Consider the following 72089-nt stretch of genomic DNA (forward strand, 5'->3'; position numbering starts at 1 on the left):
CCCATACAAAGTGGGGCCCTGAAGTAAGAAATGTGATCAGCGCCATATTTATGACATACCATGCGCCATGCAATATGGTGCAGGTACACACCTGAATGAATTGAGTAAAAATACATTTACCTGTCATTCAGTTTTAACACGATACCCTACTTACATGATTAACCCTAAGAATGGAAATTATTTTAATCATATGGACCTACAGAATAAAGATAAGGTGTGATAAAAAAAAAATGTACTGTGTAGAAACGGAAGCCCCCAAATTTACAAAATGGCGTGGTTTTTTCAATTTTGTCTCACGATTTTTTTTCCATTTCGCTGTAGATTTTTGGGTAAAATGACTGAAGTAATTACAAAGTAGAATTGGTGGTGCAAAAAATAATCCAAATGGATTTTTAGGTGCAAAATTGAAAGAGTTATGATTTTTTAAAGGGAAGGAGGAAAACTGAAAATCCCTGGGTCCTTAACCCCTTCCCGCTATATTACGTATGCATATGTCATGAGCGGGCTCCTGCAATAGAACATGGGGTCACAAGCTGACCCCCGCATCATATCGCGTCGGTCCTGGTGGCCATCAATGGCCGGGGGCTGTCTGAGAGTTCCAGAGAGTAATAACAGGTTATGGATACTAGATTTATAGGGATAGAATGTTAATCAAGAGATTTGTTCTGATGCCATATTAGACGAAAAATTCCTCCCCAACCCAATCATGGGACAATTGGCATCAGCCTCATTGGGGGTGGAGGTGTCTTCCACTGGATCAATACAGTAAGGTCTTAGGTTGAACTGTTTTTTTTTTTTCAACCTCACAAGCTGTTATGTAAGTAGACATCATGCAGGGAGGAGGCCATCAAGAAGCCGTAAGCAGGGGTGTCTCACTAAACGACAGTCTGTTTTGCATTAACGATGCGAAACAGACTGTCGTTCAGTGAGACGTCCCTGCTCTGGATGAATAATCTCTAGGTATAAACACAAGACTGGTGGGTGCAGGAAGTCTTCTTTTCTACTGGATTCACTTTAAAGGTTAGTTCTAGACGTGTATATTTACCTTGCACTCCAGTGGAGGACATAGACACCTGGTTCCCGTGATTTAGCTGGTGGCTCTGTACTATGCAGTGCATTGCCCATTCATTTTGGCTCATAGTGGTTGAATAGGAACAGTGGTTGGGAGAAGGGCTGCATTGTTCCCTTCATGTCTAGGAAGTTTCACCTAAGGTGTTTGTCCCTAGACATTTCCCGGAGAATCTTCCTGAGAGTCTAGGGACTAACTTTATCACCTCTACCATGTAGAATATTATAAGCAGAGAAACATCTTGTGAATTTACAAAGTTTATTCTATGGAGCGGTTTCTGACATTCAGGTTCTATACAGTAACAACACTCCTGTAGTGGCGCCTCTCAGGATAGTAAATACTTTTGTGGATAGTCCTTTCTAGTTAGCCACACAACCATTTGGCATGATATAATATTTAGATGCTCGTTGTTTATGATGATTTCTTTTAAGTGTGTCTGTAATGTCCATTGTCCAAAATAGAAAAGTCCAGATTACGTTACATTGGTCCATCCTGGGAGATTATTAAATTAACTATCCAGCAAAAATGTTTAACCAATGCACCTAGGATGTAGAATATCAGAGGCTACAAAAGGTAAGTAGAGGTTGGTTTTTGTTATACAGTCTCCACACGTTCCTGCCATCTGCAGCTCTGTAAAGGGAACATCTCTGCTCAGCCAATCAGTGGCTGAGGTGGGACATTGCTGGGTCCAGTGATTGGCTAAGCGGCGCCGATACATGTAGTCTGTTGCTTGGTGTAGGGAAGTTTAGTGGCACAATACTGGAGGCCACAAGGGAGGTAAGTAGAGGCTGTTTCTGTTTTATCATCTAGCCTGGGCACATGGGTTATCCAGTGAAAATTTTCATTTTAACCACTAATTTATTTTAGGAATAATCAATCCATTTAGGCATGTAATCCCTCAGGGTTTTGAGTAAATGAGCTCCAGAATGTAGGGCTATAGAATTATTTACTTCTTTCAAGCCGGATGGGCTAAATTCTACAATTTTGTTGTATTCGTGTAGATTTGTGACGTTTTGTCCTTTAATTTGATGTATAGTGGATATTTTATCATGTGAAGTAGAGGCTCCTACCACAAAACAAGAACAAAACACTTAGGGCATGTTCACATCACGGAATATCCATGTGGAATTCCGCTGCAGCATTGATTTGATTTCAATGGGATTCTGCTGCTCTGTGCACATGGTGGAATTTCTGTAGCAGATCTTTGTCGAGGCCAAAATTATGTTTTCTGTGGCAGAAACAATAGACATGGCAATGCAATTCCAAACAAAATTGAAGAAAGAATTGACGTCTACGAGACGGCACATTTCCGAGGGATCTTAACGACCACTGGATTGTACAAATGTGCGGAATGTCTGTCCGTGTTTTCCGGGCAGACATTCCATACATTTTACACTGTATGAACACAGCCTTAAGGTCAGAATTGTTAAAAAAAAAAAATTTAAAAAAATGACACACCCTTCAGATGGTGAGAACATGTTAGATGGTGGAAAATAAACCAAGATTTCTAAATTCCTCCAGGGCATTAAATTTTATTTCCATTCAGGATTTCTGTATTTTCCACTATGACCCAAAATAGAACCCAAACCTCCTACAAAACGTTGTCCTTTCCTCTTTTACCACTTCTACCTTTACATGCATCACCGTCAGTGAACTGAACGCAGAATAAAATCATCATCATGTTTACTGCATAGTGAACACTATTTTTGTAAAAAATGTTTTAACGTTCTCCAGTCTGAAAAAAAAAATCTGAATTTTATTACAAATCAATAGGTAAATAGATCATATAGGAAGCATCGCCCGTAATTGAAATTATGGTCTTTAGGCCGGACCACTCAGCGCATATTATGACCTGCTAGCTTGTATACTGTATCGGAAATCAGACACAGGGCACATAATTTTTGCTGCAATTTTTTAAATAATTTTATATATACAGTACATATAAAATATTTGCCTATATTATTGCATATAATTTTTGCAGGAAATTTCAAATATATTTTTCATTTTTATTTTTTATGGAATTTGCAGCAAAAATTATATGCAATCATATATGCAATTTTAAAATATAAATTTCATATTGTCTATGCACAAAATCGTGGCGAATTTCTCTAAGTTTTCAAAACCGTCCATAAGCATTAAAGGGGTACTCGCTCTGTGCATAATAATGGGTGATACAGGGTGCTGGAGCATCATGATGACACGACTCCACCCCCAGAGCATGTCTGGGGTAGGCATGGCAGCCACGGAGCCCAAGGTAAACCCTCTGGCTGCCTGAACAATGGATTGCAACCCTCCGAACTTTCCCCCAGCCGCCACCCCACCTCCATGCCCCTGCCATCCCCCCACCCCCCACAATTGCACTATACTACCAACAGCCATTTAAAGGTCCCTTTAAATGCTGTCAGCTATTAACCCTTTAGATCCTCAATGTCAAAGCTAACCACACGGTAGAGCACAGGCTCAAGTCAAGAGCCCACATCATACCTCCTTAATGGCATTAGCGGTCTTTATGGGGGTTAAAACTAAATTTAAACCCAAAAAGAAGAACTGCAACCAATTAAAACCCCTTCCACCTGAATAACTGGAGGAGTCACCATATATACGTTATTGTCAGTTTTACTTTATGTTTATATGAGACATATGCATAGGATCACAGTACAGGCATGGTAAATGGGCACAATAACAGGACACATCAGATCTGAATTTTAACAACCTTCATCTTGGATCGTATCCTTGTTCCCGTCTTCTCCTCAGACCTCAATTATATCTAGAAGTAAAGAACAGATCAGAATGACTTTTCCATTCACAGCTATAGAGTCATAAGACGTGACCTTCTACAATCCGCTTATAGCCGCTTACTGCTCTCTACCTGCACACACATGATCCTGCCAACAGTCCTGACTATAAAATGAAAAATTTTTAGGCATTCTTCACAACATTTTTTTTTTTTTTTTTTTTTTTTTAAGGGGAGAGAACATGCAGCTTACCTCGTCCATCTTATGGGCTGATGTGTGGTTACTTTTTGGAATTACAAATACATAACAGTCATGGCGGTGCTCCGATCTTCACCCTTATCTGGACAAGTCACTATATTCAAAGATACAAAACATACAGAGAGGATTAGTAAAGAGTTAGAAAAGCTGCCCATATAGGCCAGAATCTCTATTTTTTTAACCCACCCTGGGCATGTAAAGTTAGATTGCCAAGGTTTAAAAAAAAAAAAAAAACATTAAAAATTTTTTTTTTTTAAAACACACACACACACACAAGATAACAGTGCATCAAGCTCAATTTATAACCTCTTATACCTACTGTGTTGATAAAAAAAAAAAACCCTTATGAGGCTGATGCAAATTGCCCCATTAGAGGAAAAAGGTCTTCCCAACTCCAAATATGGCAATAGAATAAATCCCTATAAAAGTTATATAGATTGGTAATATGGCAGCTAATAGAGCGTTAAGCACAGTTTAGTGTAACATGTTTCAGGGTCTAACATGTGGTTCTAGGGTCCTAATCCTAATAATCTGTTTGCAGCTTCATTTATTGTGGTATTCCTGCTGACTACACCAATACTTTCTTAGAGTCCCAAGATGGCCAACGACCATTTGCAAACACATTTAGGCTTTATTAATTTAGAGAAAATGGAATTGGAGGTGGGGGGCTCACACTAAATAGGTGATGAATGAGTAGCGAGGTGCTGTATGATACACGTTAACCCTACGTGTCTAGGTATAATATAGGGATATATGGAGATACAGACCTCTAGATACTCATAGGCTAATATTCTATGTGGGATGTAATGATGGGATATGTAGTGATTAATGGTCTGGTGTCGGGATGTGGTGATAGTATGTTAATTATTGTATATTACTGACTGGATGTTATGTCAGATTGCTAAAATAACAAATATAATTAGATTAGATAAATGTAGTATTAATAAATAAATTATATATAAAATAAATACAGGCTAAGTGATAAAAGTTATATTAATAAGATTTTAATTTAGTATTTTGTGTGCGGTTGTGAAGGGCCCTTGCACTGACCACACCTTTAATGACTAATTAAAACAAAGAAGATAAAATACATTAGATATAAATATAAGCAATAGATAGCTGTAATAAATTGATGCAATGGATTGATCCAATAGAGATTAATGCAATTGGGGGGATATTAATTGGGAGGGCTTCTGTTTTTGAAGTATTGATCTTGTAACCCGACAAATGCCCATAATCAGTTAATATCCTTACCCAATCTCCATGCGGCATTGAGGGGTTACGAATGGTCAAAAGGACATCATCCGCAAATAGCGAGATTTTGAATTCCCTATTTTTAACCATTAAACCTATATCAGGACAATTTCGAATGGAGGCTGCTAATGGCTCTATACTGAGCACAAATAGGAGCGGTGAGAGGGGGCACCCCTGACGTGTGCCATTATACATTTTGAATCTAGAAGAAGTGGCATGTGGTAATTTGATCTGAGCAGAAGGTGTGGTGTACAATTGGGAGACAGCAGTAAGGAAGGGACCATTTATACCATAATTCTGAAGCGTAGACAGCAGGAAAGGCCAGCTAAGCCGGTCAAAGGCTTTCTCTGCATCCAGTCTCAAAAGAAGACCCGAAGACTTTGTCTTATTTAATATGTCAATGAGGTCAATGGCTCTCCTAGTGTTGTCTCCTGCCTGACGGTGAATGACAAAACCAACTTTGTCTTTGTTCACAAGGCCAGGTACCACGTTGCTCAGTCTGTCCGCCAGAATTTTAGTGAATAGTTTGAGGTCCGAATTTAGTAAAGATATGGGTCTATAACTTGCGCATTCTGATGGGTCTTTCCCAGGTTTAGGGATCACAATGATATGAGAAGCTAGCATCATGGGGGGGGGGGGGATAGGTGTACCCTGAAGAAAGAAATTAAACAGTGTTAATAGATGGGGGGCCAAGATATCTGAGAAGGTTTTGTAATATAAGTAGGATAGTCCATCAGGACCTGGCGATTTACCATTAGGTAGTGCTTTAATGGTATCAATTCTTCCTTAGAAATTGGAGAGTTTAATTCATTAAGCTCGATGGATGTAATTTTTGGTAACCCACATTTTCCCAAGTAGTCTTTAATTGTATTGTCCCTCTGGGTTTTGTTTGAGGATAAAAAAAAGAGGGGAGGTGATATATTCAGAGAGTATTATTCTCAGTTATATCAGCCATACATTCAGGGTCATAGGCTATATGGCCGTTTGTGTTCTTAATGGCTAGCGTAGTTGTGTGTGAGGCTAGAGAGTTCAGTTGCGCTGCCAAAAGCGTGTGTGGTTTGTTAGCTCGGGCGTAGTATTTGTGTTTCATATAGACTAGAAGCTTTTCTACTTTCCCCACCGCCAGGTCTTTCAGGACATTATGGGTCTGGACTATTTGTCTTAGGATATTAGTTGAAGGCCTATGGGCCATTCTATCCTCCAAAGATTTAGAGAGTAAACTTAAAAAAGATGCCATGGGAAAGACTAAAGCTTTAAGTTTAGAAGCCAAAGAAATGCAATGGCCTCTAAAAACAGTCTTAGGTGCTTCCCATACTGTAGAAAAGCTATCAACACTGAAGTCATACTTTGAGCAAAATTTGGCCAAACATGCTTCCAAATTTATCCTATGGACCTCTTGTTTAAGCAGAGTTTCATTGAGTCACCAGTGGCAAACCTTACCTGGTGTAGAAGCTGGTTTGAGGTCCAATGTTACAGGAGCGTGGTCAGACCACGTAATAGGATGAATTGTCGCACTGCCTGCTAGTCTAAGGCCAAAGAGATTTCCCATAAACATATCTATCCTTGAGTGGGTGGTATGTGGTGTTGAGTAAAAAGTGTACTCCCTACTATTTTGGTTAAGAACCCTCCATAGGTCAAATAGATGATGGCGCCTAACCAGTTTCCTAAGAAAAGAGGATAAGTGGGTTATAACAGGAGATGGATTTGGGTGTGAAAGGGAGTGTCTGTCCATAGTTGTGGAAAATGGTAAGTTAAAATCCCCTCCAATCAGCAGAGTGGCTGGGGGCAGTTTTGCCAAAACTCTCGTGAGAAATGGAATTTGTGATGTGTTTGGTGCATATAAGTTACATAGGACTATGGGTATATTGTAGAGCTTTCCTGAAATTATTATATATCTCCCACCTGGGTCTAGGAAGGTATCAGAAATCTGGAGAGGACATGAGCGGGAAACAAGAATGGCTACACCCATATCTCTTAAATCTGAAACAGTAATTTCCCTATAAATGGCAGGATACGTCCTTGGGTTACCTAGGAGTCCGTCTTACACCCACATACGCTTCCCTATATAAGCAGAATTTCCCTTGTCTCTTCCAAAATATACAAACATTGCTAGACAAATGGGCCCCAATATCACTCTCCCAAAATTCCTGTATCTTGTGGAGACTTTGCCTGTCCCCATTCCCAAAACTGCCATTAAAAAGTTTCAAACTATGTTGCTTAAATTCATGTGGAGGGGAGGGAGGCATAGGTTGTCGGCGGCGGTCCTATCTGCTAAAAAACAGTTTGGAGGCCTGGCCATGCCTGATATATATATTTATTATTATTTATTATTTTTTATTTAATTTTTTATTTTTTATTTTTTATATTTTATAATTTTATAATTTTATAATTTTAATTTTATTATTTTATAATTTTATAATTTTAATTTTATTATTTTATAATTATATATAAATATTTGGCGGTGCACCTCCGGAGAATTCCCTCATGGACCAAATTTTTGGCATATAGCAGGTAGACTGAAGTTGAGAAGTTGTGGATTTCTCCTATACACCCATCCTCTATGATATGGTCATCCACCCCCTGCACTGTCACAAGGAACCTTTTGGGGCCAATGAGACTAACTATTAAAATCTGGAATGAGGCCTCCTCCACATACCCTCTTAAATCACTAACCTCTCTACTCACACAATGTTATTTAACCCTAGTATTCCAGATAGTGACGACATCAGGACTGTCTCTCCTTGGATCACAGCCAAGATATTTTATTTAGCCGACTTGGTTGATCCCATTACTCGAAAGCTTCTAACCCCACAATCTACTAGTGACAAATTTCACATGACAAGAGAGTCCCTGTCTCACTTCCACACCATTCAGGAATTCACCCATCCCATCCTTCCCACCTCCAACACCCTTTGAATCTATCTAAACGAGACACCTCCACTAGAGGCTTGATCTCAAGAATGTATGATATCCTAATATCTCCATAGGACACGTCTCAACTACGACACCCATATGTGACCAAGTGGGAATCTTATTTAGGGAAATCCCTCACCTTTGCACAATGGCAGGTCATATGGTCACGGGCAGCTAAGTCCTCGACTTGTATCACACACACAAAGAGAACCAGTACAAAATCTTAATACATTGGTATCACACGCCTGAACTGCTGCACCGCCTCTTCCCGCAGCTTTCACCCATCTTGTTGGAGGTGTATAGAGATATTGGTTCTATACCACATATTTTGGGACTGCCCACTTCTAAGACACTTTTGGCTGGAGGTGCAGTCACTAGTTAGTGGGATGTGGGACCCTATAATCCTCGGAGACATATCTTCTGAACATCCCCCCCCCCAGCGGAATCACTACCATTCAGTCTAAACTCTTCTTACATATACTCACTGCGGCCAAGTGTCTTGTGGCTCAGTGGTGGAAGAAAACTGATAGCCCCCCATTCCAGATGCTACTAGATAAAATCACAGACATACAAAGAATGGAAAATATGTCCGCCATGGTGGAAAACAGACTGGATGCTTTTGATACTTTGTGGCGCCGGTGGGATGAATATGTGGAGTCCCTGAGAGTGGTTTGAGGCAGTAGACAGACCCTGAGGAGCTGGAGCCGAGTGGATACTTCTTTATTCTCTTTATATTCCCTACTTATCCGTCCCTTTATCTTTATCTTCCATACTTACCTGTCTTTTCCTCTATTAACTTTCTACCTCTTACAAACTTTTTACCTCCTTTTTTTTTTTAACATTATTTTACATCTTCATTGCATATTGCCTGGATTATTTACCATAAGCTGAGGTGTAATGGATCCGGAGTCAAAAGATATTAGTATCCTCTAATAGCACTTCATATTATACTGGCTTCATTTTATTCACTTTATTATCTGTTAGTATCCGGGGAAGACCCCACATCAGAGACATGAAGCTTAGATAAAAGCAGTTATCTAACAGAGCCGACCTGAAATAATCTGGACTTTACAACATCTTTACAGCCGGATCTATGTTATGTTGTAACCTGGTCTTTTTAATATGTAATGACTCTGTATATTATTCTATGTACTTTTATTTTCATATTCTCAAATATCTGTTTTAAAGAAAAATTCTTTAACAAAAAAAGTTAAAAAAATGCAATAAAAAAAATTCTTGCAATAAAAGAACAGCAGTCCCTAACAGCAATTAGGGACTGCTGTTTTATTGCATGAATTTTTTATTGCATTTATTTTTTATTTGCATGAATTTTTTATTGCATTAATCTCTATTGGATCAGTCCATTGCATCAATTTATTACAGCTATCTATTGCATATATTTATATCTATTCAATGTATTTTATCTTCTTTGTTTTAATTAGTCATTAAAGGTGTGGTCAATGCAAGGGCCCTGCACAACCGCACACGAAATACAAAATAATTAAAATTTTATTAATATAACTTCTATCACTTAGCCTGTATTCATTTTATATATAATTTATTTATTATCTAATCTAATTATATTTATTAGTTATGTTATTTTAGCAATCTGTTAATTATTGTAGAATACTGACTGGATGTTATGTCATACTATCACCACATCCCGACACCAGACCATTAATCACTACATATCCCATCTTGACATCCCACATAGAATATTAGCCTATGAGTATCTAGAGGTCTGTATCTCCATATATTTTCCTATATGCTTTATTAATTTAGCCTGTGACTCAGTGCTTCAGTTTCAAACACCCAGAAACACTGACTAAGCTTATTAAGTAATTGTACCAGGTATTTTAGCAGACATGACTTGTACCAGAACTTTATACCCCCCAAATTAACACTCACTAGTAGATCCATGGTCTATGATTGGCAAACCAGTCTGGATCTACCAGAGTGATAAAAATACATTTAAATTGTAGAAATAATACAATCAATATACTTCTCCTCCCAGGTTCCGGAGATGTGTGGCCCTAACCTGCAGAAAGTCAAAGAGAGCTTGTCGAAATCTCAGGATGAGGCCTTGTTCAATGTGCTGCCTAGTTTCTTAGCCCTGCCTACTCTCCTCACATTCCCAAAAAAAATAGCAAAAACTAGTTTTTTGGCCACGACTACTGTGGAAGCTACTTTGTTTCAAATTAAGCAGTCCACCTGCTGGAGACTGCAAGGGCAAGGAAATTTATACTAAATGGTTTATTAGAAAATAATATGGCCTTAGGGTGTGAGTTTTTTTTATTTTGTTCTAAGCATTTTGTGAATAGATGTTGTTTTTGTGTTCTAACATCCCTGGTTGGAAAACAAAATCCTGTCTACAACAGTACAAAACGTTAAAACTTTTTTTTACCATTTTTCTTTGTTGGTTACCATTCTGACCACGTGCTCTGTGATTCCTTGTTAAACTATATTTTACGTGTAAATTCTTTACCATTGTACGGAGAATGTCTTTTATTGTGTGAAGGGTGAATGATCTTATCTGTAATATAACAAGTCTCCCCAGCTCTAGGGATTGTAGGGAATTGTTTGTTTCTTTATATTCTATGAAGGCAAGGAAAAAAAAAAAAAATTATCCAGTTTCAACACAAGCTGTTATTAGGTACCTGTCATGAAGAGAAAAAAAACTTCAAGGCTTAAACCATCGTTAGTATAAGACACTGCCCAGCCAGTATTCTCCCAGCCCTCTGACAGGGAGCACATGGTAGGCGTTCACACTAGTTGTGGTGCTCTGTGGCGGCCATTGTTACTGTGGTGCTTTGTCTGATGTTGCACGACGTAGATCAGCTGGCTTGGTCAAGCAGTAGTGGGGCTGCCTGGCCACAGGGTTTGGTACGTCCCATTTAGTTTCCTTACCAGGAAGAATTCGGAACAAGGACCCAACCCTTCGTGATCTAGATGGACAGGGATGATGACTTGCAGACAGTGTGTCCCACAAGGTTTAGAGATGAACTGGCCCAAGGGTCTTCCCTCCAACAGCCCCCTGGCATTTCTTTGTCTAGAGATTGGTATTCTAGTTGGCATTAGGGATAATATTTTCCTTACCTTTCCCTCCAGAATCTCTCGATCTACCCCAAAAGAAATTTCATCCCCAAGAAATTTCAGCTTTTTTTGTGGTAACCTTTCCATTGGGAAACCCCAATATCTGACATTTTCTAGCATCGTGCATAACTCTGGAACCTAACCTAAAGGATTCCATGTGTTTGGCCTACACAGTTTTCTAAACAAAAATGCCAGAAAAAAAAACCTGTAAATGCAGTTTTTGAGCCAAAGCATATTCAAAAGAAATATAAAAGAAAACACCTTTGCTTCTTCCTACTAGATCCACTTCTTACTGACGCAAAGACATTTTTTTTTTACAGTGGCAGTGTTCCTAAAAAATGCCAGAAAAAAAACCCTGTGTGGAAACCTAGCCTTAAAGGGGATTGACATAATTTGGCTCAAACTGTATTTCGATAAAGTGCCACCTGCCCAATGCTTGAAGGGACATTTAGACTAGCAAGAAGCCCTAAAGCCAAACCTCACCGACTCTGCAGATGTGTCTGCAAGAAACCCTGTGACCATTTTGAGAAGAGGAAAGAACTGATAAGGAAGGTTCAACCTTTTATTTATGGCCAGTCACACCTCCATAATGATACTTCTAGATCATAGACTCTGGAACAGCATGCAATGTCAAACAGATGCTTATCTTGTTATTTCCCTCAATAGGAAAAATAAAAATAGATAATGGGGCCTACAACCAAATACCCTACAATGGGGTAAATCAAAGGCCTTAGGCCTAGACTGTGTTACTTCCTTACAAGGGCTGGCCCGTACAGGAACCTTACCACCCCTGTTATACCCTTCCCTTCTCAGGTGCACTACTAAGTATGGGATACCTGCAGAGACCCTTGGAGTTATAGTATTATAATGCAGGTGCGTATTGTACAATTGGAGGTGCGTATCATACAATTGCTCTCTTATACGTAGTCTTCTTTGGGACCCCCTCTGCTCCTCCACACCCCTCTCACTCTTCCTCCAGACCTCCAGAGATGCCAATAGGTATTAGTGTTCTAATTGTAATTTGGCATTCTTTAAATTATGACAACAGATGTGTATTACAGCATCGCATCATGTGTTGTAGTACAATCAGTGTCATTAGAGCAAAACAATTGAGAGGGGTACTGCAGCAAAAAGTAACTTATCGCCTATCCACAGAAGAGGATAAGTGCCAGATGTCTTGAACGGAAGTCTCAGGAGTGCGTTCTGGGCTCTGCATGCGCTCCATTCATTATCTAAGGGAGTGCCAAATAGACACAAGTGTTGTACTCTGGCATCTCCTGCGCTCCCATAGAAATGCATGGAGCACGGGCCAACACCAGCAAATGCTCCTCTCAGATAGCCGGGGCCCCATTCAAGACATCTGGCACTTATCCCCTCTCCTTTAGCATATCGCTAAATCAAAAAGGTACAAACTCACTACAGGTGCAAAAAAACAAAACAAAAAAACTAATTCTAAACAAATGGATTCAAACTTATAAATAAATTTATAGGAGTGTGCACAGGAGGGTTAATGGCGGGCATCAGAGTGGTCACTGATTTCCGCAATTTACAAAGGGGCCCTGACTTCTATGAGCCGGGACCCGCGGCCTATAAAGCAAGCACAGCTCCTGCGCTCACTGCATAGATCATACACTCCATATGGTATAAGTGTACACCCTTGTGCGCTAAGTATCAAGCAGCAAGGGCATATATTAAACACCCTGCATCCTCTAGGGAGTTTTAATATTTTATGGCGTTTTATACCTCTAATTAATTATCAGGGGTGTGGAAATTAAAAAAAAAAAAATACTTGTCCAAGGGACTAAAGCGGAACACAATCTACTTGTCCCTCACTAGACCACCAGGGATGGATATAAGATCCTTTAGACACTGCTGACAGCGGTGATCTAATGGGTTAATAGGTGATCGCAGTATGTCAGGATATTAGCGGTGGGAGAGCTGTAGATCCTCTTACACCCGAGACAACCACAGATAAGTCTAGATGTAACTTTTTGATCACCTTATAAAAAAATTCTCATATGAAGTGACCAAAAATGAGCAATTCTGGACTATTATTTACATTTACACCGTTCACCGTACGGTTTAATTAACATTATATTTTAATAGTCTGGACATTTCCACATGCAGCGATACCACTTATGTTTATTTTTGTACATTATTTTTATTTAAAGAAAATTGGAAACTTTTATTAGGAAAGGGGCTTATTCACATATATACGCACTTTTTAAAATATTTTAATCACTATTTTTCAGTCTCAATAGGGACTTATGTGTTACTGGGGGGGGGGGGGGGTGTTCTGCTTCTCCAGTTTATATGGTGCATTTTGTGTCAGAAAATGCTGGAAGTTGCATTTAGTTACTAGATAACTACAACTCCCAGCATGCCCTGATACAGCCTATGGTTCTGTGGGCGTTGCAGCATGTTGCACTTTATAGTAGTACAGTTAAGGTTATTGTGTAACATGCTGGGAGTTGTAGTTTTTTGGTTTGTGTCAGCTGCAGAGCCTTAGGATGTGTCAAGGAATACTGGGAATTGCAGTTAGTAACTACAACACCCAGCATGCCCTGATGCAGCCTATGGCTCTGCAGCTGACCCGAACCAAAACTACAACTCCCAGCATGTTACACTGTATAGTTCTACAGTTTATGTTCTGGTCCAACATGCTGGGAGTTGTAGTTTTGGTTCGGGAGTGTTTGTCTGCATCCGTGGGGCTCTTGGTTGGCGGGTGAGTATGAAGGGGGCGGGTTTCTGGGGGTGCAATTTAGTGCGGGGGCCACTAAAAATAAAATTAGATGGCACAACTGCCCTAATGCCCGACGTGACAGTCCGCTCCTATACAAAACATTCATGCATACACATCATACATGCACCAGCAACTGCCCCCATATACATACACACCCCCCCGCCACTGCCCCCCCACATCATACATTACATACACTCACACCATACATATACACACATCATACATACACCTGCCGCTGCCCCCCCCCACATCATACATTACATACACACACACACACATCACACTTAGACATTACATACACATCATACACACATTATACAGTACATACACATCACACACAGACATCATATACACATCATACATTACATACACATCACACACAGACATCATACATTACATACACACACACACATCACACTTAGACATTACATACACATCATATACACATCATACATTACATACACATCACACACACACATCATACATTACATACACACACCATACATATACACCATACATATGCACACATCATACATACACCTGCCGCTGCCCACCCCACATCATACATCACACACACATCGACATCATACACATACACTCACACCATACATATCCACCAGTGTTTCCCAACCAGGGTGCCTCCAGCTGTTGCAAAACTACAACGCCCAGGGCATGCTGGGAGTTATAGTTTTGCAACAGCTGGAGGCACCCTGGTTGGGAAACACTGATATACACCATACATATGCACACATCATACATACACCTGCCGCTGCCCCCCCCCATCATACATTACATACACACATCACACATCCACTCACACCCTACATATACAACCACCCTTCCTGCCACCGCCTGTATTCTCGGCCTCCTCACCTGAGCCGCCATGAGTGGACATCAGAGCTGTAGTCACCGCCGGTGTGAGGTGAGATTTCCGTCCTCCCCCTCACCCCCCCCCCCCCCTGCTCTGTGTTTTCCCCGTGCAAACAAGCAACCGCCCCGTGGTGGATTAGGTCCTGTGGAAACAGATCAGGGGGAGGGATAGAGCTGAGTGCGGGGGATGGAGCTGTGCACGGAGCTGTGCTCGTCCTTTCTCTCCCCCTGCTGTGTCTTCTGAGCTCCGTCCATCCTCCGGGAGGGGAGATAAGGGGGCTCTGCAGTCAGCTGGAGGCCGCCGCCCCCTCCATACACTCAGAGCCGGTGTGAGGTGGAGACTTCCATCCGCTCCCGCGCCTCACACCGACATTAAAGAAAAATAAGGGAGAAGTCTGTCTCTCCCTGCTCGCCCGATACAGGGCTAAATCTATAAACAATTCACCTGCCCGGTGCCCAAAACTACTTGTCCCGGGCGTCGGGCTATAGGATTTCCACATCCCTGAATTATGTATTTTTCGGTTATTTTGGGGTTGCCGTTTCCACTGCAAGGGTCCTGTGGGTGAAATTACTAACTCTGATGCAAAATTTATATGGAATAATATATGCTGATTACCCAAATATCAAAAATTGTTTGAGCACCAGTTATTTTTGTTTACAGAAAACCCACTGCAGAATAGAGTACTGAAGAGACTATCACCACTCTTTTTGCTTACCAAAACCTATAATTCCGGATTTTCTCCTGCTGTATCCTAGAGGAGTCAAAAGTCTGGTAATGTCAGGGGGAACACTGCACGTGCACCAGCCATGTACTTCTTGCCAGACAGAGCAAGGATTTTTGCCACCCTAGGCAAAACCTCATCTTGCTGTCCCTTGTTGTATCGTTTTGAACTATATACTGAATAAAGTCACTATATAGAGTTTAATATTTACACATACAGGAGATCAAAACCTGTCCAGAGGAAAAGTTGCCCAGTTGGCTATGGCAACAAGATTGCTTCTTTCATTTTGGAGAGTAATCTAAAAAGAAAGCAGAAGGCACTCCTTGTGCGGGATCAGCAGGTCAGGCCCATAGGGAGGGGGGGGGGGGGGGAAGAGATCTATCCCACGCCGCTTACCAGAGTTGTTGTGTGTGTGTGTGTGTGTGTGTGTGTGTGTGTGCACACAACCAACGGGAAGCGCCTGAAAGTTTGTGTGTCCTCATCCGCAGCCCTCCTTGAGATCGATAAGCTAGGAGATAGACTGTGGGAGTAGGAGATGTCGGCGCTGGATGAAGGAACCAGGAGAGGTAGTAGCATGAAATCAAGGTAGATTTATTGGATGCAACGCGTTTCGCTGCGCATGCGCAGCGAAACGTGTTGCATCCAATAAATCTACCTTGATTTCATGCTACTACCTCTCCTGGCTCCTTCATCCAGCGCCGACATCTCCTACTCCCACGGTTCATTTTGGAGAGGCCTTGTTAAAAATAAAAGCTAGCTGAGTGGTTCCTATGGGCCACTTTTACTTTGGGGGAGATTTATCAAAATCTGTGCACAGTGGCCATAGAGAGGTAGATACCAGCTGTACACAGGATCTGCAGACCATATAAGTGACTACATTCACATCCAGGTGATGTCTTCTCTGATCGCAGTTGTTTACTATTCTTTTTCCGACCCAGGGCACCATGATGGATCATCTTTATGGCATCTGCCAAACATTTTAGACTCCTTGTTCCAGCACATTTCTAACCTACAAACTATCCATGTGTATTTCTCCACACAGTAATAGAGTCCACTTTGTGCCCCCATAAATTAGGCCCCTCACGTTGCCCCCATATCTCCTCACAGTGTTCCTATATGCTACTACAGTTCCCCCATAGCAGGCCCGTGAAAGAAAAATCACCACTCACCTTTCCATCGTTCCCCCACAACTCCCATTCTCTGTGTGCGCACAGCATCATACAGAGACATTGCAAGCACAGAAAGCCCTGCCCGATGTGACAAAAAAAAAGCTGCTCGCTGCAGATAGTGCTCTGATAGCAACATAATTATTACTGGACTGGAAGACCTCTATTTCTATAGTCAAAAATTCAGCTTTTTGGCCAACTAATCCCAGCATATAAATTGGACAACTTTTTATTCCCATGGCAGATTCCAAACAGTGTGTGTGTGTGTGTATATAATATCAATATATAAGCATTATTAACCAATTAAGCATCTAAACAGATTATTATAATTGTATGTATAATTGCATTGGTTGTACACCCGGGAGCAGAGATGAGCAACCGGATCTGATCTTACATGCATTTTCCAAGGAAAAGGAGAGCCTCAAAACCTGGCTCTTATGAAAGTGTTGCCCAGTGGATGACAAAAATATTTTATATAAAAAAAAATAAAAAAAAACAATACATATCCCACATGCTCCTTGCACTTTACCCCGACAGCCTATGTACTAAATCCAAAAACTGGAAGGCTAAGGCTCCTACAGAATTACAAATCCCAATAGTGGACCTTTGAACCCACTGGTTTGATTCAATAAGTGCTTTTTTCCCTTTATGGACAGGGTCTTTTGACTCCGCATCCTTATTGCTTTATGCCATTTTGGTATATTTTCCTGTCTTTTAGAGATTTGTTCTCGGCTTGGCAGTTGAGGCCTTATCCTGCATAAATTAGTTCAGCTTTCAGGTGCTCCGGTGGGCTGGAAAAGGTGGACACAGTCCTAGGAAAGAGTCTCCTAGGACTGTATCCACCTTTTCCAGCCCACGGGAGCACCTGAAAGCTGAACTAATTTATGCAGGATAAGTGCTGAACTAATTTATGCAGGATAAGTCCTCAACTGCCGAGCCGAGAAGTTCGTGACGAATCTAACTCACTGTAAGTTCACTCATCTCTAATAATAAGCGATATCCTCTATGGCTGCTATTAACCCCTTAAGGACTCAGCCCATTTGGGCCATAAAGTGGTACACCACCCCTAGACATCTTATCCCCTATCCAAAAGGATAGGGGATAAGATATCTGATCGCTGGGTTCCAGCTGCTGGGGACCCCCGGGATCTTTGCTGGGGCACCTCGCTATCATTACTGCGCACAGGAGACTCGCTCCATGCTTAATGACGGGCAATAGAGGGGTAGAGCATAGTTACGTCACGGCTCCGCCCCCTCGTGACGTAATGGCCCGCCATCACGCCCCCTTCCATAGACTTGCATTAAGGGGGCGAGCCATGACATCACGAGGGGCAGAGCCGTGATGTCACGATGCCCCGCCCCCTGTATCTTCGGTCATTACGCACGGAGCAAGTCTGCTCTGTGCAGCGATGATAGCGAGGTGCCGCAGCAGAGATCCCGGGGGTCTCCAGCAGCGGGACCCCGGCGATCTGACATCTTATCACCTATCCTTTGGATAGGGGATAAGATGTCTAGGGGCACAGTACCCCTTTAAGGACTTTTATTTTTACGTTTTTGTTTTTTCCTCCTAGCCTTCAAAAAATCATAACTTTTAAATTTTCATCCACAGACTAGTATGAGGGCTTGTTTTTTGCGTGACCAGTTGTCCGTTGTAATGCCACTCACTTTACCGTAAAATATATGGCGCAACAAAAAAAAAATACTATTTGTGTGGAAAGTTAAAAAGAAAAATCGCAATTTTGCAAATTGTGAAGGTTTTGTTTTCACGACGTACAATTTACGGTAAAAATGACATGTGTTCTTTATTCTTTGGGTCAATATGATTAAAATGATACCCATGATAATATACTTTTCTATTACTGTTGCGCTTAAAAAAAAAAAAAAAATCGCTAACTGTTTAACCAAATTAGTACGTTTAAAATCCCTCTATTTTGAAGACCTCTAACTTTTTAATTTTTCCGCATAAGCGGCGGTATGAGGGATCATTTTTTGCGCTGTGATCTCTACTTTTTATTGATACCATATTTGCTTATATAAAACAAATATGGACATAGCACTGATCAGTATTATAGGCAATCTTCTGCTCTGGTCTGCTCGATCGCAGACCAGAGCAGAAGACCCGTGGAAGGCAGCGGAGGCAGGTGAGGGGATTCTGGCTGCCATGCTGGATGATCGGATGGCCGCGGCAGCGCTGCAGGCGATCCGATCATCCATGTTAGTGACCGCGATGCTGCAGATGCCGTGATCTGTATTGATAACAGCATCTGAGGGGTTAATGGCGGACATCCACACGATTGCGGATGTCCGCCATTACAGGCGGGTCCCTGGCTGCTAGTGCGTTATGTACCAGCTGGTGCGTTAAGTACCAGCTCACCAAGACGTACATTTACGTCCTGCTTCGTTAAGGGGTTAAATCACTCGTGTGGCGCAAGATAGATTTTCTGAAGGAGTGGCCTTCACCAAGACATAATTGGACCCTCTTAAAAACCCTGGTGATCTTGTTGGTACTATGTAAACCACATAGAATGTGCAAAAGACTGAAAGCATTAATTTTTTGAGTAATTATTCTTCGGAATATACACAGCTGATAAAGCTGGAGGGAAGAAACCCAACCTTAAAAAAATACTGTTTGGGGGGGGGGGGGGGGGGGTGTTTCCTCAAATCAACTAGTAAATGCCCATAAGGCTCTCATGTGACATCCTCAAAGGCTTCTAAAAGGAAATATTTTTTTCCAGGGTACATTTGTCTAGCTTATGTTAGAATTTGCAATTTGTCACCAGGTTTAAAAAAATTAATTAATTAAAAAACAACAACATTGTCAGATTGTCGGGGTAAGACTAGCAGGACCATAAGTGTAAATACCAAGAACTTTTTGTTTTGTTTTAGGATATTGTATGTTCATCACAGAAATTTGTCACTAGCGCTCTCCATGAGATCAACAATTTTACCTTATTGGGTGGAAACAGATCATCTATAGATTTATGCAGTAGGCCTTCAATAATTTTAATGTTTGGAAAAGACAGGTCCTCAGTTTGTCAACACCTATAAAGCCAAAACAGTATTATATCGGGAATAAGTGATAAATGAGTCCCAGCATTGTGCATCAGTTGTTTTACAAAATCTCTTTCCAGAGTTGGATGGCCCCACTAAAATACATGAAAAAGGATGTTGTAGCAAAGTTTCCACGATGCTAATAGTCAAAGAGCGTTGCTGTAAAGACAGATCCAGAGCTTTTTAGCTACATTAGGTTCCAAAAGGTAATGATTTAAAATCCTCCAAAAAGTGTTTTTGCACAGACCTCCTGTTTCCATGATCCAGAACTTCTTTAAAAGGTCTGCAAGTTCGTCTGAAAAAGAGGGACATAACTGATCACTACATTAGATACTAAAAGGTAATGTTGTAAAATTATCGAAACAGTGTTTGTATATACACACACCTTTGTGTCTTGCCCTTTTTTTAAATGTATTTATCTTTTTATCAATGAGTTTGTGGTAGCCCTTGGGGGGGGGGGGGGTATGGTAGTGGTGGTATGGTATCTGTATATGAGGGGGTTAATATTAACCCTGTCACTCGTGAGGCCAGGTGAGGGCTGGTATTACTGAGGTATAGCTTCGGCCTATCGCCGCCCTTCCCAGGAACGACATATGCAGGTACTGACTGAAGGTACACACTGGAGTTAAACTTGAACTGAAGTAAACTTTACTCTTGAACTTTAGGTACATTCAGAATACAGTTACAGTCTCTGCAATACACTTCTATAGACTTCAATGACTGAAAGTTGCTGCGGACCTTGCGTCTTTTGCAGGTTAATAGAATCAAGGTAATTGGTGCGTGGATCCGTGCAGAAAATGTAGAAAAATGCTGTGGTGGCGCTTAAAAGGAATTAACCCAAAGTCGTGGGTATAGGTATGAAGTAAATAATTTAGTTTTACAGCATACAGAAATCAAAGAAAATAAAGCAAGAATCATTTCGGGAGTCACAGCTCCCTTTTTCAATTGCAGGTGGTTGCTGTGTGGCCAGGTGACAGGTGTGGCAGTTTAAATACATGAGAAAATGGCACCAAACCAGATGAGCTGGTGACGTCATGTGGGATGGATGCCGGGGCCAGGTGTGGACTGGGCAAGAGAGACCTACATAGTACAACATTTTCAATAAAAGATCATGAAAACCACGTAAAACATGAAAAAATGCATAGGTATAGTATTTTACAGGAGGCGTATTTAGAAGTTCAAATAGTAGAACCTTGAGAAATGTCCGTAGTAACGACCAATCAGGGAGCTGCCGGTGTCCGTGGGACCAGTCAGGAGGCAGTAGGCGGAGGCTGTCATCGCTGTGTTGGGCTGCCGTGGCAGGTGTTTGAATGGAGACGAGCCTCTTAAGGCCGATTGGTCGCTTGCTGTGGGATATTGTAAAGGCGACCAATCAGTATCGTGCCATACATGACTGAGTATAGTTACACTGTCATGGGCGAAAGTCCGTGTGGAGATGTCGTCCAAAGATGGGCATGGGGATAGTGGGCTAGATTCTGATTGGCTCACTCGATCTCACGGTCAGCCTATCAGAGGGGGGGATGTATAGGTCCGGGTTCCAGGTTGCTGCCGCTGGTAGCGGTAAAGTGTCTTTCAAAAATGTCAGCCAATCGCTGCTAGGGTCGTCCGGGCGGTGGCCAATCTGAGATGGGACGTGTATGTCCTCTCCGGGAAGTTCCTAGAGGCATCGGCGGCAATTCTTTTTTGAAGAGTAATTCTTTTTTGAAGAATACGACCAATCGCTGCTGAGCAAGTCAAAAAAGAATTGCCGCCGATGCCTCTAGGAACTTCCCGGAGAGGATATACATGTCCCATCTCCGATTGGCCACCGCCCGGACGACCCTAGCAGCAATTGGCTGACATTTTTTAAAGACACTTTACTGCCACCAGCAACCTGGAACCCGGACTTATACGTCCCCCTCTGATTGGCTCACTCAATTTCACGGGCAGCCTATCAGAATCTAGCCCACTATCCCCATGCCCATCTTTGGACGACATCTCCACACGGACTTTCGCCCATGACAGTGTAACTATACTCAGTCATGTACGGCACGATCCTGATTGGTCACATTTACACTATCCCACAGCAAACGACCAATCAGCCTTAAGAGGCTCGTCTCCATTCAAACACCTGCCGCGGCAACCCAGCACAGCGATGACAACCTCCGCCTACTGCCTCCTGATTGGTCGCTACTACGGACATTTCTCGCGGTTCTATTTGAACTTCTAAATACTCCTGTAAAATACTATACCTATGCATTTTTTCATGTTTTACGTGGTTTTCATAATCTTTTATTGAAAATGTTGTACTATGTAGGTCTCTCTTGCCCAGTCCACACCTGGCCCCGGCATCCATCCCACATGACGTCACCAGCTCATCTGGTTTGGTGCCATTTTCTCATGTATTTAAACTCCCAAACCTGTCACCTGGCCACACAGCAACCACCTGCAATTGAAAAAGGGAGCTGTGACTCCCGAAATGAGTATTGCTTTATTTTCTTTGATTTCTTTATGCTGTAAAACTAAATTATTTACTTCACACCTATACCCACGACTTTGGGTTAATTCCTTGGAAGCGCCACCACAGCATTTTTCTACATTTTCTGCATTCTACATACGGACCCACCTCTGGGCTCAGTCCTCCCGCTGCAGGCCTGCATACCAAGCTACCATCACCGTCAAGGGAAACGCTACCCTCCACCCGGGTACCTCCGCTTTTTTCCGCTATATACTGCAGGACTAGGAAGGGGCCAACAGGCACCGGGAAGCACCGACACTCATTCAGCATAGCAGAGTTTGTAGTCTGTTCAGAAGGCACTGTGTGTTCAACAAAACCAGATTGCTGTACATTTTTCATGATCCTACCGGATCTAATTTTTGACAGAGATTAAGCAGAGCTGCATTCGTTTTGTGGATTACATTTACTTGCAGTTCTAGGTCTTGGTAAAAAAAATAATATCAAAAAAAGAAAGCACACGTTAGAACCAAAATAAATATTTATAACAAATTTCTATTAAACAATTACAAACACACCTCTAATGCAACTGGTTTCAGCTGCTTCTGGAGGTCCGGCAACTCCTGCATCCCATTTTGGTGTTGCTCCTCCAGCTTATTCACCACCTTCTCCAGAAGCCGCTGCTGCTGCTCCATCATTTTTTTTTTTTGCTGTTTTTTTAATTTTTTTATTACCAGCATTGCTGCTTTGACATCCTGTGCAGCTGGATTATCTTTGTTTTTAATTTAGAGAGAACTGTTAGGATTAACAAGAAAAAAAAAAATTTAACTTACTTTCAATGAAGATTAAGCTGTAATTAGTGCATTGTGTGGAGTATTTGTTAAAGCACTGACAATTTACATTACAATTCATTAGTTAATGGTATTTCTGATGATTATATAGTTGGTTAGTTAGTGTTAGTTTAGTATAGTTTAATGTGATTTATAAAGATGAGCAAATCGAACAAATCCGAATTTGGTGGGAATTTCCTGAGAAAGATCTTTACAGCGGCGAATCAATTCACCTGAAGCCCACAGAGAGAGACAGGCGACACCTAGAGACAGGCGACACCTAGAGACAGGCGACACCGAGAGACAGGCGACACCGAGAGACAGGCGACACCGAGAGACAGGCGACACCGAGAGACAGGCGACACCGAGAGACAGGCGACACCGAGAGACAGGCGACACCGAGAGACAGGCGACACCGAGAGACAGGCGACACCGAGAGACAGGCGACACCGAGAGACAGGCGACACCGAAGGAAACCCTGTTGCAACTGTACTGGGGTATAATACTCTTAGTGCTCACATTAACAAGCCCCTATTAGCTTCAAAGGCCTAGTCACCTGCTTGTAACGCCTAACTCAGGTGTAACCGTACTGAGGCGTATTTTCCTTTCCAAGAAACAGTGTGCAGCTCACAGCTACAAAAGGTCCGAGCCTAGATCGAATGTTTACCTATAACCCTAGGTGCTATAAAAATGGTGGCGTCCTGGAGGTTTCAGATTTTTGCTTTATTTATCTAATCAAAGATACTAGTGCATGATTGTGGTAGAATAATATATAACACATAATATATATATATATATATATATATATATATATATATACACATATACACACACATATATATTAGGACGGGTGGTGTATTAGTACCCTGAAACGCGTTTTGATTGAGGACTTTTGAATACGCACTACTACTGCAAGAAATTTTCCATCTTTGGAAAAGCTATTCTTCTGTTGCCCGGACTGCAAAGCAGCATCCCGTTCATGCACTTTCAAACAGCCGGCCTTTGCTCACAACACCACACCCCACGTGGACCTTCTCCTGACGCAAGACGCCACTCCGCTGGAGCTCTGGTCTTGCCGATCGGACTAACAAGCGTCTTTTCTCCACTAACCAAAATGGAGTGTGGCAGCGGTGCAGTGTAGACTGTGTGTTATAATCCATCTTACGGCCCGTCGCAGACTGTGCCAGCCGTCCTCCTGCTGTCAGAGCTGACCTCATACAGAACGTCCACAGCATATTTGGTGAGATCAATAAGTACTTCTATATAAAATTCTTTAGATACGTATCTTGTGTCAATGACTGGAGCATTTAGGCCAATAGCCACAGACATTTATCCATCTGCTGCCACCAGTGCCGGAGTAGTATATGCCGGATTAAGTGATATTCAACAGAACTTTCATCTACCACCTTGTTCCAGCATGATATGGACTCTTAATATATATTTTATGCCTATAATATACATTAAGTGCAGTAATAGTATGTATCTACAGTTTTTAGTTAGTATAAAATAAATCTCATTCAGGATTTGAAGCACTGTCTCCTCATTATTTATATATACCATATACCAACTACCATATACCTACTACCATATACCTACACCCACACACATACACCTACACACCTACACACCTACACCTACACCCACACACATATATATATACATACACACACACACACATACACACACACATATATACATATAGAGTTCAACAAAAAGGACCGCACTCCCGAGGTGTCCATGGGTGCAAGCTGGTCGGGCCCAGGTCAAGAGCCCCCACAAACAGGCAGCAAAGCAAAACAGCAGCACTCCGATTTTAGATGAAAGCGTGTCAGGCTTTATTCATCAGATGCCACGACGTTTCAACCGTCTCTCACGGTCTTTGTCAAGCTTGACAAAGACCGTGAGAGACGGTTGAAACATCGTGGCATCTGATGAATAAAGCCTGACACGCTTTCATCTAAAATCGGAGTGCTGCTGTTTTGCTTTGCTGCTATACACACACACACACACACATACACACACACACACACACACACACACACACATATACATACATATACTCTTACCACAATCAAGCACTGGTGAGGTCCTGGAGGTATCGGATTTTGGTTTTATTCTATTCTTTATCTAATCTAAGTGTAATATACACACTCAGCGCTTTTAAGTTTTTTTCTTGTTAAACTCATAGGGGTCGTGGGGCTAGTTATTGCTAAAAGGGGTACTCCGCAGCTGCTGGGGACCCCCGGGATCGCCGCTGCGGCACTGCGCTATCATTGCTGCACAGAGAGTTCGCTCTGTGCGTACTGACAGGCGATACAGGGGACGGAGCAGCGCAACGTCATGGCTTCGCCCCTCGTGACATCACGGCCCATCCCCTTAATGCAAGTCTATGGCAGGGGGAGTGATGACCCCACGCCCCCTCCCATAGACTTGTATTGAGGGGGTGGCCCATGACGTCACGAGGGTCGGAGCCGTGACTTAACGATGCTCCGGCCCCTGTATTGCCCGTCATTACGTGCAGAGCGAACTCTCTCTGTGCAGTAATGATAGCGCAGTGCCGCAGCGGCGATCCCGAGGCTCCCCAGCAGCGGGACCGCGGCGATGGATAGGGGATAAGATGTCTAGGGGCAGAGTACCTCTTTAAAGGCCATACATACCTAGTCCCCTAATTTCCTATCCTATGTGTAATATATACGCACTCAGCTGTTGTCCTGGCACTTCTCTGCCTGACATACTTGTACATGCACAGAGCAGTGGCAAAGGCCTGAATTCATCAGGTAGAGGTCGCAGCAGAGTAGGGGCGCGTGGCAGCAGGAGTCACAGCGAGAGGTCCGAGCTCCCGGTGTCAGCTAACGGTCGTGTCTCAACCAGCAACCCAGCAGCAGTGATTGATTGGTTCACTCGGTCATCCACTTAATCCCAAGTGACTTCCAACACCCCCAGTCAACGGTCGGTGGGTTCCTCAGACTCAACCCTCAGTTGGCATGGCCCTCATGCTGCTGCTGCCACTTCAAGGCACTGTCATTGTGCCGCCATATGGTCTCCTCATGCTGATGCTGCCACCTCCAGGCTCTCTCATTGTGCCACCATATGGTCTCCTCACGCCGCCACCTCCTGGCTGTCTCATTCTGCCACTATATGGTCTCCTCATGCTGCCGCCACCTCCAGGCTGTGTCATTCTGCCACTATGCTGCCACCACCTCCAGGTTGTGTCATTCTGCCACTATATGGTCTCCTCATGCTGCCAAAACCTTCTGGCTGTGTCATTCTGCCACTATATAATCTCCTCATGCTGGTGTCAGATTAAATTAAACTTTTAATGTTTATCTATTTAAAATCTTCAAATTAAAAAAAATCTAAAATTTTTTCAATTGTGAGGTCCTATGGTCTCGTCATTGTGCCGCTATGCTGCAGTGATTCTAATAGCGATGCCTGTAATCTGCATGTTCTACTCAAGAATAATATTTTAGTAACACAGCACACTCCCTATGCGTGATACGGCAACTTAAAGTGTTCTACACCCCTATTGAGGCTCTGTAGCCTGGAAATAGCAGTTTTTTTTTATAGAGATTCACCACAAATAAAGTCAGATTGAACCGAATTTTTTCGGAAAATTTAGCGAATCGTGCAAATCTAATTTTTCTAAAATTCTAATTTCTAGAATCACTTGGTTAGTTAGTGTCAGTTCAGTATAGTTTAATGTTATTTAGTTGGTTAGTTTGTGATAGTTATGTAGAGTATAATGTGATTTAGTTGTGTATGCAATGGTTTTTATGTAGATTAATGAGTTAGTGTCTTGTGTTATATATTACTGTATTGTGTGGTTTTCCCTTCATTGCTGGCCTTTTCTTCTTTACAACTTATAGATACAAAATTTTAATACACATATTTACCCTCCTGGTGGGGGCGGCAGTGGGCAACTTCCTCCTCCTCCTCCTCAGGAGATGGGGGGCGGGAGTTGCAGCTCCTGACAGGGAGAAGCTTCTTCGGCCTCCACCTCCACATTTTCCACCACATCAGGTGGTGATGGAGCAGGTGAATGATGGGAGGGTCCTGCCTGCTGTCCGTTGTCATCCTCCTCCTCTTCCTCCTCTGCCGACACTACCACCACCTCCATCTCCTTGCTTGATCTCTGCCGCTATACAGAGTGAAGTGGATCCCCTGTAATCACACAATGTTCAGAATATAGACAAACAACTTAGAACTCATAAATGCAATTTCAACCCTTAATGACCAGGCCATTTTTCACCTTTCTGCCCAGGCCATTTTTAGCAAATTGGGCATGTCACTTTATACGGTAGTAATTTTAATCTCACAATGGCTAGGATAAGTAAAAGCATTTTAAAGGAGATATGCAGTGAAAATCTTTTCTCTCATCCTGTACCCAGTCTGCAAAAATAAAAAAACTTTAACTCACCTTCCTGCGTTCCCCGGTTGCGGAGATATCGGCATCCCATTCCTCCACTGATGGGCTCTGTGCTTCTTAGGTTCGAAACGTTACACTGCGGTCAGCGTATGGCCAGCCACAGTGATGTCCTGCCTTGGTCATGTAATGAGCCAGCCAGAGTTCCTTACATAACAGTGCGCTCAGCCCGTCACCGGCCAAGGCGGGACATCGCTGCGGCCAGTGATAACCTTGGACTGTCACAGTACTGTCAGTGTAAGAAGAAGGAAGACAAGCAGCAGTGGAGGAACAAGATGCACATATCTTCGCAACCTGGGAACGTAGGAAGGTAGGAAGGAGAGTTAAAGTTTTTTTATTTTTTATTCTATTTTTTGCAGCCTGGGCACAGGATGAGGTAAAAGATTTTCACCGCATATCTCCTTTAACTTCTTGTTTACAGGAGGCTTTGAGCTCTGCTTTAAAATCGAAAGTTTTTTGTTTTTATGTATGCCCTTCCATAAACTAGTTGTCACCAGGCATCATATATAAAACACCATATCACTATCGATCTATGAAGCACATTTTCAATTTGGGTAATGTACCTCCCCCACTTTTTACTTAGTTTCTTACAACAAAGTAAAGGTCATACCTTTAAAGTGAACAATGCTGGGAGATACAACCTGTAAATTTACCACTGGTAAAGAATTGCACAGTCATGTGTACGGGTTTAACCCTCAAATTCCAAGGAATTGTTGTGGCCTAAATACAATTAGGAATATGGATGTCGGTCTCCTGCATGCATTCGAAGTCATAGAAAACCTTCAGAAGTACAAAGCAAAGGAAAAATGTCATCTAAATATAGCAGACAGGGTCATCAAATTTATGCATATTGGTGCCACACAGACTACACCGCAAGTCGCTACACTGGTGCTTTTCCTCTGATTGTACACAAAGTGTCAACATTTGTCCCAAAATGTTTTAAGTGTACAGATAGAGTTCTCTATAAAATTAATATTTTTCATACCATAGTAATGGACATCATCGTGCAAAATATACAAATTTTTGTCTAGTTTTTTTTACCTATGAACATGAAAAAGTTATTGGTCGTTGGCTGGTGGGCCATCTATATAAGGTTTGTACTCATTATGTTTGTGTATGACTAAGGTCCAGTCTTAGGACCGAAACACGTCACCCTTGTCATGTTCTCCTGGTCTTTGTAGCTTTTATTGGAATTAAAGATCCTGTTTTCTGATACTCGCGCTGGACACCTTGCCTTTGTACATATATATATTATACACTATTCCTTCCGAAATGCAAAACAAATTGTGCCCCATAGATTACACACTAGTGTCCCCATATATTATATATTGTGCCTCATGCCCTCCATGGTCACCCACACCCCATGTTATATACTGTGCCTGGTGTCACTATCCCAAGCATCCTTTACCCCCCCCCCCCCCGCCCCCAAACGCCCCTTCACGTCACCCTCCTCATTAACCCCCAACCCCTGCATTACTGTGCCTCCTCATCACCTCCACCCCTCCAAACCCCACATTACTGTGCCTCCTCATGTCAGCATCATCATGATTCATGATGGGGGGTTGTAGTTTAGCAACAGCTGGAGGCTCCTCGTTTGGAAACACACTGCCAAAATGGATTAACCCATTTTTTGCGCTTTTCTTCTCTTTTCAGATATGTGTATGCTGAGGATAACTATGGATTTGGTGGACTACGTCGATGACCTGCTTTTTTTTAAATTAAATTAAATGTCAACGAGGACTTGTGGGGACTGTTTTTTGTAATTTTTTTCTGCATGTTTTTTTTATTTACTTTTCAGGCTTAGTAGTGGATGTTGTCTTCTAGACGGAATCAATTACTAATCCGGGGCTTAGCATTAGCCCCAAAACCCAGGGGTGCTGAGAAGTGCCAGTACGAACAGGCCCGGAGCATCAAATATGGCGCTCCTGGGCCTAGGTAGTAACAGGTGGGTGCTATTTAGGCTGGGGAAGGCCAGTAACAATGTTCCTCGCCCACCCTGGTAATGTCAGACTGTTGCTGCTTGGTTGGAACGTGTGTGGTTCCCAGTGTTTTCATTCTCAGCCAGATACCAACCAAGCAGCAACAGCCTAATTGGGAGTTAGCACTAGCTGGTTTTGGGGCCAACGCTAAGCCCGGCTTAGTAATGGTATGTCTATAAGACAGCTTCCACTACTAAGCTTTAAAGTAAACAAATAAAACCACACAAAAAATATTTTATTACAAAAAACACTCCCCCCACAACCAGCCCTCGTTCATTTTTATTACATTTTTTAAGAAACGCAGGTCATCGATGTAGTCCACAGGATACACGTATCTGAAACAAGAAGAGAAGCACAGAAAATTGTACATTACAAATTTTTTTGGTGCTCTCCACTGGGGAGAGCACACCTTAAGCAGTGTGTTCCTAAACCGCCTTTGGCTGTATGGGAATGATGGGAGTTGGAGTTTAGCAACAGCTTGAGGCTACTTCTTTGGGAAGACACTGTCAGAAAGGATCCGTTCACATTATACATTTTTAAACTTGCCATTTTAAAACAAAAGGGCATGCTAAAAACAATGTGAACAGAGCCATTCTTACCACCATCATTGCAGGCTGCGAGTGTCTTCTTGTGCAGCTCCACCTCTAGTGATTTCCTCGCTAGAGGTAGGGCTACACAAGAAGCAGCCCAGGCCCGAAACAAGGTGGTAAGTAAACCTCTATTCACTTTATACAATATGCAGCCATCGATATTCCCCCTCTTCCAATGAGTTCCTTGCTGGGCCAGCACATAGCCAAATACCAGCCCCCCCCCCCAAAGCAGTTGCACTCATCGGATGGTGAGGGGTGCTACTGATAGATGATTTGGGTGCTACTTCTAGGAGGATGGTGCTGCTGATGGATAAGGGGGTGCTACTGCCAGGACATCCCCCCCCCCCCCCCCCAAGCAGTATCACCCCCAACAGCCATCAGCAGCACCATCCTCCTGGTAATTGCACCCCTCGTCATCTGTCAGGTGATGGGGGTGCTACTGCTGGAGGGAGGTGTTGCTGGTGGAACAACCCCCCCCTTGGCAGAAACCTCAAACTTCCCTACACGCATGCATTTGACAACTCGTTTCCAAGGGAAACCCCTTCTTCATCAGGCCCATTTACATTTGCTCAACAATTTGTGTTTTTATACATACAAATTAAAATAATGGCGGGAGATTTGAATTAATCACCAAAAAGGCACCCAAAAACTTGAGGGACAGAAATGATCGCTCTGATGGAACATACAGAACTGGAAATAAAACTAAAATTGCCGCTAACAAAGAGCATGGAATACCACGCAACCCTGCTACTGAAAATGAGTGCCCCAACACTGAAGCATCCACAGATCATCCCGTGCCCTCAATACATGTTCTAATTTACCTCCATTACCTTAGTCACAAGCCAAAATGAATAACAAACTGTGCAGAATACAAAGAGACTCCCACACTCACCGCAACCACAGATGCCTCACGGCTCGACCTCGGAACCCTCCATGGACGGGACGACAGGGCTGGTGTGGGGCGCTCAGAGGTGACTGCCGGCGGTTTCGCGCAGCATGATGCGCTTCTTCCGGCCTCGTTCACATCATTGCGCTGTGCCTATAAAACAGAACAATCAGGTGACTAAAGTGATCATGTGACATGGACAGCAGATCCAAGTATGATACCTAAATAGCGACTCAAAACTCCAAATAAAAATCATAATATCATGGAATGAGAAAAACATCTCCATTTTTGGGAAACTCCTTACCTGAAGTAGAACTCCAGTCTATCATTGAGACTTAACGGGCCCTGGGAATCCAGCTTCAGTATCCAGCTGCCTCCGTTTGAAGTAACCAATGCCTCCTATCACCTTCCCCTCAAAATCTCAATTCACTGCAGTCACTATTCTGTACCTCCTGCATATGCTGTACAAAGCTTGGGAAGCCCCCTCTTACTCTCACAGAATACAAGTGCTATCTGACTTACATGTAACTGTCTTTCAGTTTTCCCTATGTAGAATCTAGAGCTTCTAATAATAGGTAGCACACAAAATAGTTACCTCCCAAGATGCCTCTTGTCACATTACTATTGTATCTACATTGGGGACCAGAACCACATCCAACATATTTCCAACAATTGAGTGTACCTGGAACAACCACCAGAAGATTGAGAACTAGACAAAATATCTTACTTGGTACGTGGTGTGTCTAGCAGGAAGTGGGCAGTATGATTTCGCAGGACATAACGCTTAATATTGCGTGTACACCTTATGGATGTAGAAAGTAAGATTTTATCATTTGATATCCAACAGGTAGGGTCAGCATTTCCTCTGTTAGGCTTCAAAAAGGTGGCATGCAAAAATAGAAAATATTTCTCTTTCAGCTCACCTCCTCCACGATCTGCGTGGACTTCAAGCCAGGCCTGGCTTCATACGTGTCAGCAATAGAAGAAAGGAATAGTCCAGCAGTGCCTTAAAATGTTGAATTTTATTCTTTCCTTTAAAATAAAGAGCACACTCCAAACACCATCACCATGCCGGCAGGCAACTCACATGGACGCGTTTCGAACGCATGCACGTTCTTGATCACCATAGAACCTGTGTGCACCCTACCTCCTAAATACCTGATTCAGGAGGGAGGAGCACATTCAGTAGAAAAAAAAATGTGTAACAAACATTAAGATAAAAAGACAAACAGGTATACTTTAAAACTTCACCGTTGCATTTTCTTAAATGATCGACTCACCTGTCACCACCAATGTCTCCCAATAACTAGAAGCTCGTCATAAACATTGGAGGCTACGGAGGTGACAGTATAAGGATCAGTGGTGTGTGAATACATCTTCACCAGGGGAGGAAATTCTAATTAGGTTCTGTTAAAGACATTTGATGAATCGCAATTCAAATAACGCACTGTGTGAATTGATGTGCATATAGGTGTTTCTTAAACCTTCTTGCAAACCAGGGGAGATCTGAAAGTTAGTTCCTAGCTGCAACGAGGTGTAAGCAAATACTAGATTATTAGTAGTGCAACATGAATTCCCTTTTGTTCAAACCAAGGGGAGCTCTTATTCGCAATGTGTATTGCCAAAAGGCTTCACGGCTGAACAACTTTCTTTGCATGTCACCTCCTCTTGCAGCTTTATTAACTCTTTCGATTCCATATGCTTTAAAACTTGCTACACTGCCATTGTGAACGTGAGAGAAATGCAGAGATGCACCCGATTTATTCCTATTGCTCTCAGTTTTGACCGCATCGTATAAAGTAAGAGACATCAACAGAAATAACCTTCATAGAAGTCAAAATCCTTATTTTTACCCGGTTCAGTCCAGGACTGAGGGAATTGACAGATTCCAAGAAATGATAGAAAAAGAACTCACTGAATTGCACAGCTGTCTTAATGTGGCGAACACTGGGCATAATAATTTGGATAAGGCACGAAAACTTGCACTTAAAGATTTGGAGGAGGACCAATCAATAGTAATTCGCATGTCTGATAAAGGGGGAGTGGTGGCGGTCATGAACAAAAAGGATTACATTGCACAAATAAATATAAAGCTGGCAGATGAACAAGTATACGGCAAACTAAAAACAGAACCCACCCCCTCCTATTCTAGCGAATTAGAAATATTGTTGAACGAGGGTGTTGCCCTGCATGTACTCACTATCAGGGAGAAAGAGTACTTGTTAGGCAACAATCCCGTAATGCCCATCTTGTACACCCTGCCCAAAACACATAGGGGGTTCTCCCACCCCCGATGCGCCCCATAGTGTCCAGCAGGGGTTCATTACTGGAAAGATTGTCCCTTTGGCTGGACCAAATGCTGCAGCCACTGGTGCGACGAGTACCAGGTTATTTGCAAGACTCAAGAGATGTGTTACGAGACTTAGGTGAATTGCATTGGCAGTCGGAGTGGTGCTGGCTTACCTGTGACGTAGCGTCATTGTACACTTGTATACCTTGGCCTGTGGCCATGCCGGCGCTTGAGCACCACCTCGACAAACAGCAATTATACAGTGGATCTCTGTGAATTTATCAAACAGGTCACTTGGTTCCTAATGTCGCATAATTTTTTCAGCTTCGACCATCAGTTCTACATACAGAAAAGTGGGGTGTCAATGGGGGCTAGACACTCCCCCTCATTGGCTAACCTCACTATGTCATTCTTTGAAGAAACCAACATCTTCTCCAGCCACAACCAATTTCTTCACCATGTGCAGTGGTATGGAAGATTCATAGATGATCTCCTCCTCATTTGGAGGGGTGATATGTCTTCCATACCACTGTACATGGATTAAATTAATAGCAATCCATTTAATCTGAAATTCACACAACACACGGATTTAGTTAGTGATTTTTCTGTACTTACAACTCACTGGTACCCCAGGATCCAAAATTCTGAGTGCCACATATCGTAAGCCCATTTCTGGGAATACGATATTACGGGCCAAAAGTAATCATCCCGTCCAAACAGTTAGGGCCATCCCAGTGGGGGAATTAGACTAAAACGTAATTGTACATCACAATCCACATTTGTAGAGGAGGCCAAACAATTGGAGGAGAGGTTACTAAAAAGGGGATACAATCACAAGCAACTAAACAGAGCCATGAATATAGTAAAACCCCGCAAGAGAGAAAGTCTGTTGACAGAAAATAAAGAGGGAACTCGAAAAAGAAGAAACCAAGGACAAAACCAAAGCAGAATCCATAAACCAGTATCACCTATAATCCACAATTTAAAAAGATTCGAACAATCATAAACAAACATTTCCATCTTCTAAAGGAAGATGCAATTCTTTCTAATATCCTATCACAGGGAGTAGCCATTGTGCCTAAGAAGGCATCTACACTAAAAGATAAATTATCTCCCAGCTTGGTCACCTCAGAAATGCAGCACACGAGTACATTGTTACGTAATAGGGGCTTCTATAAATGTGGAGCCAACCGATGCAAATCGTGTGATGTAGCAAAAGTTTGTAAAAATTTTCCAGGTGCCACAGAAGTCCAAAGCTACGACATTAAGCAATATGTTAATTGTAATTTTATGAACATAGTGTATGTAATAGAATGCACTGCCTGTAACCTGAGGTATGTAGGATGCACCTCTCGGCCATTAAAAGTCAGAATCCGCAAACATTTATACGATGCGGTTAAAACTGAAAGCAATAGGAATAAATCGGGTGCATCTCTGCATTTCTCTCAGGTTCACAATGGCAGTGTAGCAAGTTTTAAAACATATGGAATCGAAAGAGTTAATAAAGCTGCAAGAGGAGGTGACATGCAAAGAAAGTTGTTCAGCCGGGAAGCCTTTTGGCAATACACATTGCGAACAAGAGCTCCCCTTGGTTTGAGCAAAAGAAGGGAATTCATGTTGCACTACTAATAATCTAGTATTTGCTTACACCTGAAATTCACCCGTTTAGAAATATTTTCGAGTGGACGCTCATAACAGATCTTTAAACGGATGTAAAATGTCCATTACAAAATCCCATTCAAGTCTATGGGATTTTCTGATTATTACTGTTATCCGTTTTATTCCGTCACTTATAACGGACGTTCGTTTGAATGGAACATGCACTAATTTCCCCCCCCCCTCCCCCTCCGTTCCTGGTGCCCACCTCTGGTAACAAGATAGGGTTTAATACCATTAATCTGGGGGTGGTGGTGAGCAACCAAACTGTACTTCATCCACAACTCTCAGATATTCTAACTTACGAGGGCGGCCATCCTTATCTGTTTAATACAAAATGATCTTGGAAGAAAGAGGATGCTATCCTCTGACAAGATAGGTACGACCGGGTGCTTCGACACCAATGTTGGAATTCTGAAGGGGTCTTGTGAAATGAAGGCAAACTTAATACCTTCTTCAAACCTTAAATATTTGGGTCAGTGATCTTGGTGTTGGTACCAAAGAGGGAATGCATCTTATGCTGTTTATGTCACTAACTGCACCAAAAGAGGAGAACTCCTCCCAGGAGCATATTGTACCCTTTATCCCATTCTATGAATTGATGTAGCTGATCAAAAACGAAGAACTCCAAGCACTCCAGAGAAGAGACTCAACATCCGCCATGACACCCACAGGGAGGCTTCAGAAGATTCCTCTCGGCTTCGGCACAGAATTAAAGTGTCTATTAGATTTTAGCAGCGAAGAGAAGATTGTTCAGAAGCTGAGAGAGACTGAGTCAAGCCACTATCCAGTTAGAACATGACACAATCAAGATTACAGGGGTTGTGCATGCTTTAGAAAGAGACTCTTCTGTGTCCTGGTGGGAAAGTCTTTTTGCATACAGCCCAAAAGCCCCATCTTTCTTTAACCTGTTTATACATTCAATCATCTTTCTCCTAATTCTGGTTGCCCTCATTTATATAGGACTCTTAATTTACATAAGGACAAAGGGGTTGGCTGACCAATTACAGCACTGTCAGACAGCATCATGAACTTTTGCGAAGACAGGGGTCAAGGACATAATACTGATACACCCTGCTGCCCCAAAATATTTTATACTTTAAGTTTGATCTCTATGAATCTATTGAATTCTATGCTAATTATGTGTTTTATATCTATGCTGCATGCTTACTTATGGGTGACCACCTACATGGGTGTGCATACATTTACAGTCCAATTATATAGGGTTTGTGACCTACATGTGTTTTTGGATGTGTAGACTAGATATGCTATTTGGCATGAATGTGTACCAGAGTCAATAACCATCGTTTGAATTGAGTTGGGTGTATTGTTTTTAAATATTCTTTAAAGGTAAATTGGTGTGTGTGTGTAGGTAGTCCCAATTATGTCAGTGTGCGCTGTAGGTGTTTTTGGACCCATAGGGACAGGTAAGGTGCCCACACTATTAAAGGTAATTGCCACTTCAACCCTCAGAATGGTATGGCTCATAAGGGATGGATTGAGTGTCGGCAACAGAGGGTGGTATTCCTCCCCAAAATTAGTTGTGCCTGCGATAAGTTGTAAAGATGCGAGTGTGTCAGCACAATGGACTGTCATGTTGACTGGATAACAAGCCAAGTTTAAAGCTGCCCTGGTGGACTCAAAGAAAAACTCTGCTGTTGAATAAATGAAGCAATTCCTGAGTCTGACCAGATAAACTTGGATGGAGACAACATCAGGATAGGCTGTTGACTGACACAGAAAATGTCCGGGCAAAGTTAGGACTCAAAGTGCTTCAATCTAGACCCAAGAAAGAAGATCAAAGCAAAGACTGTTCTGTGGATAGAGATGGTGGGTTACGGTGACTGGCAGTAAAAGTGAACCTGTGGAAACGGGTGGTGTTTAAGTACCTAAATGTAAAAAATACTTCATTCCATCCTGGACCATAACCAACAACACACAGGGTTGAGGAGGTAAATACATCCCAATATGACACTTCCCAATCTGCACTGTCGAGTTCTCAACAACAGGGGGAGTGTAAAGGGAAGCGCCATATAATATTTATATTGATATCTCACATCAACCTATGCCCTATAAAAGACCTTTACAGGAATGTCTATAGAAATGTTGTACAAACAGGAATATTTCTTACATGACGGGGCATGTCACAAAATGCAATATAATGGCCATTAGACCAGGGGCATATTTTTGGATGTTTTAAAACATCCTGGAATGGGCCCACCTAACCTGCCTCATGTACATCTCATGGTAGCCTTGGGATATCTGGCCAGTTCAGAGAGGCCAAAGCACAGGTGGCATTGTCTACAAACATTCTTTAGTATGTGCCGCCTAACCTGTGTTGGTGTCTTGCGATATCTGACCTGGGAGGAGGGTGCGAGGACATTCTATGACGTTACCTATATAAACCAAGAATGAGGGAGTGATCCTTAGAGGCAGTCACCCTAACCGGGAGTAAATCCATGAGGCAGTGAGGATCCAGGACCAAGAAAGAGAGAGACCATCACCAAACTGCTGTCCTGCCTCATCTCCTGCACCAAGGATCCCAACACACTGATAATCGGCTAAGTATAATCATGGGCATCATCTTTCCTCGCTGCAACCTCTACCTTTGCCCCCAACTTCCCTCTCTCAGTAACCTCCACACTCTTTGCTTACACTCCACAGTCTAACCCTATCCTTTAGCCGCCTATCCCAAGACTTACTAACCCCTTTTCACCCCTCTCTACCAAGACCCTGCATTAACCCCTTCTATCCCTGTTAACTGTATCAAGCATTGGCTCTCTCATTGCTATCACAAACTCCTATAGCCTTAGGGACAGAAAGCTGTTCTGGATTGAATGCTTGTGTGAGTGTATTGGTGTGTAATTAGGTGGGCCGGTAAGATATTTTATTGGGTTAAATTGTATTGTAACTAGTATAATGTTAATGTATTGAAGTTTTCTTAGCCATTGTTGTATACACTGCGATACATTGATATTATATGGACATATATACATGTTCGCTAAAGTTATATAGTGTATTAGTGAATTAACCTTTATTAACCCTGTACTGGGAATTCCTTAAACCGTACAATTTACATAGGGAAACAAAAGTTGTTAACCTTTGGAAAAAGCAGGAAGGAGAAATAGTATATAATATCTATATCAATATTTACACACGTCCTCTCACATTGGAACTCCCTTATATCCTTTTACACAGGCCATTGATTACATACATTTGGCATCTCATCATAGAGTATCGAGTAAGTGACGCATCGGTTCATCATGTACTACAGCATCATTATTTATGGGCCAAACCCATAGACTTATCTGGATAGGTAGCTAACCTTTCCAAAATATTTTGAATATACTGTATTAACTTCATTAAAACACGACTTAAGCTACCTTTGTTTTAATTTTTTTAAGACAGCATTTCTGGTAAAAGATATTTGAATGTGTCAAATTACCACAACCACCATTGGATTTTGTTGGTATTTCTCACTAAATTACTACAATACTTTGGAAATTTAATCGATTTTTGCGTTCACTTATATTTCATGCAAGTGTAAGATATACAACATGATAGCTGACGTATACTATAAAATTAGATGTCAAAGTTGTGCGCTTGTCAAGAAGTTACAGAAGCAGCTCATATTGATAGATCCACTGGGCAACGAATCTTACTATGCGGCCATCCTGAAACCAAAAAGGGGATAAGTTTGATTCTGCATGAAGTTCAAACAGAAAAGATTTTTTTCCCCCACTATGTTTCATTATCAATGATTATAATTTTAATTTTCAGGAGCTGTAAAGTTTGTGTAGTTCATTATATAGTTTGTGCCTGTGTTTGATGATAGTCTTGCAATCAAAAATGCTTTGATTTTTGCCCCAATGTTTATACAAAATGACACTCCGGTTTTTCAAGGTTGCAGTGCAGCCCGAGACATTATATCACTAGTCAGAGGATAAGAGGGAGCCCATCTTTGCTTTAAATGGTGGAGCGACTGCTGGGTGGGAAGGAGATCATATTGCAAAGAATTGTAGTGTTGCAACAGCTGGAGGCCCCCTGGTCAGAAAACACTGGTCTATTAAATGGAAGGTGCACAGGTGTTTCAGTGGATGCGATGGCTGATGTGTGGGAGTGAGAAAAGTGACCTTACACTTACAAAGAAGGAACCATAGGACTTTTAGTTGGAGGAATTAAACACCAACAGACAAGGACAGATCCTTCCTAAGCATGTCCACTACTGTCTGGCAGGTACGTACTAAAATCACTTTATGGTGGATAACCCCATTAAGTGTTTTTTTTTCCCCCAGAAATGGATTGTCAAGAAAAACAGTAGCAAATGGATTGCAGTAGCTGTGACATTTTGATATAAAAAAAAAAAAAAAATTTTAAAGTTGGAATACCCCTTTAATATCAACTGGCTCCAGAAAGTTAAACAGATTTCTAAATTACTTCTATTAAAAAAAACTAAATCCTTCCAGTAGTCATAAGCTGCTGAAGTGGAGTTATTTTCTGTCTGACAACAGTGCTCTCTGCCGACACCTCTGCTTGTCTCAGGAACTGCACAGAGTAGGATCAAATCCCCATAGCAAACCTCGAATGCTGTGGACAGTTCCTGAGACATGCAGAGGTGTCAGCAGAGAGCACTGTTAGACAGAAGAGAACAACTCAACTTCAGCAGATAACTATTCGTAATGCAAATTTTTATTGCGAATATCGCCGCATCGTATTCAATTATATAGGAATTGATAGTGTTAGATAGGGTAGGTTAGTTTAGCAGGTAGGTTCTAGTGTAGGGTATATTGTTAGTTGGTAGATATAATCTGTTTTGTTCATGTGAGATAGGTTCAAGTGAAGGGTGTAGTTTAGGTATATAGTTGTAGGCTTTAGTTGCGTTTTTGTTTAGTGTCTGCATTTAAAAAAAAGTTTATTAGTGTTAGTTTTTTACTGTTTAGTCTGTGTAGTGGTTAGTGTCTGCGTCAGTGGGTCTCTTGTTAGTTTAAGTTTTTCCCACTGGTATTATGCATAGTTCAAGTGGGCGATCTGGTGGGTAGGGGAGTCTGTTCCAGTGCTGGACCGCTGCCAGCACGGGGCAGCTCCTCTAGGGTGCAGGTGTCAGGGGCATCTGCCTCATTCAGGATTTTTTGGGGGGTGGCAGCCACCCATTTCCTCTCAGGATGCCAAGTAAGTAATAGCTCAACTCCGTGCCATGGAGTCCTCTGCCACGGCTCCGAGCTGCACAGCAGCACTCCGGCTCCTGTAGGATCAACCCCCAGCTCCCAAGAATCTAGCCTGCTCCTGTTTGACAGCGACATTGAGAGGGACCTCTTGGAGGTAATGCATCAGGCTGAATTGCAGTTCAGTACTGATGCTCAGGAACCTTTGGAAGGGATGGAGGAGGAGGTGGGGGTAAAAGCTGTCAGTACCCCAGTGACATCCCTTCCAACTGGTGCGGGTGGTTTTAGCCAACAAACCCCCACACCTAGTCAGACCCAAGCATCAGCAAGGGGGCAGCAGAGTCAGGTCAGGGGCTCCACATCTGCTGTTCCCCTTAGACCACCACTGTTTGGCCCTGGATCTGACAAAATCAGGCAACGAAGAGGAAGGTGACCCAGAATGAGTGCCACCTCCCTTGTCTGGTGACAGCAGCAGTGATGAGGAAGATAGTAACCCTAGGGGCTCCACTGGTAATGGCAGCAGGAGAAGTCAGCAGCAGCCGCAGCCGCCAGCTCCACCTGTGCACACCAAGGCCGAGGTGCAAGTCAGCATCACCTCATCTGAAAGGTCGGTGCGTAAGTCACCTGTTTGGGCTTACTTCACCGTGACAGCAGACGATGCAACTATAGCCATGTTTCAGCTGTGCCATGCCAGGGTGGGGAGAGGGAGGTCTGTGGATCGGCTGGGTACCACTGCCCTTACCCAGCACCTGAGAGTCAACCACTGGCAGGAGTGGGAACAGATGCAGGGTAGTCGTAGCAGCGCCACCAGCAGTGTGCAGGGGACAGCCGCTCCTACCACTGTATTGCAGCCATCCCAACCCCTTCCAACGATGCATTCCCACTCCCTCTTGTAGAGGTACTGGTACCGGCAGCTAGACCTCTGCCTCCACTGCCGTCTGGCACCAGCTGTCTGTTACTGACACATTTGAATGCAGCACTCCCTACGCCCCTGGGGACCGACGCATGCGTTCACTCAATGGGCTCCTGGCAAGGGTATCGCTCAACATCTGCTGCCCTTCAATCTTGTGGACAACAATCAATTCAGGCAGATGTTGGAGATTATTGGGTGATTATTGGGCCTAAAAGACCTAGTCACCTGCTTTTAACTCCTAATTCAGATGTAACTGTACTGGGGCATATTTTCCTATCCTATGTGTAATAAATACGCACTCAGCTGTGGTAAAAGTATGTCAGGCAGAGAAGTGCCAGGCCGTGCACAGAGCAGTGGCAGAGGCCTAAATTAATCAGGCAGAGGTTGCAGCAGAGTGGGGGCACGTGGCAGCAGGAATCAGAGAGGTCTGAGCTCCCTGTGTCAGCTAGCGGTAGTGTCTCCGCCAGCAGCCATGATTGATTGATTCACTCTGTTGACTGGGGGTGTTGGATGTCACTTGGGATGAAGTGGATGACAGTCTGTGGGTTCCTCAGACTCAACCCTCAGTTGGCATGGGTCTCATACTGATGCTGCCACCTCCAGGCTCTCATTGTGCGCCATATGGTCTCATGCTTTGGAGCTGCTTTTCTGAAAAAGGACCAGGACGACTGTTTCATGTAAAGGAAAGCATGAATTGGGCCATGTATCGTGAGATTTTGAGTAAAAACCTCATTCCTTTAGCAAGGGAATTGCTGAAACGTGGCTGGGTCTTTCAGTATGACAATGATCCCAAACACACCGCCCGGGCAACAAAGGAGTGGCTTCATAAGAAGCATTTTAAGGTCCTGGAGTGGCCTAGCCAGTCTCCAGATCTCAACTCCATAGAAACCCTTTGGAGGGAGTTGAAAGTCTGTGTTGCCCAGCAACAGCCCCAAAACATCACTGCTCTAGAGGAGATCTGCATGGAGGAATGGGCCAAAATACCAGCAACAGTGTGTGAAAACCTTGTGAAGACTTACAGAAAACGTTTAAACTGTCATTGCCAACAAAGGGTATATAACAAAGTGTAAAATTATATGTTTAATATACAATATAACTCATGCAAGGTATTGAGCTAAGAGTATGGTATTTTGTGAAACATGTGAAACAAGATGGATGCCGTGACCTTTAAGTTAAGCTATAGCTGAATACTATAGATAGAATTGCTGAGGTGTGCATAACACACTATACTATTCTAAGTTAGTCACAGGCCTACTATATATGTGAAGGGTAGTAATGTCCAATCAGTATGCAAGTTAAGCATGACATAATGTATACACCCTTAAGTTAAAGATATACTCAAACCAACCCACTAGGAGGAGAGAAATAGATAAGTATATTTATGGATATAAGACTTAGTATAACCACGCCCACATATGTAAAGAACACACCCATAAGTATGCTATAAAAGAAGACTGCAACACCAGGGGGCAGCATCATTAAGGAAGCCTCATTCAAGGAGGACGAGGAGGGCATCATGAAGCAAGACCATTGAAGAAAGCCAAGCTAAGAGGAAGGAGGCGGAGCCAATCCAGTTTGATGAAGGAAGAAGCCATCTTAGATGAACTTTCCATGATGGATCCAGCCCACACAACCCTCAGTTGGTGAGATTGTTCTGAGAACATGCCTGCACTTCCTATGGTTATTGTAATACTTAAGCTAGGACTGTTATTTACATAAGATTTACTAGTTTGTTCTGTTTGCCATATTTGTCTATGAGCCTATAATAAATGTATGATTGTTTACTTAATTTGAAGTAATCAGAGTAATTTATTCCTCTCCAATGGTGACTATACCTGTGTCAATTGAAATTTGACCAGTATAAGAATGTAACATTTTGGCGACGCCAGCCATTCGTCCTTGTTCAGCTTGTACAGGGGGAGAGACGTACGGATGCCATTTACTATACAAGACGAGAACCTAAGAATCTGACGACCATTGGAGAAGGCCAGGAAAAGAATTCAGCTGCGGGAAATTGCTAAAAGAAGTTTCAGCAAAGCAGACTGAGAGACAAGAGGCTATCTTGTGAGTATTGTTTTAATTACTCTATATTATGGTAGACAAATGTAAAATGCAGGTTTCAGACATGTCTAGTTTTAAGTTAGATGTATCTAAAATAGACTTAAAACAGTTATGCTTTAAATTAGTTACAGAATATGAAACTAAGAATACGGAAATAGATGGTAAACTATTTGTAAATAAAGAGAAATGTTAGCTAGCAAATTTGGTACATATGTCACAAGTTTTCCATGATCAAGTTCTGATACATGGGAGTGATAGTATTGTATCCAAAAAAGATATCGCCGTACAATGTAATGGTGACGTAACAAGTCAGAGTCAAAATGTGCCGACATCTGATCTGGATACAGAGTCACAAGCAATGTTTACTACTCAGTGTAGTGAAGACTTAAGGGAGTCAGCTGCTGACATCTGTCAAAGTGACAGGTCAATGCATTTGTTAACAGTTACATCACAATGTACAGGGAGAAGAATGGTTGGAAGGTGATGACGTTGAGAGGCTGACAATGCTCTGTTTGCCATTAGAGATGAGCGAACTTACAGTAAATTTGATTCGTCACGAACTTCTCGGCTCGGCAGTTGATGGCTTATCCTACGTAAATTAGTTCAGCCTTCAGGTGCTCCGGTGGGCTGGAAAAGGTGGATACATTCCTAGGAAAGAGTCTCCTAGGACTGTATCCACCTTTTCCAGCCCACCGGAGCACCTGAAAGCTGAATTTATGCAGGATAAGTCATCTGCCGAGCCGAGAAGTTCGTGACGAATCGAATTTACTTTAAGTTCGCTCATCTCTATTTGCCATATTTGTCTAAGAGCCTATAATAAATGTATGATTGTTTACTTAATTTGAAGTAAACAGAGTAATTTATTTCTCCAATGGTGACTATACCTGTGTCAATTGAAATTTGACCAGTATAAGAATGTAACGCAAAGTATTGAGATGACCTTTTGTTATTGACCAAATACTTATTTTCCACCAGATTGATATTTTGGATTTTCTCATTATGTGTCTCATAGTTGAGGTATACCTATGATGAAAATTACAGGCCTCATCTTTTAATTGGGAGAACTTTCACAATTGGTGGTTGACTGAATACTTTTGACCCACTATATATTATAATTTATTTTTAATATATACATACATATATATATATACATATACATACATACATCTATATATACATACATACATCTATATATACATACATACACATATACATACATATACACATATATACACATATATATATACACATACATATACACATATATATATACACACATATATATATACACACATATATATACACACACATATATATACACACACATATATATACACACACATATACATATATATATACATACACATATATACACATATATATATATACACACATATATATACATACACATATATACACACATATATACTATAATATATATATATATATATTATATATATTATATATATATATATATATATATATATATATATATATATATATATACACACACACATACACACACATACAAGAAAACCACCTATATATCTCAGGTAGCCATCTAGTATTGATTTGCTGTGTTACTCTGTTGCCATGTTTGATGCTGTTTTATTGTGTTCCATATTGGTACGATTGATAACTTCTCTCAGAAAAAAATGCCTATATAGCCGAGTACCTGAAGTCTTATTTTGTTTTGCTAATTTAAAAAATAAATAAAAAGTTTGCAGTAACAGTAAGCAGTGTTTTGTTTTCATTTGCAAAGGTTGTAAAGCCCCATAACTTTGCCCACCTGATGGGAGGGGGAGCACATTCAATCGTAGGTGCACGTCACCTTCTCAGCAAAAGGTCGCAGAGCTGGAAGAAAGGTTAAACCTGATTTTGGCGGGGGAGGGGGGGGGCGGGGAGTAAGATTCTCTCCACTCCATTGAATGGAAATTCTTTAATTCATGAGGTGAATTAAATAGAGAAAAGAAAAAGTTGTTTTAATATTTAGCTGAGACAGAAGTATCCAGTAAATGAAAAAAAATTGCTTAATGTAATTGATAATTATAGTAAGTCAAATAATGCTAATAATGAGTTGATTACTAATAAAAAAAAATTTCCACAGGATCATTAATTTGATGTTTGTATATAGATTTGCTTATTTTAGTGTTAAACACAGCGAGGCAAAGAAGCTGTGCCTTGTGCCAAGAGCCGGAACCAAAATCAAAACATCTAAAATTGGAAGATTCAAGACAAATTCCATGACTGGTGGTAGTATCGTATAACTGGAAAAACTGAACAGTTGTACTAATCCATATTATCTGTTGTCTCATTTGTGACTAATCTTGTCACTGTGTCCCAATGAACAATATATTACTCTTAAAAAGGTAGTCTCAAATTTTGATTGGATTATTATCCTAAATAGACAAAGCCAAGGGCATCGTCAGCCTAGCAGAGATCGGATAGTTAGACTTATTCAGAACTACCCTATAGATGTAGCCAAGATGGTAGAGCCATAGAGATTCATCAGCTGCATCCAAAGTACAGTGCAGGGAGACAAGGCAGTAAGTAAATCAAAAATGTTATATTTAACTTTTGTGGTTCATAAAATGACAGTTGAGTGTAATAACCATTCCTATTTTTTGTTTTTTTTTCAAAACATCTTCCAACATAACCCAAACCCCAGACTACCCCCCCCCCCCCCCTCCCAGACTGGTGCATTGCGTACTAGGACTGGTGAGGCTATTGCAGAGTAATCGGACAATGCTCCCCTACCAGAACCCTCACCTGTGAAACCATCACCCACTACTATTTAAACTACATGTGGGTTGACAGTTCACTAGATGAGATTAGGTAGGAGACACATTGGGGACAAGGAAAAGCTTCTCAGTATGTCACAAGACGCCCTAATAAGATTAGATTAACAAATGACAGGGTTAAGGGATGAGGTCCCCTGGCTTGTTAGACAGCAGTAGGGGATGGTGCTGTCGTGAGTTCCTCAGCTCCATGGTTCCCAATATACAGGGTGGGCCATTTATATGGCTACACCTTAATAAAATGGGAATGGTTGGTGATATTAACTTCCTTTTTGTGGCACATTAGTATATTGAGAGCTTGCTCTTGCACATTAGTATATTGAGAGCTTGCTCTTGCACATTAGTATATTGAGAGCTTGCTCTTCTGAGTGTTGCTGTGTAAGAGGGGGCGTGAAAGAGGAGTTACAAAAACAGGAGTTTGAAAGCAGGAGGTTGAGATCGCTGTGAGTGTTAATTTCTGAACCCACAAGGTCTACAAAAAAATTTTAAGTGTAATTTTGACTGTCTGTTTTTTCCTATACATTTGTGAAATCCCCATAACTAGATGGCCTCCGTTGGAAAATGCAGTCCAATGTACATCCTGTTCAATGTATGCAATCCTTGAACAACAGTTTGAGGGTGCATATTGTTGTGCGAGATGTGTGCTAGTTGTCCGTTTGGAAGCCCAGATCCTGCATCTAGAGGGGCGACTGGCAACAATGAGAAGCATTAACAACATGGAGAGGAGTCTCGTGCTCACTGAGCAGGCACTCTCGGGAATAGAGGTGGGGGAGGACAGTGGGACGGAGTTGCAGGACAGTCAGGCAGTTAGCTGGGTTACAGTTAGATAAAGGGGTAGGGGAAAAAGTGTCAGGGAGGCTAGTCCTGAACTGGCACACCCCAACAAGGTTGCCCGCTTGGCAGATGAGGGGGATGCCATCACAGAGCTAGCAGAACTGCAGCAGGATACCTCCTCTGACCGCCAGGGGGGTGTCTGCTCCAGTAAGGAGGGAGGGAGGAGTACAGGGCAGGCCAGACAGGTACTAGTGGTGGGGGACTCAATTATTAGGGGGACAGACAGGGCAATCTGTCACAGAGACCGGGATCGCCGAACAGTGTGCTGTCTGCCTGGCGCACGAGTTCGGCACATCGCGGATCGGGTTGACAGGTTGCTGGGCGGGGCTGGAGAGGACCCAGCAGTCATGGTACATATTGGCACCAATGACAAAGTAAGAGGTAGGTGGAGTGTCCTTAAAAATGATTTCAGGGACTTAGGACGCAAGCTTAAGGCAAGGACCTCCAAGGTAGTCTTTTCTGAAATACTACCAGTACCACGAGCCACACCAGAGAGGCAGCGGGAGATCAGGGAGGTAAACAAGTGGCTCAGAAGCTGGTGTAGGAAGGAAGGGTTTGGGTTCATGGAGAACTGGGCTGACTTCGCTGTCGGTTACCGGCTCTACCGTAGGGACGGGCTGCACCTCAATGGGGAGGGTGCAGCTTTGCTTGGGGAGAAGATGGCTAGAAGGGTGGAGGAGTGTTTAAACTAGGGACTTGGGGGAGGGAACCTACAGCAAAGAGGGGGAAGATAGTGTAGATAGAGAGGTGGGAATTATAAATGTACCTGGGGGTGGAGCGGAGGGAGGGGTTCGAATAGTTAATAGGAATAGGCTTCATAGGAAAATAAAACTTACACCCTTGAATCCCATTAACCCCAATAACATAAAGGATGGAAATGTAAAGTGTATGTTCACAAATGCCAGAAGCCTAGCAAATAAAATGGGGGAGCTTGAGGCCTTGATACTGGAGGAACATATTGATATAGTTGGGGTCACTGAGACATGGCTGGACTCCTCGCATGACTGGGCCGTTAATCTGCAGGGGTTTACATTGTTTCGCAAGGATAGAATGAACAGAAAAGGTGGTGGAGTCTGTCTGTATGTAAGAAGTGGTATGAAAGTCAGTGTGAACGATGCCATAGTGTGTGATGATTCTGAGGATGTGGAATCATTGTGGGTAGAATTACAAAAGGAGGGAAATACTAAAAATATAATATTTGGGGTAATCTACAGACCCCCTAATATCACTGAAGAGATAGAAGTTCGGCTTCATAAACAAATAGAGAGGGCCGCCCGGGCAGGTACAGTGGTAATAATGGGAGATTTTAACTATCCAGATATAGATTGGGGTCCGGGGTTGGCTAAAACTACAAAGGGGCGACAATTCCTAAATTTATTGCAGGATCATTTTATGGGCCAGTTTGTGGAGGACCCAACAAGAAGTGATGCCTTGTTGGATCTGATCATTTCCAACAACGCAGAGCTGGTTGGTAATGTAACTGAGGGAAAACCTTGGTAATAGCGACCACAATATAGTTACTTTTGACTTAAAATGTAGAAAACAAAGACAGACGGGGAAGGCAAAAACATATAACTTTAAAAAGACTAACTTCCCTGGGCTGAGGGCTGCACTACAGGACATAGACTGGGGGGAGGTGTTGTCAAATACTGATACAGAAGGTAAATGGGACATCTTTAAATCAACTCTAAATAACTATACAGCTAAATACATACCAAAGGGGAACAAATATAAACGATTAAAACTAAATCCTACATGGCTGACAAATGATGTTAAAAGAGCAATAAACAACAAAAAAATTGCCTTCAAAAAATACAAATCTGATGGGTCAGCGATAACATTTAAACAGTACAAAGCTTAATAAAATCTGTAAAAATGTAATAACAGCAAAAATTCTAAACAAGAGACAGGTGGCCAAAGAAAGCAAAACTAATCCTAAATATTTTTTTAGATATATAAATGCAAAAAAACCAAGGACAGAGCATGTAGGACCCCTTAATAATGATAATGGGGAGGTTGTCACGGGCGATCAAGAGAAGGCGGAGCTACTGAATGGGTTCTTTAGTTCTGTATACACTATGGAAGAAGGAGCTGACATTGGCCAGGTCAGTGCTGGTAACACATCATGTAATGTACTGAACTGGCTTAATGTACAAGGTAAGCTAAGTGAAATAAATGCAAGCAAATCTCCAGGGCCAGATGGATTGCACCCAAGAGTTCTTAGAGAGGTAAGTTCAGTAATATCTGTACCCCTGTTCATGATATTTAGAGATTCACTCGTGTCTGGTATTGTGCCAAGGGACTGGCGCAAGGCGAATGTGGTGCCAATCTTCAAAAAGGGCTCTAGGTCTTCCCCAGGAAACTATAGACCGGTAAGTCTAACGTGCATTGTGGGTAAATAGTTTGAAGGATTTATAAGGGATTACATACAGGAATACATAGGGGATAATTGTATTATAAGTGATAGCCATCATGGGTTTACTAAGGATAGAAGTTGTCAAACCAATCTAATTTGCTTTTATGAAGAGGTGAGTAGAAGCCTTGACAGAGGAATGGCTGTGGATATAGTGTTTCTGGATTTTGCTAAAGCATTTGATACTGTCCCTCATAGACGTCTGACAGGTAAGTTAAGGTCTTTGGGTTTGGAAACTTTAGTTTGTAACTGGATTGAACACTGGTTCATGGATCGTACCCAGAGAGTGGTGGTCAATGATTCGTACTCTGATTGGTCCCCGGTTATTAGTGATGTACCCCAAGGTTCTGTACTGGGCCCGCTGCTGTTTAATTTATTTATCAATGATATAGAGGATTGTATTAACAGCTCTGTTTCTATCTTTGCAGATGACACCAAGCTTTGTAGCACGGTACAGTCTATAGAGGATGTGCATAAGTTACAAGATGACTTGGATAGACTAAGTGTTTGGGCATCCACTTGGCAAATGAGGTTCAATGTGGATAAATGTAAAGTTATGCATCTGGGTACTAATAACCTGCATGCGTCGTATGTCTTAGGGGGGATTAAACTGGCAGAGTCACTGGTAGAGAAGGATCTGGGTGTACTTGTAGATCACAGACTACAGAATAGCATGCAATGTCAGGCTGCTGCTTCCAAAGCCGGCAGGATATTGTCATGTATCAAAAGAGGCATGGACTCAAGGGACAGGGACATAATACTCCCCCTTTATAAAGCATTGGTACGGCCTCACCTGGAATATGTTGTTCAGTTTTGGGCACCTGTCCATAAAAGGGACACTGCGGAGTTGGAAAGGGTGCAGAGACGCGCGACTAAACTAATATGGGGCATGGATCATCTTAGCTATGAGGAGCGATTAAAGGAGTTACAATTGTTTATTCTTGAGAAGAGACGTTTAAGGGGGGATATGATAAACGTATATAAGTATATTAATGGCCCATACAAAAAATATGGAGAAAAACTGTTCCAGGTTAAACCCCCCCCAAAGGACGAGGGGGCATTCCCTCCGTCTGGAGAAGAAAAAGTTTAGTCTAAAGGGGCGACACGCCTTTACCGTGAGGACTGTGAATTTATGGAACGGTCTACCTCAGGAACTGGTCACAGCAGGAACAATTAACAGCTTTAAAACAGGATTAGATACATTCCTGGAAAATAACATTAATGCTTATGAAGAAATATAAAATCCCATCCCTTCCCCAATATCGCGCCACACCCCTACCCCTTAATTCCCTGGTTGAACTTGATGGACATGTCTTTTTTCGACTGTACTAACTATGTAACTATGTGAGGGGGGAAATTTTTCAAGATGGGTGGTGACCATGGAGGCCATTTTGAAGTCTCATTTTGAATCCAACTTTTTTCAATAGGTAGAGGGTCATGTGAAAACAAACTTATTGGGAACTTCACAGGAAACACACTGGTGTGCTTGGTTTTAACGTAACTTTATTCTTTCATGAGTTATTTACAAGTTTCTCTTTGTTTACAGCCATTGACATGTCGTCGAGGTTAACACGTGAGGAGCGGATAGAAATTGTGTTGATGTCTGGTAACCGGGTCATTGTACCAGATTTCAATGCAAGACACCCTACGAGACCACCCATCTCCCATGCTACAGTTAGCAAACTGCTTGCTAAGTTTTGTGAAACTGGTTCAGCATTGGATTTGCCAAAATGTGGACGCATTAAATCTGTCACTAATGAACATACATCAGTGGCTGTCCTAGCTTCATTCAGCAAGAGCCCACAGCGTAGCACTCGCCCCGTATGTCACTGGAGAGTGGCAATAGTTGAACATCCCTTCGGCAGATATTAGCTACTCACAAATGGCACCCTTACAAACTCCAGCTACTGCAGCATCTCAACAAGGATGACCCAGATCGGCACACTGAATTTGCAGAATGGACAAAACAAAAATTGGAACAGGACCCTCAGTTTACGCAGAAGATTGTGTTCAGAGATGAGGCAAATTTATGTGAATGGTGAAGTTAAACAAAACCACCGCTATTGGTCTGACACTAACCCACATTGGATAGATCACTCCAAGACTGTTGGAACACAAAAATTGATGGTATGGTGTGGTATATGGGGTACAAAGATAGTGGGGCCATTCTTTATCAATGGAAACCTCAAGGCCACTGGATATGTAAAATTGCTACATGATGATGTGTTTCCCTCTTTATGCACTGAAGCTGGCACGTTCCCTGAGTTTTTCCAGCAAGATGGTGACCACCACACTATGGGTGTCAGGTCCGAGCATTCCTAGATGAACAGTTTCCCGGAAAGTGGATTGGTAGTCGTGGGCCAGTTGAATGGCCCCCAAGGTCTCCTGATCTGACCCCCTTAGACTTTTATCTTTGGGGTCATCTGAAGGCAATTGTCTATGCTATGAAGATAAGAGATGTGCAGCACCTGAAACTACGGATGCTGGAAGCCTGTGCTAGCATTTCTCCAGCAGTGTTACTATCAGTGTGTGAAGAGTGGGAGAAGAGGGTTGCATTGACAAACCAACACAATGGGAAGCACATTCAACACCTTTTATAAGTGGTCAGAAACTTGTAAATAACTCAAGAATAAAGTTACGTTGAAACCAAGCACATCATTGTTTTTCTTGTGAAATTCCCAATAAGTTTGATGTGTCACATGACCCTCTTCCTATAGAAAAAACAAAAGTTGGATTCAAAATGGCCGACTTCAAAATGGCCACAATGGTCACCACCCATCTTGCAAAGTTTCCCCCCCTCACATGTACTAATGTGCCACAAACAGGAAGTTAATATCACCAACCATTCCCATTTTATTAAGGACTATCCATATAAATGGCCCAACCTGTAGAGAGACTTTCAATTCCGTGGCGATATGAGTTACGCCAAACTGTCACTGACAAAATGGCATAACTCCTCGCTCACCCCCCAGCCCCAACCCTATTCCCATTACACACCCCACCCACGATCCCCATTATGACCCCTACCCCCAGGCCAGTGAAAGCATAATTTCCCAGCCCCTCAACCCCAACTACCTTCCCATTCCACCCTTAATCTCCCCACCCCATTCACGCCCCTTGTTCAACATTTTTCCCTGTATAAGTCCTATCAGTTGTCACTGCCACGCAGACAATCATCCAAAGCTATGGAATTTTTTTTTTAGGGTCAAAAGGGCCCCCTTAACACTTTAATACTGAAGAAAATCAGGCCCATGTAGGGGCCCATACCATCTGTTCAGTATTAAGACGTTGACTAGATGATGCCTGGTGACAAGAAGTTCATGGAATGGTATAAGGAGCAAAAAAAAAAAAAAAAAAACACTGATAAAGCAGAACTCAAATCCTATAGTTACTCAAAGATCTGTCTCAGAACATCTTGTTGAGTGATGAAGATAACTAGAAAGAATGTTTCAAAATACATTAAGAGGCTGACAAAAAAAAAAAAGTGTTACTCATCCCCAGGATCAGGATCGCTGACTATAACTGGTGCACGGATGATAAGAAACAGCACAGATTCCTTTCTTGAGAAAGAAGTTGTACAATTTGTAGACGCAAATATAGCTTTTCGTGATGAATCGAATTTACTGTAAGTTCGCTCATTTCTAACTTCTCGGCTCGGCAGTTGATGACTTATCCTGTGTAAATCTGTTCAGCCTTCAGGTGCTCCGGTGGGCTGGAAAAGGTGGATACATTACTAGGAAAGAGTCTCCTAGGACTGTATCCACCTTTTCCAGCCCACCGGAGCACCTGAAAGCTGAACTAATTTATGCAGGAAAAGTCATCAACTGCCGAGCCGAGAAGTTCGTGACGAATCGAATTTACTGTAAGTTCGCTCATCTCTAATAGCTATGAATCCTGCTAAGAGATCTGCAGAAAAACAACAAATAAAAGTGTTCCCCATAAGGAATTAACATTTTTATCTAACACCTAGTCAACAGAAAATTCACCCCTTATGTTGATTGGATAGTCTTATCCTAAAACAATCTTAGGGGCAGAAAAGGTTGACAGATGTTGATAAAATGTATAAAAATAAATACCCCCCCCGAGGACCCTTCAATACTGAAATGCTGGCATTCCTGAGGTCAAGACACCAAGATATCTGGTAACGGATTCTACCGCTTAAATCGCAGAGAGTTATGTCAAATTATTTTAACTTCCTGCTTTATCTTGGGGGAGGAGTAGATTGGTCACAGGTGTATAAATCTTAGTTTGGGACTCAGTTCTGAGCATGCTCCGAGCGTGCTTTGGAAAGGAGGCACTTGAAAGAGCTATAAAACAGAGTTTGAAAGTAGGAGTTTGAGACTGCTGTGTTACTTTCCTTACACTGTAGAGACTAACTCACAAGGTCTACTTAGAATTAAATTTTAATACTGTCTGTTTTTGGCTATTCATCTGAAATCCCCATAACTAGATGGCCTCCATGTTAGAAAACGCATTCCGGTGTACATCTTGCGCACTTTATGAAATCCTTGAACAGCAGTTGGAGGGTGCACATTGTTGAGTGAGATGTGTGCGAGTTGTTCATTTGGAAGCACAAATCCTGGATCTAGGAGCAACTGGCAACATTGAGACATATTGACAACTTGGAGAGGAGTCTCCTGCTCACTGAGCAAGTACTCTGGGGTAGAGGTAGGGGAGGATCGTGGGACGGAGGTGCAGGACAGTCCGGCAGTTAGCTGTGTTAGTCAGAAAACAGTAGAGGCAGAAGTGATAATATTGATATATTAGCTTGATGCCGCAGGTTTAGGTCTCCCAATTCATTAGTATCCCAGCGGTATGAGGGAACCTTGTACTCAGATAGTATTATTAAAACTTCACTTTTAATATAGCTATTAAAAACAACAAAACAACCAAAAGTAACTCACTCGTGCACAAAAATTATTAATATTGCAGACCGCTACCAATTAATGTAGATATAGCTTGTTACTGCATTAATATCCACTTATGGACAGTCCTTTGATTTTTTTCTTTGGAGTACTGTCAGCAATATTTCATTATAGGGCTCTTATCCCCAGCTAATTGTCCATTTTGGGGTAGTAAAGTGCCTCTGGTATAGAGGGAGAAGTGTCAAGGAGGCTAGTCCTGAACTGGCACACCCCATCAAGTTTGCCCGGTTGGTGGATAAGGGGGATGCCATTTCAGAGCTAGCAGTACTGTACAGCAGGACTCTGCCTCTGACTGCCAGGGGGGTGTCTGCTCTAGTAAGGAGGAGGAGGGGGGGGGTAGTGCAGGACAGGCCAGACAGGTACTGGTAGTGGGAGACTAAGGGGGACAGACAGGGCAATCTGTCACAAAGACCAGGATCGCCGAACAGTGTGTGGTCTTCCTGGCGCTCGAGGTCGGCACATCGCGGCTTGGGTTGACAGGTTGTTGGGCGGGGCTGGAGAGGACCCAGCAGTCATGGTACATATTGGCACCAATGACAAAGTAAGAGGTAGGTTGAGTGTCCTTAAAAATGATTTCAGGGACTTAGGACACAAGCTTAAGGCAAGGACCTCCAAGGTAATATTTTATGAAATATTACCTGTACCACGAGCCACAGAGAGGCACCGGGAGATCAGGGAGGTAAACAAGTGGCTCAGAAGCTGGTGTATGAAGGAAGGGTTTGGGTTCATGGAGAACTGGGCCAACTTCGCTCTCTGATACCGACTACCGTAGGGATGGGCTGCACCTCAATGGGGAGGGTTCAGCTGTGCTTTGGGAGAAGATGGCTAGATGGGTGGAGGAGTGTTTAAACTAGGGACTGGGGGGGATGGTACCTACAACATAGAGGGGGAAGATAGTGTAGATAGAGAGGGGGGACTCATTAATGTACCTGGGGGTGGAGGAGAGGGAGGGGTTAGAAAAGTTCATAGGAAAAAAAAACACACCATTGAAATGCATATTGACTAATGCAAGAAGTCTGTCCAACAAAACTGATGAACTGGAGTTGAAAATGTCTGAGGAGAATTATGACCTAGTGGGTATAACAGACTTGGTTGGACGATACCTGTGACTGGGCGGTCAACATATAGGGTTATAGTCGGACAAAACTGAAAAGGGGAGGAGTTTGTCTTTATGTAAAGTCCAGTCTGAAGGCTGCACTGCGGGAGGATATAGGGGAGGGAAACTATGGTATGAAGTCATTATGGGTAGAAATATATGGAGATGAAAATATAAATTCTTATAGGGGTTTGCTATAAGCCACCAAACAAAGGAGCAAATCAAACAAACAAGGCAGCAAATCAGAATGAGATGATAATAATGGGGACTAATTATTCTGATATAAACTGGGAGACAGACCTGTGACTCATAAAGCAAACAGGTTTCTGACTATAGCTTAAGACAATTATCTGTCCCAAATGGTGCAGGGCCCGACCAGAGGGGGCGCCCTACTGGACTTCGTATTAACCAACAGACCTGACAGTAACTAATGTGCAAGTAGAAGGACACCTAGGAAATAGTGCTTATAACAATACATTATCACTTGTTCTTCAATAAGGGAATATTGCAAGGGGCCACAAAAACCATGAACTTTTGGAAGGCAAAGTCTGATCAACTCAGAGAAGCCCTTAACCCCTACAGGACCCATGACGTAACGGTACGTCCCGACACCCTGGGTCTTAAGGACCAGGGACGTACATTTACGTCATGGGCAGTTTTAGTCCCCGCCGTGCGCCGGGCGGGGATCGGAGCGGGATGCCTGCTGAAATCATTCAGCAGGCATCCCGTGCAAATGCCCAGGGGGGTCATCAGACCCCCCCATGTCGGCGATCGCGGCAAATCGCAAGTGAATTCACACTTGCGATTTGCGCGATTCCGGGTCATTACGGGTCTATAGTGACCCGGTGACCCAGAATGTAAGGGGGATCGCGGGTGTCTAAGACAACCACGATCCCCCTGAAGCGATAGGAGTGAGGTGGCACGGGTGCCACCCCTCCTATCCCTGCTATTGGTGGTCTAGACGCGACCACCAATAGCAGATCGGGGGCGGGGGGGGTTTACTTTCATTTTCCCCATCCTGCCCTCCCACAATAGGCAGGGCAGGACGGGGAAATGACGGGGACCGACGCCGAAGATCCACTTACCGATCCGGGCGGGCGTCGGAGGCTGCAGATGACGGAGATCGGCGGGCGGCGATGACGTGCGGCTGGATCCGAAGGGAGCCGGTGAGTTGCCTAGCAACATCTGCAGGGTACAGTTTGAGACCATTATACAGTGGTCTCTAACTGTAGCCCTCCAGATGTTGCAAAACTACAACTCCCAGCATGCCCAGACAGCTGTTTGGGCATGCTGGAATATGTAGTTTTGCAACAGCTGGAGGGCTACAGTTTGAGACCACTATATAGTGGGCCCTAAACTGTAGCCCTCCAGATCTTGCAAAACTACAACTCCTAGCATGCTCAAACAACTGTTGCTGTCAGAGCATGCTGGGAATTGTAGTTTTGCAACAGCTGGAGGGCCACAGTTTGGAGATCACTTTGCAGTAGTCTCTAAAACTGTAGCCCTCCAGATGCAAAACTGCAAATCCCAGCATGTCCAAACAGCAATCAGCTGTCTCGGCATGCTGGGAGTTGTAGTTGCGTACCTCCAGCTATTGCATAACTACATCTCCCAGCATGCCCTTCAGCGATCAGTACATGATGGGAGTTGTAGTTTTGCAACAGCTGGAGGCACACTGGTTAGAAAATACTGAGTTAGGTAACAGAATCTAACTGAAGGTTTTCCAACCAGTGTGCCTCCAGCTGTTGCAAAAGTACAACTCCCAGCATGCACGGTCTGTCAGTACATGCTGGGAGTTGTAGTTTTGAAACAGCTGGAGGTTTGCCCCCCCCCATGTGAACGTACAGGGTACATTCACACGGGCAGGCTTACAGTAAGTTTCCTGCTTCAAGTTTGGGCTGCGGCACATTTTTCGCCGTAGCTCAAACTTCTAGCGAGAAACTCACCGTAACCAGTCAGTGCGAATGTACCCTAAAAACACTACACTAACACCTAATAAAGAGTAAAACACTACATATACACCCCCTTACACTGTCCCCCTAATAAAAATGAAAAACGTATTGTATGGCAGTGTTTCCAAAAGGAGCCTCCAGCTGTTGCAAAACAACAACTCCCAGCATTTCCGGACAGCCACTGACTGTCCAGGCATGCTGGGAATTTAGCAACAGCTGGAGGCACCCTGTTTGTGAATCACTGGCATAGAATACCCCTATGTCCACCCCTGTGCAATCCCTAATTTAGTCCTCAAATGCGCATGGCGCTCTCTCACTTTGGAGCCCTGTCGTATTTCAAGGCAACAGTTTAGGGCCACATATGGGGTATCTCCGTACTCGTGAGAAATTGCACTACTAATTTTGGGGGGCTTTTTCTACTTTTACCCCTTAGGAAAAGGAAAAGTTGGGGCTACACCAGCTTGTTCGTGTAAAAAAAAAAAAAAATTACACTAACATGCCGGTGTTGCCCTTTACTTTTTATTTTCACAAGCGTTAAAAGGAAAAAAAGACCCCCAAAATTTGTAACACAATTTCTCCTGAGTATAGAAATACCCCATATGTGGGTGTAAAATGCTCTGTGGGCGCACAACAAGGCTCAGGAGTGAGAGCGCACCATGTACATTTGAGGTCTAAATTGGTGGTTTGCACAGGGGTGGCTGATTTTACAGCGGTTCTGACATAAACCCCCCCAAAAAAATACCCACATGTGACCCCATTTTGGAAACTACACCCCTCACAAAATGTAATAAGGGGTACAGTGAGCATTTACGCCCCACAGGTGTCTGACAGAATTTTGGAACAGTGGTCCGTGAAAATGAAAAATTGTATTTTTCATTTGCACAGCCCACTGTGCCAAAGATCTGTCAAACGCCAGTGGGGTGTAAATACTCACTGCACCCCTTATTAAATTCTGTGAGGGGTGTAGTTTCCAAAATAGGGTCACATGTGGGGGGTTCCACTGTTCTGGCACCACGGGGGGCTTTGTAAACGCACATGGCCCCTGACTTCCATTCCAAACAATTTTTTTCCCAAAAGCTCAATGGCGCTCCTTCTCTTCTGAGAATTGTAGTGCGCCAGCAGAGCACTTGACGTCCACACATGGGGTATTTCCATACTCCGAAGAGATGGGGTTACAAATTTTGGGGGGGTATTTTCTGCTATTAACCCTTGCAAAAATGTGAAATTTGGGGGGAAACACATTTTAGTGAAAATAAAAAATTTTTTTTTTACATATGCAAAAGTCGTGAAACCCCTGTGGGGTATTAAGGCTCACTTAATTCCTTGTTACGTTCCTCAAGGGGTCTAGTTTCCAAAATGGTATGCCATGTGAGGGTTTTTTGCTGTTCTGGCACCATAGGGGCTTCCTAAATGCAACATGCCCCCCAAAAACCATTTCAGAAAAACGTACTCTCCAAAATCCCCTTGTCGCTCCTTCTCTTCTGAGCCCTCTACTGCGCCCGCCGAACAATTTACATAGACATATGAGGTATGTTCTTACTCGAGAGAAATTGGGCTACAAATACAAGTATACATTGTCTCCTTTTACCCCTTGTAAAAATAAAAAAATTGGGTCTACAAGAACATGCGAGTGTAAAAAATGAAGATTGTGAATTTTCTCCTTCACTTTTCTGCTATTCCTGTGAAACACCTAAAGGGTTAAAAGCTGACTGAATGTCATTTTGAATACTTTGGGGGGGGCAGTTTTTATAATGGGGTCATTTGTGGGGTATTTCTAATGGGAAGACCCTTCAAATCCACTTCAAACCTGAACTGGTCCCTGAAAAATAGTGAGTTTGAAAATTGTGTGAAAAATTCGAAAATTGCTGCTGAACTTTGAAGCCCTCTGGTGTCTTCCAAAAGTAAAAACACGTCAATTTTATGATGCAAACATAAAGTAGACATATTGTATATGTGAATCAAAATTTTTTTTATTTGGAATATCCATTTTCCTTACAAGCAGAGAGCTTCAAAGTTAGAAAAATGCTAATTTTTCATAAAATTTGGGGATTTTTCACCAAGAAAGGATGCAAGTTACCATAAAATTTTACCGCTATGTTAAAGTAGAATATGTCACGAAAAAACAATCTTGGAATCAGAATGATAACTAAAAGCATCCCAGAGTTATTAATGTTTAAAGTGACAGTGGTCAGATGTGCAAAAAACGCTCTGGTCCTGAGGTGTAAAATGGCCTGGTCCTTAAGGGGTTAATATAAAATGGCATAATGTCCTCAAAAAGAACAATACTGACACTAAATGGGAGACTTAAAAATATCTTAAATTCTCACTGTAAGATTTATATACACAAGCGCTACTGTATGGATTTTTAGCAGCTGCCCAAGATTACAGGTGGGTCCCTACCAACCACCCAGTACTAGTTGAATAATTCACGAATACAAAAAATACAGGTGTATTGTAATCAGGCGCTTGCTATAATAAAACATGCGTTGATGTACAAACCAAATATAATGAAAAAATGAATGTAAATCAATTATGCTTTCATAAGTAGATTTATTGAAATAATCATATGAATGTGACCTTAGGCTTGATCGGTTTTTACTGCTTCTGTGAAATATATAAAAAATGCTATATGTTATTATTGCTATATTAACAGAGCACTACTCAAGGGGTAATTACTTCTAATAGGGTAGGTACTGTCAAATCATGGTTTGTTGAAAATTCCGGACTATCAGACTCGCCGATCTGATGATCCGATACACTGAAAAAATGACGTGCATAGGTTAGATAGGTTAGTCTTCCAGCAATGGTACATATACCTCCTACCGATCCGGTACACTGTGCTTGATAAAAGGGTACCTGGTTTTTGAGAGCGGTGGAGGTGAATGTCCGGACGTTCAAATGGGTATGTATTCGGAAATACACCTTCTGAAAGTAGGGTACGCCCTCAAAAAAAAGATTGATAAAAGGAGAAATTCCATTACTAATAGACAGAAAGTGGATAGAAATAAACAACTAATTGAAAGGAGAAGAACCATAAATCATGATTTTTTTTTCGAAAACGGAAGTAAAATCAACAAAAGAGGAAAAAGGGGAGGGAAACGAACCCAAAAAAAAGAAAAGATCAACAATCGATTTGCAAACCGATACCACCGCAGATCAAAAAATGTATAATTTAAGTATACATGTTTTGGCTAAGGAAGAAACCATTATTGCAAAAAGGTTTAAAATTTGCCCCTACTAATCCTCTAAACAAATTCGAAGCATACATAGGAATTATAAAATTAAAGCGCAATTTAACTCTTAAATTCTTTCTAAAAAATCCGATAATAAAGCCTAATCAAAATAAGACCTCTCAAGGCACGAATAATACCGTACAACACACGTCACTAAAAAATAAATCCAAGTTTTACCCCATTAATGAATACTCTGAAGCATTTCACACCTTTGAGCACATGGTTGTAAAGGACCTATGGAAATGTAACAACAAAAATTTCAACCTCAAAATTTGTCCCTGGAGGAAAGGAAGGCAATAAAGAAATTACAGGAAAATAATCTAACTATACGCCCCGCGTATAGTATTGTCTTCAGAGGACTAACATAGGGAATCCCTCAGGTACCTTTGTGATGATAAAACCTATAGACGTTTGAAAACGGATCCTACAGAAAAATTCAAGAAAGCACTATGCACCTTAGTCACTTCGGGTAGAGACAAGGGTATTTTAAACACAAAGGTGACTATATTTTTTCTAAAAATCCAAGGATACCCATTTATTATATACCGAAAATCCACAAATCCACTTCCAATCCCCCCCCCCCCCCCCCCCCGGCAGACCAATTGTGTTGGGGGTAGATTAACAGCATACCTTTCTAGAAATGTGGATACACATTTACAGCCATGCGTGGAGAAATTACCTGCCTATTTAAAGGATACTAACCATATTTTAAAGATTTTAGAAACCGTACAATGGAAGGAACATTATATCATTGGAACTCTAGATGTAACGTCACTTTATACTATTATTGAACATGGCAAAGGACAAGAGGCGGCGGAATATTTCTTAAATTTACAAGGGAACATGTCTGAGGATCAGGTTAATTTTATTGGAAATGCCATTACATTTATTTTAACCCATAATTTTAAATACCATGAAGATTTTTATTTACAGACATGGGGAACTGCGATAGGGACCAGATTCACACCCAGTTATTCAAATTTATATGTTGGCCACTGGGAGAATAACGCCATCTTCCCAAGTGGCAAACTGGGTGCAGGTCTAGTCCTCTGGCACAGATTTATTGACGATGTCATTTTTATATGGGATAAAGGTGAACAAGAACGGTTTTTAGAGAGTATTAATAAAAATGTGTTTTATCTATAATTCACAGCAGATTTTAGCACCACTCACATTAATTTTTTAGACCTTCGCATCAGGATTACAAATAAAATATTACTACATGCATTTTCCGAAAACCAACTGATGGCAGTTATATTCATAACAGCTGCCACCTTCCCCGGTGGTTGGATAATGTTCCCCGTAGCCAATTTCTGAGGGCAAAAAGAAATTGCACAGAGAAGGACAAATATGAAGAAGAGGTGGAACAATTAAAGCCAAAATTTAGCAGACGGGGTTAAAATGAGAAAGTACTAATGGACACAAAGGAACATGTAGGACGAATAGATCAGGAATTATTGGAGGATAAGAAAAACTAAAAATGAATACTTGCAAGAAACTGATGATCATATTAAAGTACCGATCATTACAACCTACTCCACGCAAAGTCACCTGTTCACAAAAATAGTTAAAAAGCATTGGGACATCCTCCAGGGTGATAAAGTGATTGGAGGGATACTTCCAGCCAAACCTACCTTTATCTTCAAAAAAAGAAATTTAGGAAATAAAATTGCTCCTACTGTACAAAACATCAAATCTACAAATCTAGTATAATAAATTTCTCATTAAAAATTGGCTTCTTTCCCTGCCGACAATGCAGGGCATGTATGACAATGAATAATAAAATCCCAATATATACAGTTTATTTACAGGACCAACAAGAATTCAAAATTAAACAACACATACATTGCAAATCCAAAGGAATTATATACTGCATAAAATGCCCCTGCAATAAGTTATATGTCGGCCGTACATGCCGAATATTACCTAAAAGAATAAACCAACATATTTACAATATAAAAAGAAAAAATTTGAGGGGCATCCATTATCAAAACACTTTGCAGATAAACATGGTTCAACATTAAATGGAACCACCTTCTTCGGAATTGAACAAACACCTCATTGGAGAGGGGGTGATTTTTTAACTCAAATGTCACGAGCTGAGAGCAGGTGGATCTTCAATTTAAATTCACTTGCCCCACTAGGACTTAACCATGAATTTGAACTATTTGGATATCTTTGAATATACCAGGAATTTGAAGATTTCTTACCTGCCTTTGAAGGGATAAAAGGATCCCAGACTAATGTAGCCATTAGCTTACCGAAACGCGTTGGCTCTCTTTTTGTCCCAAACGAGCCCTAGTAGTGACGTCACTCACCAGCTCCAACTACATGCAATCTCTTCAAGCGGTAAGTGAGGTAGAGACGCCACCGGCCGGGGCAGTCTCCCTCTAACCGCACGCAACATCAATACAGCAGGATCCGAATACATACCCATTTGAACGTCCGGACATTCACCTCCACCGCTCCCAAAACCAGGTACCCTTTTATCAAGCACAGTGTACCGAATCGGTAGGAGGTATATGTACCATTGCTGGAAGACTAACCTATCTAACCTATGCACGTCATTTTTTCAGTGTACCGGATCATAAGATCGGCGAGTCTGATAGTCCGGAATTTTCAGCAAACCATGATTTGACAGTACCTACCCTATTAGAGGTAATTACCCCTTGAGTAGTGCTCTGTTAATATAGCAATAATATTGGTACAAACAATATAGCAATATACTTATACTACTAACATATAGCATTTTTTATATATTTCACAGACGCAGTAAAAACCCGATCAAGCCTAAGATCACATTCATATGATTATTTCAATAAATCTACATATGTAAGCATAATTGATAATTCATTTTGTCATTATACTTTGCTTGTACATCAACACGTTTTATTATAGCAAGCGCCTGATTACAATACACCTGTAAGATTTATATACCTTATAGGAATAAAATGATTGGGAATAAAAGAAAACCAATACAGAATAAAAATGCTGTTAAGGGACAATAAATGACAAAAATAAAGCATTTAACCTACTAAAACAGGACAACAGTGAAGCAGCATTAACCCCTTAAGGACCCGGGCTTTTTCCATTTTTCCTCCTTAACTTTAAAAAATCATAACTAAAATTTTCACCTAAAATTCTATATGATGGCTTATTTTTTGCGTCACTAATTCTACTTTGTAATGACATTAGTCATTTTACCCAAAAATCTACGGTGAAATGGGAAAAAAAAAAATCAATGTGCGACAAAATTGATGAAAAAACACTATTTTGTAAGTTTTGGGGGGCTTCCGTTTTTACGAAGTAAATTTTTCGGCAAAAATGATACCATATCTTTATTCTGTAGGTCCATACGGTTAAAATGATACCCTACTTGTATAGGTTTGAATTTGTATCACTTCCGAAAAAAATCATGAATACATGCAGGAAAATTTATACGTTTAAAATGGTCATCTTCTGACCCCTATAACTTTATTTTTCTGTGTTCATGGCGCTATGAGGGCTAATTTTTTGCGCCGTGATCTGAAGTTTTTAGCGGTACCATTTTTGTTCTGATCAGACTTTTTGATCACTTTTTATTCACTTTTTTGTGGTATAAAAAGTGATCAAAAATGCGCGTACGCCATTGAACGTGCGGTTTAAAAAGCGGTATATTTTTATAATTCTGACATTTCCGCACGTGGTGATACCACATATGTTTATTTTTATTTACACTTTTTTTTATTCTTGGAAATGCCGGGTGATTCAAACTTTTATTAGGGGAAGGGATAATTGAAAGGGTTAATGATTTTTTTTTTTACACTTTAATGCAATATTATAGCTCCTATAGGGGGGGGGGCTATAACATTGCATTAACTGATCTTTAACACTGATTGATCCATTCCTATGGAGATGAATCAGTGTTTTTGGCGATTGAATGCTCAAGCCTGGATCTCAGGCTTGAAGCATTCAATCGGCGATCGGACTGCAGGAAGGAAGGTAAGAGACCTTCCACCTGCGCTACAGCTGTTCGGGATGCCGCGATTATACCGCGGCGATCCCGAACAGCTCCCTGAGCTAACCGGCACTTTTTACTTTCACTTTTAGCCGCGTGGCTCAGCTTTGAGCGCGCGGCTAAAGGGTTAATAGCGCGCGGCACCGCGATCAGTGCCCCGCGCTATTAGAGGCGGGTCCCGGCTTCACTATGACGCCAGGCCCGCCGCGATGCGATGCGGGGTCACCGTGTGACCCCGCCTTATATCGCAGGACCGGGATCCAGGACGTACTCATACGTCCTGGGTCCTTAAGAGGTTAAAAAGCTAAAATGTTAAATATGTAAAAAAAAAAAAAAACTGCAGCAAAAACCGAGACAGGAAGACTCATTGCCAAAGAGTGAAACTAAAATTGCCAAAATGTTCTTTAACGATATAAATAGCAAACAGGTTAAAAATTCAAGTGTAGGCCCTTTAAAAAAAAGAGATAATGAAATTATAAACGGGGATCAGGAAAAAGCAAATATATTAAACAAATTATTTTCCACTTTATTCATTGAGGAAAATGAATTGCCAGGTGAAATACAGAGAGATGAGGTAAACTGTGCAGGTCACCTGTCTAACCCAGGAAGAAGTACAGTGCCGCCTACAAAAAAATTAAATGAACAAGTCACCAGGTCCAGATGGCATTCACCCCCGTGTTCTAAAGGAATGTAATAGACAGACCCTTATTTTAATATTCAGGGACTCTATAGTGACTGGGACTGTTACCCAGGACTGGCGCATGGAAAATGTGGTGATAATATTTATCAAAAGGGGTCAAAAGTGACCCTGGGAATTATAGGCCTGTTAGAAAAGCCTCAAACAATTTACATATAACTGAGGTTAAACTAAAATGCTATTCTGGAATATCTTGATAAAAATAAATGTATGACCTCATATCAGCATGGATTTATGAGGGATCAGTCCTGTCAAACTAACCTGATCAGCTTTTATGAGGAGGCGAGCTCCAGACTGGACCAGGGGCAATCGCTGGATGTCGTATATCTGGATTTTTCTAAAGCATTTGATACGGTGCCGCATAAAATAAGGATGGGGGAGAATGTGTTTAAGTGGGTAAGTAACTGGCTCAGTGATCGGAAACAGAGGGTGGTTATTAATGGTACTTATTCTGATTGGGTGACTTACTAGTAGGGACCACAGGGGTCAAAAGTTATTCTGCATACATTAATCTATAATATATCAAAAGTTTTTTGGATGAGAGGTACCCTTTAAGATTTTTAAATAGAATGAATTTACAAATCTTACTTTCGTGCACCAGTTGATAAAAAAAAAATAAAAAAATTATATATATATATATATATATATATATATATATATATATATATATATATATATATATATATATATATATATATATATATATATATATAAATATAAATATAAATAAATATACATATAAATATATATAAATATACATATACATATATATAAATATACATATACATATATATAAATATACATATACATATATATATATACATATACATAAATATACATATACATATACATAAATATACATATACATAAATATACATATACATAAATATATACATATATATATATATACATAAATATATATATATACATAAATATATATATATACATAAATATACATATACATAAATACATATATACATAAATATATATATATATACATATATACATATATACATATATACATAAATATATACATATATACATATATACATAAATATATACATATATACATAAATATATACATATATACATACATATACATATACATTTTTTTTTTTTAAATCTCTTAAAATGTTAAGGGCATTACGCTAAATGCTAAAAACACACAGAATCAATTACGATGGACTATCCCCATAATCCCTCCCATGAGACCCAAAAATGTATAACTGTGAAACAGCTGGGTATTGTTGAATGGTATTTGTATTGAAACAAGGCCTGTGCGCAAGACAGACATTTGTTAGATGATTTTACAACATCACTAGTATATAGTGTGGTTTAGAGATTTTAGCCCTCTCTGCCTCTATTGAGCGGGTATAATTTGCATTCGGTACATGGTCCATTGAATTTTTATATAAAGTTGCAAGAAACTGTAAAACGATGTAAGCGCCGTCAAATATTGTCACTGTGGATCATGTACACATAGAATGAGGAGAGAAGAGGAGCAGGAGCACCCCCTGATCGAGAAATTGTGGAGAGAGAGCGGGAACAATAGCCGTACCTGCACATGCCATGATGTCACGAGGGGTGTGGCCTGGTCGGCCACACCCCTCGTGACATCATGGCATGTGCAGGTACAGCTATTGTTCCCGCTTTCTCCTCAATTTCTCCATCAGGGGGTGCTCCTGTAGCGCCAAAACAGTGTCTGGAACATTACGTTCCGAATGCTGGCCAATGGAGTACCCCTTTTAAGTTGTTAAGGACAGCAGCCCTGCACAACACCAGAATTATCTGCAAAATGATGACTACTTTGTGTGCCTGCTAGTTTATGCTCTGAAAACCGATGACCATATTGGAGGATACAGATTTACCGCCATAAGTCGGGCAGATACACACCGCTTCATCTACACGTGATAATGAGTAGTGTTGAGCGGCATAGGCCATATTCGAATTCGCGATATTTCGCGAATATATGGATGAATATTCGTCATATATTCGTGAATTTCGAATATTCGTTATATTCGAGATGATTTTTAAACATTGCGAATTTTCGGCAATTGTGAAAAAAACTGATTGCGAAAACTCCGTCGCTCGCGCGCATGCGCGCTATTTCATCACGCGATAACAGACCGTTTCCTGGATGCTTGCCAGTGAGATCGCGATCGCGAATAAGCTAAGCGAAGATGGTGGGAAGTAATTTCAGCGAAAGTGAGTAGAGAGTTCTGATTTGTGTAAGTATTTTCACCACTGTTAATTATATTTAACTGCATTTTAAACTAGATTAAAAGTTATGAATGATAACTTTTAATCTAGTCATGATATAAGATCATATAGCGGTGTTTCCCAAACAGTGTGTCTCCAGCTGTTGCAAAACTACAACTCCCAGCATGCCTGTACAGCTGGAGGCACACTGGTTGGGAAACACGTCTGTTGCCTGGACAGTCTGGCCATGCTGGGAGTTGTAGTTTTGCAACATCTGCAGGGCCACAGTTTTCAGACCACGATACAGGGGTCTCTAAACTGTGGCCCTTCAGATGCTGCAAAACTACAATTCTCAGCCTGCTCACTGTCCAGGAATGCTGGGCATTGTGGTTCGGCAACAACTGGCACTTCAGTTGTTGCCGAAATACAACTCTCATCATGCCTGGACAGCATCTGCCTGGACAGTTGTAGTTTTGCAGCATCTGGAGGCACACTGGTTAGGAAACATTGTCCATTTCCTAACTTAGTGTTTCCCAACCCATGTGCCTCCAGCTGTGGAAAAACTATAACTCCCAGCATGCACTGATAGACCATGCATGCCGGGAGTTGTAGTTTTGCAACAGCTGGAGGCACATTGGTTGTTAAACACTTAGGTAACAAACTCTGTTTTGCAACCAGTGTGCCTCCAGCTCTTGCGGAACTACAACTCCCAGCATGCAACTCCTTGCATCTCTCTCCCCCCTCCCCCAATGTGAATGTACAGGGTACACTCACATGGGCGGGGGCTTAGAGTGTGTTTCTAGCTGCAAGTTTGATAAGCCGCAAATTTTCTGCCGCAGCTCAAACTCTCAGCGGTAAACTACTTTGATCCCCTGCCCGTGTGACTGTATCCTAAAAACATAACACTACACTAACATAAGATAAAAAGTAAAAAACACTACATATACACATACCCCTACACAGCCCCCCTCCCCAATAAAAATGAAAAGTCTGGTACGGCACTGTTTCCTAAATGGAGCCTCCAGCTGTTGCAAAACAACTACTCCCAGTATTTACCAGACAGCCACTGACTGTCCAGGCATGCTAGGAGTTTTGCAACAGCTGGAGGCACCCTGTTTGGGAGTCACTGGCGTAGAATACCCCTATGTCCACCCCTATGCAAATCCTCAATCTAGGCCTCAAATGCGCATGGCGCTCTCTCACTTTGGAGCCCTGTCGTATTTCAAGGCAACAGTTTAGGGCCACATATGGGGTATCGCCGTACTCGGGAGAAATTGCCTAACCAATATTGGGGGGCTTTTTCTTTAACCCCTTATGAAAAGGTCAAGTTGGGGTCTACACCAGCATGTTGGTGTAAAAAAATTCAAAATTTCACACTAACTTGCTGGTGTTGTCCTCTACATTTCATTTTCACAAAAGGTAAAAGGGAAAAATGTCTCCCAAAAATTGTAACGCAATTTCTCCTGAGTACGGAGATACCCCATATGTGGACGCAAAGTGCTCTGGGGGTGCACAACAAGGCCCAGAAGGGAGAGTGCGCCATGTACATTTGAGGCGATTTGCACAGGGGTGGCTGATTGTTACAGCAGTTCTGACAAAAAAAAAAAAACACATGTGACCCCATTTTGGAAACTGTACCCCTCATTACATTCCGTGAGGGTGTAGTGAGCATTTACACCCCACTGGTGTTTGACAGGTAAAAGTGATCTGTGCAAATGAAAAATGAATTTTTTTTTTATTTGCACAGCTCACTGTTCCAAAGATCTGTCAGACCCCTGTGGAATATTAAGGCTCCCTGTACCCCTTGTAACGTTTCTCAAGGGGTCTAGTTTCCAAAATGGTATGCCATGTGGGGGTTATTTTTTGCGTTCTGGGCACCATAAGGGCTTCCAAAATGCAACATGCCCCCCCCAAGCAAGATTTTCTCTCCAAAGCACTGTTATCTGTGGTGTTACATTGGACTGCAGGTCTCATCAACTACATCATCTGTACTCAGCGATTAACACGGCGATAACACACTGATAACTCCGACAGACGTTTACGTCATATGTCCATAAGGGCTTAAACAAAAGTGACAATTTACTTGTTTCTTCATGTTGCAGCGCTTCCTTGAAAAAGGTTATGATCAGACCCGCACCCAGACTGTCAAGAAGGACATTGTCCGCTCCCTAATGCGGGAGTTGAGGAGAGAACACGGCGGCAGACATGACCGCATGGCGGTCTTAAAAAAATGGTCGGACCTAAAGAGGCGGCACATGGACCGGGTCCGACAAATACGGGACTAGTATCACCCAGGTAAGGTATTGGTGACAGTTATGTAAGGGCAGATGTAATTAACCCCTTAAGGACCGGGGGGTTTACAGTTTTTTCATTTTCGGTTTTTGCTCCTTGCCTTTAAAAAATCATAACTCTCAATTTTGCACCTAAAAATCCATATGATGGCTTATTTTTTGCGCCACCAATTCTACTTTGTAATGACGTCAGCCATTTTGCCCAAAAATCTACGTTGAAACTGAAAAAAAAAAAATCATTGTGCGACAAAATTGAAAAAATAATGCCGTTTTGTAACTTTTGGGGGCTTCTGTTTCTATGTAGTACATTTTTTGGTAAAAATGACACATTATTATTCTGTAGGTCCATACGATTAAAATGATCCCCTACTTATATAGATTTGATTTTGTCGGACTTCTGGAAAAAATCATAACTACATACAGGAAAGTTAATACGTTTAAAATTGTCCTATTCTGACCCTATAACTTTATTTTTCCATGTATGGGGGCTATGAGGGCTCACTTTTTGCGCCGTGATCTGAAGTTTTTAACGGTACCATTTTTGCATTGATAGGACTTATTGTTCGCTTTTTATTCATTTGTAAATGATATAAAAAAAGTGTCCAAAAATGCACTATTTTGGACTTTGGAATTCTTTCCACTATGACGCCGGGCCCGCCGTGATATGATGCGGGGTTACCGTGTAACCCCGCGTTATATCACGGGAGCAGGACCGAGGACGTACCAGAACGTCCTTGGTCCTTAAGGGGTTAAATGCATGCAGGAGACCGGAACACAAACCAAATGACATCTCTGCATCATTGTGCCGATCACATTCCTTGGAATTTGAGGGTAAAACCTGAACACATGACCAGTGTGCAATTCTTTACCAGCTATAATTTATAGGTTATAGCTTTTTGGCCTCAAACTCTGGAAGACAAGACTATTCCTTTATTGTTAATGAACCAACTATTGAAAAGCTGCAGGTGAAGAGGTGTCAAGGAGGCGACTCTTAGGCTAGGTTCACACTACGGAATTTCCGCCTGCAATTCGTGAACGGAAAATCCGCTTGGAAATTTCCGCCTGTAGAATGGCATTGCTCATTCTTCAGGTGGAAATACTCGCGGAACACATTGCAGTCTATTGGAGACTGCAGTGTCCGCACGGTCCTAGTGCCGACTGATTCAGTCAGCGCTGGCCGCACTTGAATCTCCGGGCGGAAACTTTCTGTCCGAAAATTCCTTAGTGTGAAGCTAGCCTTACTGTATGAGACATTACACAACTTGAAAATAAGCTTCATAGGTTCCCTAAATTTTATACCCATGAAACCTAGTAACTTACCAGAAGCTATGGAATTTTTAGGGTCAAAGTGCCACTACCCACACTTTAAAGGGTACCTCTCATCAAAAAAACTTTTGATCTATTATAGATTAATGTATGCAGAATAACTTTACAATTGGATGTTATTAAAAAATCTGCTTCTTTCTATTTAATTTTTCACTTTGAAGAAATGACCACTAGGGGTCTCCCTACCAGTCCTGGCAGCAAGCATTTCAGACTCATGCTGGAGTCCTAAACACTACGAGCTGCCAGTCTGCTTTGTTCACAAAGGAGAACACTCAGAGCAGCCAGCCTGCTTTGTTCACAGCCTGTTTGGCTGTGAACAAAGCAGGCTGGCAGCTCTGAGTGTTTAGGACTCCAGCATGAGTCAGAAATGCTTGCTGACAGGACTGATCGGGAAAAATACAATAGAAAGAAGCATATTTTTCATTAACATGCTATTGGAAAGCTATTCAACATTCATTAATTCAAAATATATCAAAAGTTTATTTGATGAGAGGTACCCTTTAATACTAAAAAGAATCAGGTCTGTGTGGGGCCTGTACCATCCATTGAGTATTATGGTGGTGAACATATGATGCCTGGTGACAAGGTGTTTATTGAATAGTAACTTTAAAGCAGAGCTCAAATCCTACAGTAAACAATACTGAGACAATACTGAGTAAACAATACTGATGTTCTGAGACAGATCTGCGAGCGAGTGATCGAGATGACAAGGAAGAAAGATCTCAAACACTATAAAGAGAAATGTTGTGATGATTCAATATGATCCTTTTCAGCTCATAACTCTGGCTTCTGTATGGTTATGTACAGGTTTTAAGTTTATCCCTAAAAACAAAAACTGTCATTGTACTCCTCCCAAGCTATTCATTGGTTCATGCAGCATACAGAGAAGACCATCATTCAGCACGCATTGAGTGGTGGGGAAAAGCAAATTGGCCCCTTTTTTTTATTTTTATTTTTTTAGTTATGGACATGTTAAAGGACAGAATTTAACCTCTAAATTTCAGAGCTGCTTTTACAACAGTTATCCTACTTGTTATGAAGAAAATTATACAAATACGCTCAAAAATCCCAACTATGGCCAGTTAAATCAATTTTTTGATTAGAAAAAAAAAAACGAAATCTACACAGAGTTGTGGGTACATATTACTGAGGGCGAGGAGGAGACTATACGCTACGATTTCACCAGTCTATACCCATTTGTCAACAAAACATCCTGTAGGTCATTTAGACA

General features: G+C 41.8%; 1 long non-coding RNA gene across 2 annotated transcripts; it reads right to left on the reverse strand.

Moving 5' to 3' along the window:
* Positions 1-3684: 3684 nt before the first annotated feature.
* LOC130297378 (uncharacterized) lies at positions 3685-32587 on the reverse strand. Of its 2 annotated transcripts, XR_008849499.1 has the most exons (8): positions 31320-32587; positions 31022-31168; positions 28171-28340; positions 27031-27298; positions 22886-23102; positions 19771-20168; positions 4057-4156; positions 3685-3836 (listed from the first exon to the last, which is right to left on the reverse strand). It is a non-coding gene; the product is annotated as an uncharacterized LOC130297378 (long non-coding RNA). The 2 variants fall into 2 exon arrangements; XR_008849500.1 differs by lacking the exon at positions 28171-28340.
* Positions 32588-72089: the final 39502 nt, after the last annotated feature.

The sequence above is a fragment of the Hyla sarda genome, chromosome 1 (genome assembly GCF_029499605.1).
Source record: "Hyla sarda isolate aHylSar1 chromosome 1, aHylSar1.hap1, whole genome shotgun sequence".
In the NCBI taxonomy this organism is placed as follows: domain Eukaryota; kingdom Metazoa; phylum Chordata; class Amphibia; order Anura; family Hylidae; genus Hyla; species Hyla sarda.